Below are 68,984 nucleotides of genomic sequence, written 5' to 3'. Positions count from 1 at the left end.
CCCAGTGTGACCGCTGTCGTTCCTTTGCAGTTCCAGGAGATCCGGCAGGGGCTCCAGGAACATCACAAGCAGGTGAATGGGCCTTGTGGGCCGCGGAGGTGGACTTGAGCTTTTCCCCCTGAGGGAGGTGGGAGCCCTGGAGGGCTGGGGAAGAGGGGGCGGGGCCCAAAGTGGAATCCCCCGGGTATCAGTGGATCCCCCGCGTCTCAGGAGTGCATCTCTGGTCCTGAGCCTCTTCCCTCCTGTCCTGCTCGCTGGTCCCCGTGTGCCTGGAGGAGGCCAGGGGCCTGTCAGCACATCGCAGGTTAGTTGCCTGTGCTAGGAAGGGGCTTTTATGTGCCAGGCATGGCCGGATGTGGTCTCCATGTGTCTGAGGTTCCCAAGGGCCTGGCTCACACTCGGGGGTGGGGGGAGGGACAGGCCTGCACTGGGGGCCCAGCTCCCAGCACGGGGAACCTTGCCCAGGCTGAGCATGGCGTCCACCCCGCCTGTCCTCCTGCCACCTGGCCCCCTTCTCCTGGGTGCTGGCAGGACTTTCTGCCTGTGCCAGATGTGACTGGCAGAGGGCCAGGGCTGTGTCTGCGACTTAGTGGGGCCTGGGGTGGGTAGCTCAGGGAACAGGGAAAGACAGATCCAGAGGCGGGGGTGGGGTGGGGCAGGAAGCAACCAGAACACGGTTATTCATTCAACAGATATTTATCCATCACCTCCTTGCCAAGTGCAGTTGTAGGCGCCAGGGAAATAGCAAAGGAGAACACGGACAAACCGCTGCCCTTGGGGTGAGAGGAGCTTGGTAAACAGAAGTGTCAGATAGTGAGGGCTGGGCAAGGCGGGGGTGGAATTGAGCAGCCCCAAGGCCACGTGGGGGGAACCAAGGTGGGAATGGGTTACAATTCAGGGTGGTCAGGGAAGGCTGGCTGAGAAGGTGACATTTGGGCAAACTCTTGAAGGAGATCAGAGAGGGAGTGTAGATGTCTGGAAGGAGTAGACCAGGCAGCGGGCACAGCCTGTGCAAAGGCCCTGGGGCAGGACCAGGCCTGGTTCATTGGAGGAACAGCGAGGAGGCCCGTGTGTCTGGAGCAGAGTGAGCGAGGGGGAGAGAGGGAGGAGGGGAGGGCGGGGAGGGGTCCTGGCAGGTTGTGCAGGGCCTTGTGGGCCGCAGGGAGGACTCTGGCTTTTACCCCCAGGGAGGTGGGACTCTGGAGGGCTGTGGGCAGAGGAGGGGCGGGTCCTGACTCAGGTGCTCACTTGCGCCCTCTGGTGGCTGCTTTGGGGAGGATGGATATTTGGGGGCCAGGATGGGAGTTGGGGTCCAGTTGGACCATCCAGGTGCGGGAGGTGATAGTCACCGAGCCAGTTTGGTGGTGAGAAGCAGTCAGAGTGTGGATGTGTCAGGAAACTGACAGCATGTGCTGAGTATCAAGACATAAGGGGAGGAATTCCTTGGTGGTGCAGTGGTTAGGACTCCGTACTTCCACTGCAGGGGACACAGGTTCGATGATCCCTGGTCGGGGCAGTTCTGCATGCCATGGGGTGCTGCCAAAAAAAATAAATAAGAGATAAGGGGATGAGGAGGACCCAGGAGGGTCGCCCCTAAGCACCCTCCTCCCCCAACAGAAGGCCCCAGGTGGTGATCCCTAGCTGACTTGTGGTTTCACAGGGACCGCCTCCCCCTCCCCTGTTTCCTGTTCCTCGTCTCCCAGCCTCCTTGCTGTGTATTTAAAATCCTGAGCAGCAGCAGCGGCAACGCCCCCGGCTCCGCAGCCCGCCTGCACACAGCTCTCCCCAGGGAGGACCCGCATGCAGGCAGGGGGCAGCAGCACTTTTCATGCTGAGTGCATTAAAGTGCCAGTAAATTGCGCATTAACGAGCCAGGGAGGATTGGGGAAGGCTCCCCTGGGCCTCGTGCTGCTGGGAGGCCCAGCTGGGGAATCCATCGCCTGCTACCCTAGGAGGCAGCCACCTGGAGCGCCCAGAGCTCAGGGAGGGGGTCCTCCATTCCAGCCTCTCCCTCCACCATCCTGCTCGCCCCCCACCCCAACCAGCGAGGGGCAGGGGGTGGGACCAGGCTGCCAGTGGAGGCAGGGAAACACTGCTGGGCCCCAGGTGTCCTGACTTTAGGAAATTGACTTTGATGCTCTGAGCCTCAGTTTTCTCATCTGCAGAATGGAAACGCCAGTGGTGCCCGTTCAACAGAACTGACAGCCACAGGCCTTATGCCACGTTCCTTAGCAATTATTTCTTCCTGTGAATCACAATATTTCCCCAGGATTTTGGAATTCGCTCTGGGCCAGACAGCTTCTTGGCATCCACCGTGGAGGTGCATGTGCATTCGGAAGGCCCACGGCACTGCCTCCAAAGCCAAAGGCCCAAGACTAAATCCGTGTCACCCTCTGCAGTAGCCACGGGACACATGTGGCTATTTACACTTTAATTGGCAATCAGGTGGCACCGTCCACGTTTCAAGTATTCAACCTTAGCTGGCAGGTCTAGAACATTCCTCATATCACTGTATTTAGTCCATCTGGACTAAATATAGCTGCACATTCCCGTAGAGCCCCTTATCGGGCCGAGAAGGTGGGTCTCCTCGCAGCGAATTCCTGGCAGTACTGGCAGGTCGTGTCTTGCGTGGTCTGTGTCCTCAGCTGGCTGCCAGGCACATTCTAGGTTCGTGCCTCGCCATATCCTCTGGCAGCCCCCAGCCCCACGTGGCTATCGAACCCTTGAAATGTGGCCCGTGGGACAGGAGGGATCGCATTTTTAATTAAACTTAACTTTATATTTAAATAGTGACCTGCAGCCAGTAGCCGCTGTGCAGGGAGGTTCAGTCTTGAGGAAGGAGAGGTTAAACACAGATCTGGTACCCGGGCCAGATAAATGCTCTTGAGAAAAGCAGTAGGACGTGTCATAGGAGGGAGCCTGTCCTAAAGGAACAGATGGGCAGCCTGCTGGGAGGGAGAAAAAGAAAATTTAGGGTGCCTTCCATGACCACAGAGACTGTTCACTTAAATCTGGAATCGGTAGCAGCCACGTGGCTTGATTTTAAATATAAAATAAGTGACCCTCCCACCAGGGCCCCTAACTTCCCCATCGCCAGCCCTGCTCCCCAGGAGGTAACCATTGGTTTCTTAGGATCTTTGCAATGTTTCAGCAGCTTCAAATGTCATCCCCATGAGGGGGACATGTGTACACACGGCTTTGCTTCTTGAAGCCATTTTAAGCAAGGGGGTGGCATTCAGGCTTTTGTTTCCAAACACCCCAAGAAAAGCAGCTGGGATGCGAACCCAGAGCTGACTTAACTTGCGACCACGTTATACTGGTGACGGGTCATTAGGGCTCAATTTTGTCACCCGCCGCCAAGGGTGGCCTCTGGGTACCGAGAGCTTGCTTTTTGCTAGGTGATCATGAATCCACCCAAAAACGTTCAAGGGAGGTGGTGTAGCCTCACTTTGTGAACAGGGAAACTGGCTTGTAAGAAGAAGGTATTCGCACCCAGGGCTGTCCTTTAATGAAGCTTTAGCCGGGATGACGTTCCCCTTCCAGGTAGAAAACTTCCTACAGATAGTGGAGACCTGCAGCCAATCCCTGGGCTTCCAGCTGGGGGAGGTAGGTTCCTGGGTCCTTGAGTAGGGTGGAGATAGGCTTGGGGCAAAGGGTGCATCCTCATGCCCCTCACGACCCTGTGCTTATAGCACCAGGGAAACCAAGAGTTCCCCAGTGAGCAGCCCAACCGGGACCCCCAGCGCCCAGAGGCCAAGACCCCACAGCCCTCCAGTCTCCAGGGGCCAGACTTCGAAGACACCATGGCCACGAGGTCATCCGACTGGCTCCAGCAGACCCCCGGAGTGGACACAGTCCACCAGCTAGACACGTGGCCATCCTGGGACTCGGAGCCCCGGTTTTGGCAGGATGTTCTGACAGAGCAGCTCTGGCAGATTTTTACTGGGACCCAGGAGCGCCCAAGACGCAGGAGTGAGTCTCCCTGAGGGTGAGGGGAAGTGGGGAATCAGGCCGCCTGGAGGGACAGCACCGGTTGAACTGGCTTCTCCCCCTCATCCCCTTCTGTTGTCATAGCGACAGAGCAGGCGCCAGGCCAAGTAAGTAACTGGAATCCTTGGTACCTGGAAGGGTGGGCTTTGCCCTGGCTGGGCCCCCTGGCTTTGACCTCTAGATGCCTGTGGGATTGGCATGACTACCCCACCCTCAGCCCTTGGATACCCTCAGAGGACCTGAGCCTGTCTGCAGCTCTGCCTGGATGGGAGGATGGGACTTCAGGCAGTTGGAGCATCCTGTCCACACTGCCTGGGCCCGCCTGCCATGTTCCAGTTCTCAGACCAACCCTGGTCAGGTCCTTTGGTCTGAACTGATCTCCCCAATTCCCACGGGCAGGAAAGCCAGGAGCCAGCAGCACGATACTTGGGAGTGAAACTGCTCCCCAAGGACACTTTGGGTAATCCTGGTGGGAGGAGGGCAGTCCGCCCTGGGGGAGGGGAGCCACACCTGCCACTGATCCACTCTTGTCTCTGCCCAGTTCTCAGCCCACCTACGCCCTCCCCCAGCTCCTCTGAGGGCTCCCAAAAGGGAAGCACAGGACTGGGCACTGTAGGAGAGGGGGTGTTCTCCCACATGGCCCAGGTGAGATCCCCGCACCCCACACAAAGGCTGGGGGGGCTGGGGCGGGAGGAGAATGTGGCTCAGCTGTGACCTCATCCACCCGCAGGAGCTTCCTGTAAAAACCTATCAATTTCTGAAGCCCATGTAAGTATGTCCCAACCTTGTGGTCTGAGGCTAAGGGAGCCCAGATGTGGGGGTGAGAAGGCTTCCTGGAGGAAGGGACATAATGGTTAGGACCTTGAAGGATGAGTAGGAGTTTGCTGGGATAGGGCAAAACATGTCAGGCAGAAGGGAGCAGTGTTTGGTCATGGGAGAAGGAGAATACTTGGAGGGGTGTGGGTAGAACCTGGGGGGATATAGAGTGCCGTGGAGAAATGAGGCCTGAGAGAACCCAAAATCTGACAAAGAACGAAGCCCCTCTGGGGCTTGATAGGTGCCCTGCTCTGGGCAGAGAGGCTCACAGGCGGGCTGGTGACCCTGAGGCCTCCTCTCCCAAGATGCTGGGACCCTGAGGACTTTGAAAACACGTGGAATAGGCCTGATGCTTTGCCCTGGCAGTCCAAGAAGCTGGCCGTGCCACACAGAGTGGAGAAGATACGGAGGCTAGAACATGGGGAGCCCGTGCTGGCCACAGCGGTCAGCAGCTTCACGCGGCACGCCTTCACCTGTGGCAGGGGCGGCGTCAAGGTGTGGAGCTTGGTCGGCCAGGTGGTGGAGGCCAGGTTTCCGGAGAGCTACCTGCGTGTACAGGTGAGGGTAGGGCTGGCTCTGGGGCGGAGCTTGTGGGAGCAGGGAGAGCCCCCCACCCTGCAGGGGAGGAAGCTCACCCCAGGCTCTGCCCACCCCAGACCCAGGGGGCCTACCTGCGCACCTGCTTGCTGTTCTCAAACAGCACGGCCCTGCTGACGGGCGGCCACAACCTGACCAGCGTGAGCCTGTGGGACCTGACGGCACCTTCCCTGTACGTGAGAGCAGAGCTGCCCTGTGCGGGCCTCACCTGCCAGGCCCTGGCCGCCAGCCCTGAGGACAACCTGGCCTTTGCCGGTTTCACCGATGGCAGCATCAGGATCTGGGACCTGCGGAACCAGAGCGTGGTCAGGTGTGGCCCAGGGGTGGGCGGGGCCACCCTTAGGGCCGCTTCCCACCTGGATCCCTGAGTAGGGACCCAGCAGTCTCAAGGCCAAAGCCCCTTTCCCTAAAGAACTCTTGCATTTGAGAGTTGAAGACCCAGGTTCAAACCATGGCTGGGTCCTTGAAGCCCAGTTGTGGTACTTCTTGCCTGCCTCAGTTTCCCCATCTGTCACCCGGGTGTGATTGGAGGGGGGGTGTCCTCGGGGGCCCAAAGCTTAGAGTTTCAGCCCTGACCTCCCTTCCAATGCCTCTCCTGGCCAGGGACCTGCCGGGTCACCTGAACGGTGCCAAGAGCATCGCTGTCAAAGACCAGCACATCTGGACAGGGGGTCTGGACGCCTGCCTGTGGTGCTGGGACCTGAGGACCACTGGGGAGCCCCAGGAATACCAGTTCGAGTCTCAGGTGTGCAGCTGGGATGGGGCCTGCTTGGCCAGGTAGCAGCTGGGCTGTGGACTGAAGGAGGTGGAGGCTGGCGGGAAGGGCAGGGGTTAGTGGTACCTCAAGTCTCAGTGATGCTCTGAAGAGAGGGGTCCTTAGCTACATCCTCCCCAGTTGCCCAGATAACATTGGATGCTTTCGTACTCTGTGTCAGGGGTTCCTATTCTCATTGAGTCTCTGTGATAATCCCACAAAGTAGAGAGGACCACACCCATTTTGCAGATGAGCCAGCCAAGGCCGGATATGTGAAGTTGCTTTCTGGGGGTTTCACAACCAGGAAGTGGGCAGGCAGTCAGCCCCCCGGGATGGGTCCCTGTGCTCCTGCCACCTCTCGGGCCCCGCTGGGACCTGGACAATGTTTCCATTCTGCCTTCTCCCCAGATAATGAGCCTGTCCCCCAGCCCCTGGGAGGACTGGGTGCTGGTGGGCACAGCCAACGGCCAGCAGTGGCTGCAGCCCAGCCTTGGGGGCCAGAAGCACATGGTGGGGTGTAAGGACGGCACCATCCTCGGTCTCAAGTTCTCCCCGCTGGGTGAGTGGCCAGGATCGCGGCGGGGAGTCTGCCGTGGTCCCCAGCCTCCCACGGGGCCCTGCCTCACTAAGACTGACTCCACCCAGCCCTTTCTGACCCTTCCTGACCCCCGCAAGCCCTTCATCAGCAGGAACCGCCCTGAGTGATGCTCTCCGCAGGGGTGTGAGGGAGAGGGGGAGCTCCCTGTTTCCCAGATCCCCAGGGGTCCAGCCCTCAGCTGCCAGCTTTCCCTATGACCGGGCCCCCCTCTGCCTTCTCCCAGGCCAGTGGTGGGTGAGCGTGGGGACGGACAACCTGGTCAGCGTCTTCAGCATGCCCATGGGGACCACAGTGGTCCAGGTACGGGGGTGGGGCAGGTGGGCGGCGTTCATTGGGCTGAGCCCGGGGTTCCAAATGCAGAGACCCCCCCCCACCCAGGGACCACGTTTGAATCTATGGGCAGATGTTAAGGGCAAGGATGGGTGAACCCCGTCGCTCTGTTCCCCGACTCTTCCAGGTACCCGAGACATCCTCCATCATGTGCTGCGACGTGTCCCCCAGCAACCACCTGATCGTCACGGGATCCAGGGACCACGCCTCAGTGTACCAGATCACATACTGAGGGCTCGCCAGGGCGGGTGGGGTGAGCACAACTGGACCTATGATCACGTGTAATAAAGCATTTGGAAAAAGCACGGATGCAGTGCTGCATCCTGTCCCCTGGTCGTCTTGTGGAGATTGGGAAGGACTTTTCCAGCCTGGGTCTCTGAGCCTTTTGAGTCCACATTCCCTGAGAATCGGATCAGAGCCACTGACCCTTGCCGTCGGGGGAACTGGACGTAGAGCCCTTCTTTTTTTTTTTTCCTTTGTTTTTGACCACGCCACGCAGCATGTGGGATCTTAGTTCCCCAACCTGGGATGGAACCCGGGCCACGGCAGTGAAAGCATGAAGTCCTAACCACTGGACCGCCAGGGAGTTGCCTGGAGCCCTTCTTTCTGCTCCACTGAGCTCATCTGATGTCATGGAGAGATGTTTCCCAGCCCTGCCTGCACAGTCCCAGGGATGGGGTCCTCGGTCCTTCCCAAGTTACCTGTGTCCCGTTAGATCAGTGCTTCTCACCTGGCGGTGAGTCTAACCCCCAGGGGACACCGGGCCGTGTCTGAGGACACGTGGTTTGTCACGACTGGGAGGGCTCCTGGCCTTGAGCGGTCGGGGGCCAGGGATGCTGCTTAACACCCCACAGTGCCTGGGACGGCCCCACAACCAAGAACCATGCAGCCAGTGTCAGCTGTGCCGCTCTGAAATCACCATTTGCTCACCCCATCCTTCTGGGATGAGCAGCGTCCCAGGTGGCGTCAACGGGTCTGGTCTCCCTAACTGGAGAATTATCCTATCTCCAGCCCATGCCTTCAGAAACCCCCTGGGCATGACTGTTTCCAGCAGCGACCCTGCCACCTCCCTCCAGAAGTTTCCCAGCAGCAGCCCTACTTTGCCCCCCAGCCCCCTCTAACCCATGGTCCTCGTGGCAGCCCCTGTGAACTTCCAGAAGTTTACCACCCCCACCGGCCTCTCCCGAAATCTGGCTCACATTTCCGTGGGCTTTCTCTGCTTAAGCCTGATCTGAAGCTGAGGAGGAAACCCCACGCCCCTGCTCTCCTGACTTCCACAACGGCCAAGCTCTTTCCCTCTGAGCCTTCGCACATGCTGTTCCCTCTGTTCCCAGCGCATCCTTCCATCACTCTTCCAAATGGCTGTTTCTCCTCCTTTAGCTCTTCTCTTTGCTGTCACCTCCTCTGGGACTGTGACCCCCGCTCAGCACCTGACCGTGGGCTGGGCACTGTGTGCCAGGCTCTTAGGAATTATCACTGAGTCTCAAAGGAAACATGACTGCACCCCAAATACCTTCGTGCTCTACCCTATTCCCTAACGCTCTGTACGTGGGCAGGGTCTTGGGGTGAGTCTGTCCCACGGGCTGGCAGTAGAGCAGATCGGTGAAGCTTTGGGGCCAAGGATGTGAAAGCAGCCCCCCTGCTACGTTGGCCTCAAAAGCTACACACCGAGGTGGCAAAGCCTCCACCTGGAGCCCCGAGTGTCTGCTTGGAGTCGAGCCCCACCCGCCACATGGGCATGGGTGAGAAATAAACATCTATCGTTTCAACCAACTGAGATCTGGGGGCTGTTTGTTACACGGCACAATGGAAGCCACACGGACCATGACAACACCCATTTCCTGTGGTCGACCCCTCAGCATTTCATGTGGAATGAATTCTTTCAATGTCCAGGTGAGGAAAAAGAGGCTGACACAGCTAGCAAGTGGCCTTCCCTCCGGAACAGTGCCCAGAAAGAGCAAAGGTTCCCGGCTCCTCAGCCCAAGACAGAAAGGCGGTTGTGATAAATACATTTATTTCCCCAAAGTCCCCCTGCACATCTGGTCCCACATCCAGCAGGGGAGGACGTAAGGGGGTCAGCCGGAGAGCAGATGAGATTTAGTGTTCAGAGTAGGACTGGAGAGGCGGTCCTGGATGCCTCTCCCTCGGGAGTTGGGCCAGGGGTGCAAGAAGAGTGGCGTCTCAGTAGACCACCTCATACACGGTGGCCTTCTTGTCCCCAGAGCCTGTCACGATGTATTTGTTATTCCCGGAGATGTCACAGCTCAGCACGGAGGATGACTCCTTGGACTGTCGACAGGGAGGGGAAGGGGGAGAGAGAAGGGAGAGTGAGGCACGGCCAAGGCCAGCACGGCCAAGGCCAGCACGGTCTGGTTCGTGCTCCCGACCACCAGCAAATTCAGAGCAAAGAGGCAAGGAGACTGCCCACAAGGGTGAATCTGTGGTCCAGGCTGGGCCCAAGATAGGACTCAGGGGAGCCCAGTGTGGGGAGCCTAGCAGGGGGGAGGGAAGGAGGGTGACACATTTTCCAGAGAAAGGTCCTTTGGAGCTGAGCCTCTGGACAGGTGACAATGTTCCTGGGAAGAGCGAGACCTCGGTTCTCTGGAACAGGAGAACTGCCCTTTCCTGGGAAGCTCAGAGAGGGTGTACACCAAGCATGAGGCCACACAGCACAGCAGAGGGCTGAGCTCACAGCAGGATGACCTACACCGGCGCTCTGCAAACTTTTTCTGTAAAGGGGCCAATAGTAAATATTTAGGCTTTGACCTGAAAGCTCATTTAAGTCCAAATGCGCTCTGGCCATGCGTCCAGAGACCAAATCAGTCTGTGTTACATCATCTCCTTTTTCTTTGACAACCCTTTAAAAAATGTAAAAACCACTCCACATCCAGCAGGATGGCTATAAGAAAGACAACAGAACAAGTGTTGTTGAGGAGGGGGAGAAATCAGAACTCTCACGCTCTGCTAGTGGGAACAGAAAATTTGGAAAACGGTCTGGCAGTTTCTCCAAAGATTAAACAATTATCAGCAATTCCACTCCAAGATATCTGCCCAGGAGAAATGAAAACATGCATGCACACAAGAACTTGTACATGGATATTCACAGCAGCCAAAAAGTGGAAACAACCCTAGTGTCCATCGACGGGTGATGGATAATAAACACCATGTGGTCCATCCCTACAGTGGAATATTAGCCTTAAAAGGGAAGGAGATTCTGACACCTGCTACAACGTTCATGGACCTTGGGAACATGATGCTCAGCGAGAGAAGCCAGACACAGAAGGATAAATCTTGTGTGATCCCACTCATATGAGTCATCAAATCCATAGAGACAGGAAGTAGACGGTGGGGGCCAGGGGCTGGGGGAGGGGACGGAGAGTCAGTGTTTCATGGGGACGGAGTTTCAGTTTGGGCAGATGAGAAAGTTCTGGGGATGGATGGTGGGGATGGCTGCGCGACAGTGTGAATGTGCTTTATGCCGCTGAGCTGTGCGCTTACAAATGGTTAACATGGCAACTTTTATATACATTTTATCACAATTAAAAACAAAAACAGGCTGTGCACAGATGTGGCCCTCGGGCTGACCGCTCTGCTTTAGTAGCTCGTGGCTGGTGGGGACACTTCCCTGTTCAATCCCCACAGGGTCCCCAGGCACCTGGTGTCCTGCGGGGTTGGGGACCTCAGACACGAAGTACCTGGAAGATGCTGGCTCCGTACGGCGTCCTCCAGGCATTGAGCAGGTTGTCTTTGCCGGTGCTCACGAACCACCGCCCTGGAGGAAGCAGGGCAGGGAGTTCAGGAGGGGGGCAGACTGGAGGAAGCCAGGGCTGGGGGCTGCGGGCAGAGTCGGGGCAGCCTGGTCTGGCCTCTCTTCTCGCTCCCTTTCTCACACCTCTGCCCGTCTCTGGGGGACAGGAGGCCCCTTAGCTGATGCTCGAGCTTCCCCGCCACATTCCAGATACTGAAGCCAAGGGCTCAAAGGGCTCCAACTGGCCTTCAAGAAGGGGGAGCCCCAGGAGAACATTGCCAGATAAAAACAGGGTGCCCAGTTACATCTGAATCCGAGATCAACCACACATCATTTTTAGTACCGGTGGGTCCCATATAGTACATTATCTGTTTGTTCGGGGGTTTTTTTAAGTATATGTAAGTTCCATGAAATACTTGGGACATATCTATACTAAAAAAAAAAAAAAAAAATTTAGTGTAAGTATATCCCATGCAATATTTGAGATATATCTGCACTAACACATTAGTTGCTTTTTAGTATAAGTATGTCCCACGTATTTGAGGGACATACTTATGCTAATAAATTATGTGTTGTTTAGTGTAAGTATGTCCCACAAAATACTTGGGATCTACTTACTTATGCTAACTAATTCTTTGTCCTTTAGAGTATGTCCCATGTAATACTTAGAATGGGACAAGTAAGGAATGACTGCTGTTTACTTAAGATTCAAATTAAACCAGGGATCCTCTTTTTCTGTCATGGGTTTTTTTTTGTTGTGGTTGTGTTTTGGCAACCCTGCCCCAGCACCCCGGAGTCCCCACCCCAGACCGGCAGACACACACCACAGGAGGCAAATTTGAGGGAGAGCACACAGCTCTCGTGAAGATGCAGCTGGTATTTCTCGGGCTTTCGGACGTGCAGGATCTCCACGTTGCTGCTCTCCATGCCAACCGCCAGCCAGTCCTGGTTGGGGCAGTGGCCCAGGGAAAAAATCTGGGGGTGAAGAGGGAAGACAGGAGATGAAAAACCCCTTGGGATGTGGGGGGGATGCCCAGAGCTGGGGGGCCAGGGCAGGGAGGGGAGATGTCCAACACTCTCCCGCTGCAGCTCCCGCGTGGAGAAGCAGCTGGCCCTGGGCCTGGAGCACAGCAGGCGACTGCGTGTTGAATCATTAATATTAATCAGAATTACACGGAACCCTGGGGCCTCATATCCATTATCTGCTCTGAACGCATAACAGCTCTGGGAGGGAGGGAGGGAGGGAGGGGGCGAAGCCAGCAAGGACAGTAGCTCCCCTTTAGCAGATGGTGGAAGGGAAGCTGAGGCCACATCCAGCTCAAGGTCATATAGCAAGTCCATCAAAGACCAGGCCTTCTGACTCCCAACTTGGAACTTTCCCCACTTGCCAACACCAATTTTTACTTTGATTTGAAAGTATGTGGTGGCTACATAAGTCTGTGCCCCATGCCCAGCGCCGCACAGAGAGGCATAAGACCCTGACCCATCCTAAGCCTCTCAAAGTCTTACTGACAAATGAGACGTGTGGAAAGAACCATAAATTCACAGCAAAGCCTGGAAGGTTTCACGGGTTCCTGGACATATAGAAGTGTTCCAGTATAAAGAAGGGCCCGGTGGGATGGGAGATATTCACCATGGGATCACCAGATACATATGCCACCCATCTAAATTTTGGGGACACGGGATGGACAACTATACCCACCTGCACCCCTGATTTCCCTATCAAAGGAAGCTTCAAGTTAAAGAAAAGGTAAAAAAAGAAAGAGTTTGGGGGCTAGTGCCCACCAGATTTCAAGGAGGGGGCAAACTGGAGATGGGTTTTGAAGGATGTGTAGGAGTTTACCAATGGGAGAAAGGAAAGGAAAGGCATCTCAGCCAGAGAGAACTGTAAGTGGGGAGGTCCAGAGGTATCACATGGCATGGTGTGTGTGAGACTAGAGCACAGAGATCTTAAAGAACAGGCCAAGGAGCTCACAACCTGCCCCTAAGGCAATGGGAGACAGGATCTGGGTCCAGGGTATCTGGAGACCTGTCCTTGACTCTTTGCTCAGCCCTGGGGAGCCCCATGATTCTGTCCAACCCCTTCACCACATCCTTCAATCTGGCCTTCCACAGCACCCCCAATAGAGACCTCTCTGTGTCCGGCTCCTATCTGTCCCCTGGGGTCAGCAGCTCCCCCACGATGAGTCCTGGTGGGGGGAGGTGGTCAAGAGCTCTCAGTAGGGTCAAGGGGTTGAAGGCTGGCAGGAGAAACCAGCTACACAAGAGACAAAGGAACAGAGGAACGGCTTGGCAAGAACATCTGGGAAGATGATCTGAGGGTCTTAGTAGCCCCACAGCTTGATACAAATCAGCTCCTTTGTGCTTCCCTGTGCTGTCTTTGAAGAATTAAAGAGGAAGGTCTGTGAATTTGTCTCAAGGACAAGAAAGATGGGCACAGAGAGCAGGTAGTTGGTCCTGCCCGGCATCTGGAAGTGGGTGCCTCAGGGGGAGAGGAAGGGAGGCCGGATTCCTGGAACTTGTGTCCCCCTTCTGCCAGATCCCGTGCGGCACCTGGGAGCTGAAGTCATGCTGCTGCAGCTGGCGGCCCTCCCGCAGGTCCCAGCAGCGCACGGTGTTGTCCAGGCCCCCTGTCCAGAGCCGAGTGCCGTAATCAGAAATGTCGATGCAGCTGGCCCCATCCGTGTGGCCCTGGAATTGCCTGGAGGAAGGAGGGCCCAGGTGTCCATCCTGGAGGAGGTGCTGTTCCAGCATCCTCCCAGGCTGCTCCCACAGCACAAAGGGGAGACGGCAGGGGCTTGCCCGAGGTCACAGGGCACCGGCCACCCACCTGACCATGGTCTGGTTCTGCAGGTCCCAGACCACAATGTTGCCGTCGCTGCAGCAGGAAAAGCAGACCTTGGCGTCGGGGCTGACGGCCAGGGCGTAGCAGGCGGGCGCCGAGGAGGTCAGCTCCGCCTTGATGCGAGGGGTGGGGGCCGCCAGGTCCCAGATGGACAAGGTGCTGGCCTCACCACCCACTATCAGACTCCGGCCGTCCGGCAGCAGTTTGCAGGAACGAATGTAGTTGTCCCGGTTCTGGGAGGGGAGAGAAGCAAGGGCGTGGGGTAGCACCCTTAGCCATGCCTGCCAGAGCCCAGCTGAAAAAACCACCCCAGTAGGCCTGTAAGCTCTGCCCCTGGTTGGCCTATAAGCGCCACCCTACTGGCGTTAATCTCCAATCCTGTTGGACTGTAAGTTCCACCCTCATTGGCCTATAAATCCTGCCCCTGGTTGGCCTATAAGCTCCACCCCACTGGCCCATAAGCCCCAACCCTGCTGGGCTATAATCTCCACCTGTGGGTGCCCTAAGAGCTCTGCCCCAAACTGGCCAACAAGCCCCACCCTGGTTGGCCTATAAACTCCACCCATTGGCCTATAGCCCCACCCCTAGGTGGCCTGTAAGGTCCGCCCGGGTCGGCCTATAAGCCCCGCCCCGCTGGCCTGCAAGCTCCGCCCCGCCCTCACCAGGCAGTCCAGCTGAGCCACTGGCGTCTTGGCGCCCGGCTGGCCCACGTCCCACACCTTCACACAGCCCTTGCCGCCCGTGTACACATGCTGCGTGGTGCCGCTGATGGTGACCGCGCAGACCACCTCGCCGTGCGCCAGCGTGTGCAGCTGCCGCGCGTGCCGCGGGATGCCGGCGCCCACCAGCGCGTCAGAAGGGAAGGGCACCGGCTGCATCTGCCCGTCCGCAGACACATGGAAGGAGTACGCCCTGGACGGGAGGTGGGGCATGACGCACGGGGAGCCGGGACCCTCCCCACCCTCACCCCCCTGCCTGTGCCCCCATGCGTTTAGGGACGGGGCCCCAGGATCAAAGGTCAGCATGATACTGAAGAGGAAGGGGTCCGGCCGTGGCCTGGTGCATGGTAAGCAAGCACTTAGTGAATCTCCATGGAACAGAGGATCCAGGAAGATGCCCTGTGAGCTCCAGAGAACGCAGTCCAATGGCAGCCACCAGCCACAGGGCCAGTTAAATGGAAAGAAATTTAAAATTTCAGTTCCTCAGTCGCAGTGACCACATTTCAAGTGCTCAAAAGCCACAGATAGCTGATGGCAATCAGATTGGACAGCTGTAAGTGTAGAACATTCCCGTCACGACAGAAAGTTTTACTGATCTTGGGGCCGAGTCATTCTCTGGGATGGGGCAGTCCTGTGCATTGTAGTGTGTTGAGTATTATCCCTGGCCCCCCACCCACTAGAGGCTAGAAGCACTTGGGTGTGACAACCAAAAATATCACCAGACATCACTAAATGTCCTGAGGTTGGTAGGGGAGGGCAGTAAGGAAGCACAAAATCCACCCCCTGCTGAGAACCACTAGTGTAGGCTTTGCTTGTTACATAACCCTCTCTCCAGGGAGCAACTCCGGGAGCCCCGGTTATCTTACAGAAGAGGCTTTCTGGAAAGGCAGCAGGGAAGCCCAACACCCACCCCACAATGTAAGCACCTGAGAGGAGGCAGGGAGCCCCACCCTGGTACTCACGGCTTTCCCCCGGGGATGGTGGGCAGGGAGGAAGAGATGGACGACCCTCGGAGATGTGGATGAGACTCAAATGCCATCTGCCAAAACGCCAACGGGGGTGTCATGGGCGGATGACTCAAACCCACAACTGCCCTCTCCCGTGCTCACTTGCCATATTCCTCTCTGTTTATCAGAGAACACACCCCCCAATTTATCAGCCCCTCCCCAAGAAAGGGGAGATGCCCTTTCCTTTACCCATCCTACAGATGGGAAAGTGGAGGCTTTCACATGAGGGAGCCCCAAGGTCTCTGGCTGGGGAATCCTACGGCCCCAGACGTGGAAGGATCCTGATGAATCTTCTGTCCAATGCACAGAACAGGGGTCAGCAAACTCCAGCCTCCTGCTTGTTTTCATAAATAAAGTTTTATTGGCACACAGCCATTCCTGTATACGTTGTCTATGGTGGCTTTTGAGCTATGAAGGCAGAGTTGAGTAGTTGTGATAGGGATCAACTGGTCTGCAAGGCCAAAAATACTTACCATCTGGCCCTTTACAGAAAACACTGCTGACCTCTGTTCTACAACACCCCTTGCAAGTGCCCCCCCAGCCTCAGGCCTTGAATAACTCCAATGACAGGCATTTTATTCCCTCTGGAGGCATCTACACCCACTGCAGGATGGCTCACTCTAGCAAGCATCTGTCCCAGTACTGCCCTCTGGGGCCCACGCACCAGCTCAGGAGTCTCATGCCTCTCCTTCAACTCTTTCCCATGGTACATCACTTCCAGTCCTCTCCCTGGGGTAGTCCTTCCTCTACAATCTACCAGAATCACCAACGTCCCTTAAAAATCAGGGCAAACAACTGTACACCAGGCTGAAGCACACCCTCACATCCCATGGCTGAGGTTCTCTGGTTCTCTTAACGCAACATAATCACAGTTGTTTCTTCCACAGTCACAGGTGCTTATCTGTATTAAGCTTGTGGGGCTACTGAGACCCTCAGATCATCTTCCCACATGCACTTGCCAGGCCAGGACTTTCCTCCCTTTCCCAATTCCCTGGTCTTTGGGTGTGGACCTGGTTTCTCCTCCCAGCCCCCAGCCCCTGGGCCCTGCTCACACCTCCTGGCATCTCCCACCCTGACGACTCACCATGGGGGAGCGTCCATACATCACAGAGCCGCTGACCTGGGGGGACAGGTGGAGGCTGACGTAGGAGCTGGGCACAGAGAGGTCCCCATTAAGGGCGCTGTGGGAGCCCAGGCTGAAGGATGTGGTGAAGGGACTGGACAGGGTCAGGGGACTCCTCAGGGCTGAGAGAGAAGAGACAAAGACAGATCTTCAGACACGTTGGATCCAGATCCTGCCTTCCACTGCCTTGGGGGAGCTCCAGGGCTCTCATGCTCTGGCCCAGCATCCACCATACCCTGTCCTATCTCCAGACATTTACAGCTGCTGTCCCCTCTGGCCAACAAGCCTTTCCTTTTCCTTTTTCAGTTATCGAATTCTTACTCATCCTTCAAAACCCAGACTCAATGTCCAGCAACGTCTCAGGAACATCCTTGAGCCTCCCCACTCCACCCCTTGCCTCCAACCTGGCCCATCTTGGGTCCCTTCCTCCACCCCAGCCCTGATCACACAGAGCTGGGAATTTTGGGGTCTGGGTCTCCTCCCCCACCACCTGGGAGCTCCCTGAAGGCAAGTTCCAGGGCTAGTTTCTTTCTGGGACTCCAGAACCAGCCAGAGCCCGGCCATAAGACAGAAAAGAGGAACACTGTCATCCCCATATTAATGATGGGGAAAGTGAGGCTCAGAGAGGTTGATCACTTGCCTGAGGTCACACAGCTGGTGAGTGTCCAAAGCTGGCCTGAAACCCAAGCCTGTCTAACTCCAAAGCTCGTCTCTCCAGCACTGGGCTGAAGCCCCAGAGCAAGTCACTTCCCCTCTCTGGGCCTCAGTTTCCCTTGTCTGGGCCAAGACAATGAAGAAACGGAGGCCCAGAGTGAGGCAGTGTCTATTCTGAGTCATGGAAAGGGCAAGGCAATGCCCCAGCTGGAATCCACACGTCCTGCCTCTCCCACCCCCCACCCTTGTTTCGAACTCCCCGGAAAGGAGGCCTGTCCTGGCAGGCACCAGCAGGTGCTCACCAATACTGTCCGTGGAAGGTGCTGGCTTGGCCGCGAGCTGGCGGAGGTGACTGGCGGAGCTGGGCCCAGGGGTGGACGCGTCCTGGGGCGGGGAGGAGTCTGAGGACTTGGAGGCAGGGGTGCCGGCAGGAAGATCGTTCTGGGGGAGAGAGGGCAGCACTGAACACCCCCAGGCACCTGGTGCCTTGCAGCCCAAGGATCTGGGCAGAAGGTGAGTTGGAGGAGGGAGTACACCTGGAGCAGGCCAGGGCTCACGCAGGGACACACACACCAGGAGAGCGGGCCCCACAGCCGACCTCCTGAGCATGGGGCCCGCTCCCCTGGGGTGTGTCCCTGCACGCATCGGAACACCAGGCGGGCGCCTGAGCATCCACCCCACGGGATGCACACACGTGCGTGCCCACGGGAACCCGGGCAATCTTGGGAGAACTGCACATGCGGGTGATAAGGTACACAGGGCAACCACAGGGTAAGGGATGCGGTGAACATTCCTACATCTGGGGCATGGTGGGCGCACAGGGATCACGAGAGAAGGCGACGCACAAAGTTAGAGGCTGGCGCATCCTTCAGGGCCAAGGAACAAACTCTAGGATGGGCTCTCGAAGTAGGAGACCACAGTATGCTCCCAGATGCAAGACCCTCACCCGGTACTGCTGGGCACCCCCCTTGCTCCCCACGAGGAGCTCCCCCACTGCTGTCCGTCCCCGTGGGGACCCTGGAGGAGAGGGGAAGCCGGACCTCCTTCACGGAGGAACAAGCTCTGTCTCGGCTTCCTGCCATCGCTTCCTTTGCCTTTCAAGAAACTTCATATCCTCGTCTTGTGTGGGCTGCACCCTATCCTTCCTTTACAAGGTCACACATTTTGTGACAGCCACACTCACACACCCACGACAGGGAGTGGATGGTGCCAACGTGGGGACCAGGGGGGCCTTCTCCATTAGAACAGCGCTGCCCCTCCCCCTCTTTGTCTCCTTGGAGTGGGAGGAGGGCACAAGAGATGCCATGGGAGCCCCAACCTTGGCGGTTGCCATAGCAACCTGCTGGGAGGGGAGGCCTAGAAACCGACACAGTCTCCCTGGTAAGGGCAGGGCAGGGGTCTGGGGAAGATTTGGGGGCAGGGACAAAAGGAGTTGAATTGAGAATGCCTGGGGGAGTGCTTTCAGGTGGTCCATACGGCTGGCCTTAAACATCAGGAGGCCCAAGGAGAGAGCTGTTCTGATATGGGTCATCTTTTCTTGCAGGGACCACATCTCAGGTTGGGGCTGGTGTGTTCCCAAGGCCTTAACACTCCCAGGGCTGGAATCAGCCTGGCCAAGCCAGCAATTCTATAGTTTCACTGTGTTTATTTTCACCAGATTTCCTATTTATTGCAAGAGATACTTGGTTTCCACATACGATGGTGAGCTGCCTTTTAATATTATTTACAAAGTTGCCTTTTCAGATTTACTGAGGTTCCACAGAGTGAGTCCACTTAGGAAAAATTACTGGACTAATGTAGAGGTGCTTTTTAGGAAGGCAGCAAAATAATCACTAAGGAAATCCTGGACCACAACAGCCTGTTTCATTTCTCATCACTCCACATCTAATGTGGTAGAATCTGTTTCCAGGTCCCCAGGATGAATAAAATGAGTTTCAAGGCTTCCCCTACTCCTTACCAAGACGAGCTCCTTGGTTCTGGGGAGCGGTGAGCCAAGGCTGGAGGCCAAGGAGGCTGGACTGTCCACCAGGTCCCGACGGGCAGGGATGCAGATGGGTGCCTTTCCACATGGGGTGGTTGCTGGGCTGGGGGGCTCGGAGGGTTGGTCCTGGGTTGGAGGAGGTGATGATGAGTGGAGGGGGCGGGGTAAAGTGGCGGGGGAAGGAGAGGCCCTCTCTATACCCTGCTCGTGTCCTACCCCAACCTCTAGACTGGGCACCTAGGACCCACCTTGGGAGGATTATGAAACCTCCCTGAGCCTCAGTGGACTCATCCGTAAAATGGGTTAAATGACATAAGCACGCGTAGCAAGGACTATATATGGGCTTGGTTTTGTTTTCCCCCATTGAACAGATGGGGAAAAGTGAGGCCGGGGAAGGGGGTGTCACTCTCCCAAAGTGACACGGTGAGCCAGGGCTTGAAGCCGCTTCCGTTGCCCACATCCAGGGTTCTCTGGGTCTCAGTTTCCCCACCTGTGCTATGGAGAGGAGGTCAGCCTGGGGTGCCCCAGTTTCTCCTACTTCCCCTGGACCCATGCCCTCCCCATCCCAGCCATCCCATAGAGAGGGGAACACCAGGACACCCACTCCCTCTGGGCCCCCCAAATCCCCGGATAACCCACTGCCTGCTCTGTGCCCAGACCTCCTAGTCCTGAGGTCAGAGTGGGAGGAGGCTGGACCCCGACTCACCTCGTCCACCACCAGGTTGTAATCGCTCTTGTCCTCATCACTCTCCTGGGGGGACAGGGGGGAGAGAGCTCACCCTGGCCATGCTCCTGCCTCCACGCCCCCTTACATCTCTTCAGGAGGGTTTGACTGGGATTCTGTGGTTTGGTTCATTTGCTCAAGTACAAGGGAGGCCGGGGGGAGGGGGGAATCCTTCAATGGAGGAGATGGAGCTGAGTGCCCAGGAGGTGCTGTGTGGCCTCACTTTACTCCTCTGTGCAGTAGGGGAAGAGCCAGAGACCAGGAGGCATCCTTACCTCCTTCCCAGCTCTCGACCCACAGGGGCAATCAATCTCTCAGGCTGGTCCACCTCCCACACTATCCGCCCACTCCAGTCCATGTGTGCCCCCCACTCACATAAGGTCCCGACAGATCCTTCTCCTCCGCTCTCTGCTTCCCATTGCCACCCGGGCCGCTGGGTCGCTCCTCTTCCGCCACACTCTCTGGGGGTGAGGGGGATGCACTCTGCAGAGACACAGGGCCCCAGACTGCGTCCTGGTCCAGCCAAAACCAAGGATCCCCATCACTGTTATTAGGATCTGTGCCTCAAGCTTCCCATCTGGGAAAAGGGACCTTCCGAGGGCAGACTCAGTGGGGTCATGACAACCACAAATGTCCCCAGACATCGCCCAGGGTCCCCTGGGGGGGGCACTAATGTGAACTGAGATGAGCTCTAAGTGCAAATGCATTCGGATCTTGGGTGCGTAATACAAAAAAAAGAACGGAAAAGATCCCATTAAAACTGTTTTATGTTGGGAGTTTGGGTTTTGTGGGGGGCATGAGCCAACCTTGCAGGTCTCCTTGCATGACCCTGCAATAAACCTTTCTCTGCTCCAAAAAAAAACCCAAAAAACAAAAAAACAGACTGTTTTATGTTGATTACAGGTTGAAATATTTTAGATGCATTGTGTTAAATAAAATTTACTACTGAAATTCATTTCACCTCATTTTTTTTTTTTTTTTGCGCGGTACGAGGGCCTCTCACTGTTGTGGCCTCTCCCGTTGCAGAGCACAGGCTCCGGACGTGCAGGCTCAGCGGCCATGGCTCACGGGCCCAGCCGCTCCGCGGCATGTGGGATCTTCGTGGACCGGGGCACGAACCCATGTCCCCTGCATCGGCAGGTGGACTCTCAACCACTGCGCCACCAGGGAAGCCCAAACTTTTTTAATGTGCCTACTAGAAAATTTACAGTGATGTTTACACAAAGCTAAACGTGTGACTGAAACTGCATAAACACACACACACACACACACACACACACGAGTGCATGTAAAACCGTGAAGTGGGAATAAGCCCTGTGGGTTGCACCCATGTCTGTTTCCTGGCTTTGATATGGTATTTTAGTTTTGCAAGATGTTATCATTGGGTGAGGGGTGCATGGGACCTCCTTGTACATTTCTTTGCAACCTCCTGGGCATCTGTAATGATTTCAAAATTAAACAAGTTTAGGGCTTCCCTGGTGGCGCAGTGGTTGAGAGTCCGCCGCCGATGCAGGGGACACAGGTTCATGACCCGGTCTGGGAAGATCCCACATGCCACGGAGCGGCTGGGCCCGTGAGCCATGGCCGCTGGGCCTGCGCGTCCGGAGCCTGTGCTCTGCAACGGGAGAGGCCACAGCAGTGAGAGGCCCACGTACCGCAAAAAAAAAAAAAAAAAAAAATTAAACAAGTTTAAAAAAATTACCTACAGGGCTCACATGATATTTCTATTGGTCAGCACTCTTGTAAATGATAAAATGGAGTGGATGAGGGATAAATTAATGATGGAGGGATGGATGGAATGCTACCCGAGCGTGCATTCATTTATTCAATTGTAAAAACTCGCTAGAGATGGAAAATTTAAAATAAATAAAACTCTCGTCTTATGGGCATCCCCCCCACCAAAAAAAATGGCTACAGTGTGAAAGCAGGATGCGGTCTCCTTCTGAGGCCCCTATCAGCTCAGAACAAGCAGCTTCAGCCACATGTGAAGACAAAGCAAATGTTAGATAAGAGGGCAAATCCCCCATGCCCCTCAACTTACCCTGCTCAGGGCTCTCTCCACTGACAGGCGGGGGCGTGGTGAAGAGAGAGAAGGAAAAAGAATGAGGTGTCTGTGCCACTGTGCCAGAGCGCAGAGCCCTCCACAGTGTATAAAGCCCCCTTCCCAGGTCAGAACCCCCCTTCTCCTTCCAACACCCTTGCAAGGGGTGGACAATCCCTTCCCTGCACCGTTCAGATAGACGCTCAGAGAGGGATAGAACTTGCCCAAGGACACACAGCCCACTGGGAACAGAGCTGAACCCGCGACCCTGCAGCCCCTTTGGTGAGTTTGATGGTCCTGCTATCCTCTCCTTGGGCCCCTGCGGGCCCCCAGCCCGCAGCATCTGGTGATGTCCACTCACCTCTGGACCCCTCGGCCTCCACGCCTGTCCGGTCCTCCTTGGCAACCGCGGCCAGCTGAGCCTGGGCGGCCAGGGCTCCCGACAGGGCCAGCAGCCCCGTGGCACTGCCGCCCACCAGCCCAGCCGGGCGAGGGGTGAGGGGCACAGGGGGGGCGTGGTGCGACAGTGGCTGGAGCTGCTGCTGCTGGAGAGGAGGGGGGTGGGCCAGGGGCGGGCGGGGGCGGGGCCCCGGCCGTGCCCTACCACCCCCCACAAGAGGCTATGGAGAGAGAGCCAGGACAGGCAGGGTCCAGGCAGAAGGGGCACCCTTGAGGTCTCCAGGGCGGCCAGAACCCAGGCCAGCTGCCCACCCGGCACCCCCAGCTTCACCACCCACGGCGGGGCGGGGGCCGGAAGACTCACGCCGATGAGGCTGTTCAGCTCCCCCACGGTCACCTGCTTGGCCCGCTCCACGGCCTGCAGGACCTGCTGTTGGTGCTGGGGGTGGGTGGGGGGAGGGCGCTCAGGAGAGCCCCCCATCTGCTCGGCAACCCCATCTCCCAGGCCATGCCCTCCGGGGCCCCTCTTCTTCTCTCACTTTTTTTTTTTTTGGCGTCGGGATCTTAGTTCCCTGACCAGGGATCGAACCCGTGCCCCCTGCCATGGGAGCGTGGAGTCCTAACCACTGGACCGCCAGGGAAGTCCCTTTTCTCGCTTGCTCTTTGTAGTTTCTTTCTCTCCCTCTCTCCCTTTCCTTTCAAAATCATGAAACAGACAGACAAAGAAACAAAGCATTTAAGTGCAGTTCAAACTAATAATTAGAAATCGGGGTTTATATATCAGGGTCCCTCCCTCGGCACTGCTCACATGGGGGCCGGGTCACCCTCTGTGGGCGTTCGTCCCAGGCACTGTGGGGTGTGGAGCAGCATCCTTGGCCCCCCCCACTCACTCGATGCCAGGAGCACCCCCAGGGGTGATGATCACAAATGTCCCCAACATCACCCAGTGTCCCCTGGGGGCAGAGTCACCCCCAGTAAAGAACCACTGTACAAATCAGTACCCGAGTACCAACCACCCAGGTCACAAAATACAAACTGGCAGCCTCTAGAGTCCCCATACACCCCACCCTCATCCCACCCTCCTTCCTTCCTCTCCCCACCTTCCTGCAGTGATAAAATGTCCTCAGTCTGCACTGTTGGATACGGAAGCCACATGTGGCCATGGGCACTTGATATGTGGCTGGTGCAACTGGGAATGGGATGCCTCCTTTAATTTAATTTAATAGAAATTTACATGTAAATTTAATGTAATACATTTTAAAAGAAATATAAATTAATACAAATGTAAACGGCCACACATGGCTGGTTGCTCCTGTGTGTGATCTAAGGCCACTTGTGCACCTGCAACTACGCAGGATGGGGATTTGGGCTGTGTGACACCGCTAAGGAGGTGTCAGGATGCTAACCAGGCGCTCCTGTACAGGTCATGCCTGTGAGAGTGTGTCCAGGCCACGGATTAGTACATTTTGACTGTAAAGGGCCAGAGAGCCAATATTTTCAGTTTTGCAGGCCAGAGGGTCTCTATGGAAACTCCACAACTCTGCCATTTTATGGGGAAAGCTGCCATAGACAATAAGGCCATGAGTGGGCATGGCTGTGTGCCAATAAAACTTTATTTACAAAACAAGTGAAGGGCCGGTAACTTGGCCCTCGGGCTGTACTTTACTGACTCCTAGTCTAGAAGCATGGAATTTGCTGGGGCACCCATGTGTCTTAATTCACTCCTTCCTAAAGTCTTTTTACCCTGTTTCCTGTGGTTTTGGCCTTTCTCACTCCGGGCCACCTTGTCCCCATCCTGGGCTTTCAGACACCATCTCTAAGTCTGAGACCAGATAGAATCTCACTCCATCCCAAGAGCCCAGAAACCTCAGATTCAATGAGGTCCAAACCAAGAGGAGAACCTTCCCCTTTTTTGGTCCCCAACACAGTGAGGGCCCCCCTGTATCCACCCTGTGTCAGAATCCGTCCTCTTGTCTCTCTGGAGACAGGATACTCCAGATGGAAGCAGGAACAGGGGATGCAAAGGTCCTGAATAACTTGGGGCATTTGCACAAGGGCTAACTTTATTTTTTTAAGTTTCAATGAAGTGCTCATACTCTATAGTTTTATCTGCCCTGTTCCACCTTTTTGTACTATTGTGGTTACAAATACGTAAGAGTTACCCTTTTAACCGTCTTTAAGTGCACAGCTCAGTGGCATTAAGTACATTCACACTGTCCTGCGACCAGCCCCACCATCCATCTCCAGAACTTTCTCATCTTCCCAAAAGGAAACTCTGTCCCCAGGAAACATTGACTCCCAACCCCCCTCCCCCAGCCCCTGGCCCCCACCATCTACTTCCTGTCTCTGTGGATGTGATGACTCTAGGCACCTCCTACGAGTGGAATCAGACAGTATTTGTCCTTTTGTGACTGGCTGATTTCACTCAACATAATGTAAGGACAAAGTGCTAAGGACTAATTTTTATTGGATGTTTACTAAGCACCCAGCATCATCTTCACCACCTTGTATGTATCAACTGCTCTAAATTTCATGACAGAGGCACAGAGAGGGCAAGCCACTAGCCCAAGGCCACACAGCCAGGACTTGGACCGAGGCAGCCTGGCTGTAGGCTTGAGCCCCCCTCCTCCCCCTCAGCCAACACCCCCCCCTCCATCCCTAAGGCCCCAGCCCAGCCAGTGCCCAGGGCCCCAGGCCACCCAGCAGAACCAGTGCCTGTGGCATCCAGCCAGACCCCCTCCCCCACCCTTCTTCCAGCTCCGCTTCCCATCCCCCCACCAAGCCCACTCACCTCCTGCGTCAGGAAGGGGATAATCTGAGCACAGATACCACTGAGGCGCTTCACAATCTCAGCCTGGCAGGAAGCAATGGGGAGGAGGCTTGGAGGGGAGGCTGTCAATCCAGAACCTCCACTCCAGGGCATAACAAGCCTTTGCAAAGCTTGGGGTGAGGGGCTTGTCACCCGCAGCTGCAAGTGTAGGGCACGGGCTCCGGGACAGACTGAGAGCCTGGCGAGGACACCGTCCACCTGATGTCCAGGGCGGCCTTGAGCCGGAAGACAGGACAGACAGATCCACCACCCGCCAGACCCACTCAACAGAGATTTCCAGAAAGCAGCTGCGCAGCCACCCAGAGCAGACTGGGACCCCGAGAAGCTTTGAGTTTGAGCCCTGGCTGGTCCCAGGTCTCTCTCGGGCATGGCCCCTCTCTGGGTCGTGCCTGCACCCAGGGGCTGTAGTCAGGGGCGATCCCAGAGCACCACACTCAGGGGTGTGATGCTGTGATATAAGAAATATACATTTGGGGGAAAAGAATTTGAAAAAGAATAGATACATGCATATTGTATAACTGAATCACTTTGTTGTACACCTGAAATGAACACAACATTGTTAATCAACTATAGTCCAATATAAAATAAAAAGTTAAAAAAAAAAGAAAGAAATATACATTTGGTCTTTGCCTCAGTTCCTGGCACAGAGCTCCTAAACCCCTAGAGATTTCTGAGTATTAGAGGCAAGAGGAGCATCTTCTGTTATTCACAATAAGCCCGTTTCACCTGCACGTGAGTTTATTAAGAGGGATGGAACTTTCAATCCCACCCCCAACTCCGACCTCCGGGGAGTCAAGAGGAGCTGGAGATTGAGTCAATCACCAGTGGCCAGTGGTGAAATCAATCGTGCCTAGGTAATGAAGCCTCCCTAAAAACCCCTAACTGAAGTGGTTTCCAGAGCTTCTGGTGGGTGGACACATGGAGGTGCAGGGAGGGGGCGCCCGGAGCGGGCACAGAAGCTCCATGCCCTTCTCCATACCTTGCCCTGTGTATCTCTTCCATCTGGCTGTTCCTGAGTTATATCCTTTATCATGAAAGGGTGATAGTAAGAGCTTTCCCAAGTTCTGTGAGCCATTATAGCAAATTATCAGACCAAGGAGTGGGTCGCGGGAACCTTGATGTATAGCTGGTGGGTCAGAAGCCCAGGAGGTCTGGACTCGCGATAGGCATCTGAAGTGGGGGCAGTCCTGGGGTCTGATCCCCGAACCTGTGGGGTCTACACTGACTCTGGGTAGTGTGTTAGGATTGAGCAGAAGTGTAGGACACCTAGCTGGTGTCAGAGCTGCAGAACTCGGTGTGGCAAAAGCGAAATAGTTGGTGTCAGAGGATAGAGATAGGACACAAAGAGTGTGGGTTTACTTGTAGGTTTCACCTGGGACCCGGGCTGGGCCGGGGACGCCCATAGAGGCTGAACAGAGGGGAAGCATGTGGGTGGGTAAGGGGGTGTTTTGTCAGCCTGTGCTTTGCCTCTGCCTCAGTTACAGGAGTGCTGGGTGCTGTGTGTATCTGGGTGAGGTTTGTGTCTTCCATCTGCTACCAGGAGGGTGGAACGAAGGCTCCTAGGGCCGGTACCCTATCCCTTACCCTCCATCCTATAAGGGGATCTATCTCATGCATCCATGGGACCACACCACGCTCCAGGCATACAAGCCCCCCGCCACCCCAGACGCAACAGAGCCCCCAGAGACCCAGAAAAGCACGCCAAGGCAGGTGCCCCCAGGCACTCCCAGTGTACCCCGACTTCTTCCCACCCACCAGAAAGATCCTAGGTTCTGCCCATTTATTCTAATATTTGGATGGACAAAATCCAAGATTCCTTCAATCTCAGAATCTTGGGGTCCCTTTCATCCCCTTAGAAAACATCAGGGTGCATGGGTGGTAGAATCCTCGCCTGCCCTTAGAAACCATCAGAAAATCTTGAGCTCAGGATCTGGGGGTTAATCTTGAGCAACTGAAGTCAATTGCAGAACCTTCAGGTCTAACTCAGAACCTTGAGATCACACTCGGAAGCTGAGGACAATCTCAGAACCTCAGATCATTAGGGTTAATCTCAGAACATTCAAAACAGCGACAGAACCTTGGGGTCCATCTCAGACTCTCAGGATCCATCTCCAAATGTCAGACATGCTGATCTGAAAGGGACCTCTAAGACTGTCCGTTTGTCCCCCTCCTGGGACAGAAGGCCCTCCCCAGCCTGGCTGACCTGGCTGCTGGCTTCTGCTATGAGCCTTCCTTGACAGGGATGCCTGGCCCCTGTCCACTGCCCGACTCTCTTGTAGACAAGGTCTCCAGAAGTTCATTTTCCTTTCATGAGGCTGAAATCTGGCCCCCTGATCCCAGAGATTTCAGGATAAGACCTCTGTTCCCTGGAGCAGAGGGAGCGACGGGTCCCTCTCACAATTTCCATCCCCACCCCCCCGCCACTGGACACCCTTACCCCCAACACACAGTTACCTGCTTATGCATTTCAATGTTGAGCCCGTAGGACATTTCATAGTACTGCAAAGGAAAAGCTGTCTGGCAATGTCCACCGTGCCCATGGATGTCCAGCTGCTCTGGGTGACGCTGGGTCTTCCAACAGCCCCCAGACTGGGGGGGATCACAGCAGGACCCAGAGCCTCCCAGCTCCTTGGGGACCCAGAGGGGGAGCCCAGAGAAGAAAGCAGGAACCCCCTTCATTCTCCCCACGGGAGTGGGGGAGGGGGGCAGTACCCAGAAACCCTAGCCCCTCAGAGATGCTCATGAGGAAAGTGGGCATCCTTGCCTTATTGCTCTTAAGAGCTGGGAGGGCCCCGGGAGACAGCCTGGAATCCCAAGCTGCCCACTTTACAGATGAGGGAAAATGAGGCCCAGAGCAGGCCGGGGACTTGCCCCAGAGTGGTACTAGAGTCGGGGTTCACACCCCACGTGTTTTCACTCACAGCCAAGCTCTCTTCCCCACTCTCCCCCACCCCCCCGCCCCGTTTTGACAACCCGCCTTACCATGACATAATGTCGCTGCATTTCTGTCTTCTCACTGGCCAACTTCTCACACTCCAGCTTGAGGCTGGGAAGGAGACGGGGCATCGGGATCCCACTCTCCCTGCCCCCGCAGCAGGGACACCCACGGACCCCTTCTGGGCCAGTTTCCAAAGCGATGGGATTGGCTCTCCCCCGCCCCACTTCCTCACACACACACCCCACCTCCCGCCCCCAGGCCCACCCCATCCCTTCCCAGGCTCAAAATGTCCCAGCACTGGACCATCCGTCCTCCTCACCTACGATTCTACCTGGAAGCCCTCCCTCCCCACGCCCCCGGGCCCCTCCCTCCTCCCTGCACGCTGGAGGCCCCGCCCCTTCGCCCCAGCGGGCCCCGCCCTTCGCCCCCAGGGGAGCCCCCGGGTGAGATCCCGGGGCCCCTGGGGCGGGACGCCCCCGCCCCCCCTCACCTGTGGTACTGAGCCTGAAGAAACTGGAATTCTTCTTTGATGCGGTCGCAGATCTCCAAGATTGAGAACTTGAAGGGCTGGCCGGACTGAAGCGGGGTCTGGGGGTGGGAAGCCGGGGTCTGAGTTCCCGGACGCGCGACCCTCCCTACCCCCCGCAGCCCGGCCCCCCACTCACCGGGTGCCTTCCCTGGGGGTACATCCTGTCGATTCGAGAGGCCCCCCTCCCACGCCGCCTGAGCTTGACGATATGGGGACGGGGGCGGAGAGGCGGCGGCGGCGGGATGGGGGAGAGGCTGGGGTGGTGGGCTGCCCGAGAAAGAAGGGGGCAGCGGCGTGGGGCAGGGGACCCCGGAGTCCCCCGCCCCCCAAGCGAGCGCGCGGGGTCGCGGGGACCGAGGGGCGCCGAGGCCCCTGCCGGGCTGGGGGCGCGAGGCCGGCGCAGAAGGTCGGGCGAGCAGCGGCCGGTTTCAGAGGCGCGGGCGACGGGCCCCGCGCAGAGCCGCCTCCCTCCGGCGGGGCTCGGCCGGGAGCCGCGGGCAGAGCCGCCTTAAGGTGGCGCCGCCGCCCCCCGGCCCACCCACCCCGTGCACCCCCGCGACCGCGGCCGCGGCCTTGGGACCAACCCCTCCCTTCCACCAGGGACGAGCGGGGAAACTGAGGCTCGCGTCCAGCCCCGCAAACGTGGCCCCCTCGCCCTCCCTGAGGGCCCATGAGAGAAAAGCGCAATAAATACCTAGTGGCCCACTGTGGGAGTAGCTTGGTGGGGAGGGGGGCAGTTGGGGGCCAGAAATGGCCTTTCTGAGGAAGTGGGCTAAGACAAGTGTCGGGAGGAAGCAGCCTGCCGAGTGCTGGCTGGGAAACCTGCCTGCACAGAAAGGGACCAGGTGAGGGATGGGGCTGGGGGGCAGAGGTAGGCCCTCGCCTTTTCCTGGCCTCAGTATTCGCATCTGTAAAATGGCAGAGGCAGGAGCTATTTTTAAAGGACACGGTACATGAACAGCCCTCAGCCTGGCCTGGCACAGAGTAGACTCCCAGAGCTGGGAGTTGGGTTCCGGTGGCCACCACCAGCAGACTGGGCTGTCTCCCCTTTCAGACAATGGGCTCCTAGAAAGCAGAGGTCCCAAGGAGGATGAAAACGAATCTCTGCCATCAGACTGAGGTCTCGCTGAGGACAGGGGCTCCATCTCCCATCGCAGACCACAGATATCCTGTGAGGTAGGAGGTGGGACATTCTTATTCCCATCATGCTTCTGAGAAACTTCAGGGTTGTTTGTAAAGTCAATCAACAAACACGTGTTGACAGCCTACTGTGGACCAGACACTGTTCTAGGCACTGGAGCTCAGCAGGGAAGCAGACAGAGAAAATCCCTGGCCTCCTGTTAATAGCTGCCCCTGTGTCATTAGGTGAGTAAGCAGAAGCATACAAAAGCCCTAACAAATTCATTGGGCATCTATGGCATGCCAGGCATCCTTCCAGGCACCAGGGTGGATGGAGAACAGATTCCTGCCTTCTCTGAGTTCAGGGGATAAGGCAAGATCACAGCTTGGAAATTATGGAACTCTGTGTGCATACAAAGAGGAGTTTAGGGGGCAGTTATAGAGGTAGCGGAGGGAATCTGCTTATCTGGGGTGTCTGGGAGAGACCTCTTGGAAGAGGTAATGTTGGAGATGAGACCTGGAGGATAAAGATGGGCAGCCATGGGAAGGGAGGAGAAGAGAGATCCGGAGGATAAAGATATGAGTGTGTATGTGTGTTAGAGAGAGTGAGTATTTGACGGCTCCCTATTGCCATCAAGATAAAATCCAAACTCCTCCCTCTTCCCACAAGGCCCTGCACAAACCCCCTCCCCACCCTCCCTTCCCTGATCCCAACTTCCTTCACTTTCACCCTCATTCACTCTGCTCCTGCTACACAGGCTTCTCCTGCTCACCTGGTACAGTCCTGCCCCAGGGCCTTTGCACTTCCTGCTCCCTTTACCTGGAATGCTGTTCCCTTGCTTCTCGTCAGTCATTCAGGTCTCAGCTCAGATGTCATCTCCTCAGAAAGGCCCTTCCCGGCCACCCATCTAAGCAGTGCTCACCCACTCCACCCTGTAATTCTCAAACACTGCCTCCTATTCTCTCTCTTTCTAGGTCCTATCAGAGTTTGTTTCATTTGTGTTTTGTTTTGACATGATTGTGTTTCTTCTTGGGTTGTTGTATTCATTATTTGGTTCCCTCGCTAGGTTGTGTAGGGACAGAGCCCATCTTGGTGCCTGCAGAGACTGGCATACAATAAGTGCTCAGTAAATGAACAGGCACTGGCGTGAGAAGAAGAAACAGCAGATTCAGCTAAAACCAGAAATCACTGGCCACACTCCTGCTGGAGAATTCTAAGAAACAGGGGGTTCCACAATTCCATGATGCCGAAGGTTCATCATTCCAAGTTTGGGGGCATCTGTGAAGTCCTAATTCCAAAACCTTTCCAGGAGGTGCCTTACCTCCCCTGGGAAGACAACAGGTCCCCTCTCTGGGACACTAGTCCAAGCAGTGGTACCCCTTCCTCATCCTCTTCTCCTTTAGAGCCTCTGTCTTCTTCTGGGCCTTCTCTTGACAGAAGCCCTCCTTCTGGGGCTTCCCTGGTGGCACGGCGGTTAAGAATCCTCCTGCCAATGCAGGGGACACGGGTTAGAGCCCTGGTCTGGGAAGATCCCACACGCTGGGATCATCCCACAAGCCCGTGCGCCACAACTACTGAGCCCACACGCCACAACTACTGAAGCCTGCGCGCCTACAGCCCATGCCCTGCAAAAAGAGAAGCCACCGCAATGAGAAGCCCATGCACTGTAACGAGAGTAGCCCCTGATCACCACAACTAGAGAAAGCCCGCGTGCAGCAACAAAGACCCAATGCAGGGCTTCCCTGGTGGCGCAGTGGTTGAGAGTCTGCCTGCCGATGCAGGGGACGCGCGTTCTTGCCCTGGTTCGGGAAGATCCCACATGCCGCGGAGCGGCTGGGCCCGTGAGCCATGGCCGCTGAGCCTGCGCGTCCGGAGCCTGTGCTCCGCAACGGGAGAGGCCACAACAGTGAGAGGCCCGCGTACCGCAAAAAAAAACAAAAAAAAAAGACCCAATGCAGCCAAAAAAAAAAAAAAAAAGCCTTCCATCTCTTCAAGTTCAACAGCTCCTTCTTGACCCTCATCTCGCAGCTCTGCCCAGAGCAGCCTTTCCTCTCCCTGCCCCCATGCCCTCCTGATCTGTTGGCCCTCCTTCCTCTCTGAGGGCTGGTCCTCCTAGCCTAGCCACCTGAATGTCACCTTTGCCCACACCTCTGGTTGCCCAGGCTCTGAGCCACCACGTTCTCTTGGAGGCTTCAGGCATCACCTTCATGGAGATGGTTCCAAGCTCTGGCTCCACTCCTGGTCCTACCCTGAGACCCAGCCCTGTGAGTAGAGCCACCAACTAATGGATGTCCCCTTGGATGTTCCCCAGGCCACTAGATGCAGCACCTTCGCCCAGACCTGTCCCTCACCCTGTCAGGCCCCAGTCCACCCTGAACCCCCAGGACAGAGCATCAGCCTAGCCTCTTTTCTCCGCTTCTCCTGCCATGCAACCCTGCTCCCCATTCACACAGCCCCCTACCTACACCAGCCCTTCATCCTCTCCCAACTGGACCTCAAGCCACCTTCTCACTCTGAGCAGCTTTCACTATTGTCACCTTCTGTTTGAGTCTGGCCCTCCCTCACTTAAAACCCTCCCATGGCTTCCTAAGGTCCTTGGGACAAAGTTCCAGATCTTTAGGCATCAGATGCCCTGCACCACCTGGCGCAGCCCAGCTTCACTTCCCTCCACCGGTTCAAACACTCTCTGCTCTGGCCACATCAGCCAGATTACCTAATCTGTGTTCCTCTCCACCTCTGGGTCTTTGTTTATGTTGTTATCTCTTTTGAGAATTCCCTCCCTCTCCTTTTCTGCCTGGAGAAAATCCATTCTGTCAAAGCCCAACCCAAAAGGCGCCTCCTCCAGGAAGCTTCTCCGAAAGGCATCTCCCCCTCCACACACAGACTGTTTAAAGTTGGCAGGTACACGGGTATTTATTCTATAAACACCTCTTCATGGGGAAGATGATGGGGCCCTGGCGAGGACCAGCCCCAGGCCTAGCCTGGGAGGTCCCCAAGGTGGGTGGGACAGAGCTGAGGACACACCGTAGGCCCACCTAATCAGTGCCAGGAAAACTGTGCCCAGGGCCTAAAGGACCCAGAGAACGAACAGGAGCTCTGCCTGGTGAGTTCAGAGGCGGCTTCCTGGAAGAGGGGACTTTTACCCATCAGTGTTTAGATCCCTCAGCCAGGCACACTCCACAGGAGAGGGTAAATACAGATTTGTGGATTGCCTGAGAAGCCACAAAACCACACACACACACACACACACACACACACACACCTCTTAGTGTGTGTAATCTGCCAGGAAGGAGGAGATGATTTGCTCTGAGCAGCAGCAACCCGTTTGGGGAGCAGCTTTGAGAATTTGGGGAGGCTCAGCAGTCTGTGAGATGGGGATGAAACAGGAGGGGAGGGGGCAGGGCACAACCTTGAATGACATAGCCTGAGGACATGACATAAACTGATTACAACCAAATGGGTCCAAGATGGCAGATAAGTCGGACAAGTCAACTTCCAGTAGACCTTGAGCCTCAGTGTATGCTCACTGTAACACATCAACAAGCTGAATGACACACCCACAGGCGCCATGACAAATCCAAGACCAACCATAAGGATCAAAAAGTGGGCAGTGGCCCAATTCCTGGAAATCCCCACCCCTTCACGAAATAGCTGGAATACTCCTCCCCCTCATTAGCCTATGAAATTACCCACTCCTATAAAAACTGACAACCCCATAGCCTGGTGCATTTCTCACCTTCTGAGATGGCCCACACTCTGTGGAGTGTGTTTCTCTCTAAATAAATCCACTTCTTACCTATCACTTGTCTCTCACTGAATTCTTTCTGCGTTGAGACATCAAGAACCTGAGCTTCGGGGCTTCCCTGGTTGCACAGTGGTTAGGAATCTGCCTGCCAGTGCAGGGGACACGGGTTCGAGCCCTGGTCCGGGAAGATCCCACATGCCGGGAGCAACTAAGCCCGTGCGCCACAGCTACTGAGCCTGCACTCTAGAGCCCGCGAGCCGCAACTACTGAGACCGTGAGCCACAGCTACTGAAGCCCGCGTGCCTAGAGCCCGTGTTCCACAACAAGAGAAGCCACTGCAGTGAGAAGCCCGCACACCACAATAAAGAGTAGCCCCCTCTCGCTGCAACTGGAGAAAGCCCGCGGGCAGCAACGAAGACCCAATGCAGCCAAAAATAATAAACAAATAAAATAAATAAATAAATAAAATAAAAATAAAACTTAAAAAAAAAAAGAACCTGAGCTTCATTAAGTCCTGAAACCAGGTGTGTGATCTCAGTTGGAAGAGTGTGGGTTTTGGCCGGGTTTGAGTCCCAGCCACGTGGGTTCAAGTCCCAATCTGAGGTGCACAGTTTCAGGGGGACCCCTAGGCAGCACTTACTTGATAACTTACTGAAATGCCACATCCGGCCAGAGCAGGAGGCAGGGAAAGGACTGCCAGGCATGAGTTACAGCCTGGGCAGTCTAGCACAACCTTCTCATTTCTCCGGGAAGGCTTTCTCCAGCTAACTCATTTGCCATACAGGGCTTCAAAGCCGCACTCCTCTGGGGTCTCAGTTTCCCCATCTGCAAAACCCAGGGGGAAGGTGCAAAACTGGGGAAAGGGGTTTAGCTTTTGATCTCTCCCCTCCCACTGTACAGAAAGACGCAGCCCCGGTTCCTGGCTGGGTTTTTATGATGTGGATGTTTTTGCTTTTTTTTTTTTTAAAAGTAAAAAGCTGAGAAGCAGCCCTGGGACACGGGATTGCTCAGACCACCTTAAATCAGCCTCACCGCCCCAGCTACTGTGGAAATTCCTTTCTCCGCGGTGGTTGGCTGGGCGCACCAGCCAATCAGCCCGCGGAGCTCCCACATGGGTCCGTGACGTCACAATGAGCGCTAGCCAATGGGGATCAAGGAACCGGCAACCAATGGCAGAAGGCGCTAGGATCGGCTGGGCCAATCGGAAGGCGGCGAGGCAGTCCCAGCGGGGTATGGGGAGTGTGGCTCCCCCTCCCTAAGAGAACTGAGACCCTCGTGGACGCCTGATCCTGGCGGGTTTGGGGCGGGGTGGGGTGGGGGGGTCTCCGGCTCGGTTAGTATCCAAAAAATAGGGAGAAGCGATCCACCACCTAAGCCTGGCGGGTCTTCCCTTAAAAACAAGAGTCCCTCGTCCAACATACTACCTTGCAAAAGCCAGGCCAGCAGGCTGGACCGACTAGCGTCTTTCGCCCTCTTTCGCAGATAGGTAAACTGAGGTAGAGACGTTAAGTCACTGCGGACGCTCGGGGAAGAACTGAGACTCTCACTCGAGCCCGGAGGCTCCCAGCATGGTTCAGTTTCTGTCTTCAGGTCGGATGGGGAGGAATGGGCCCAGGGGTAGGCGAGGAGAGGGGGTTGCTGGTCCCCACGCCTCAGTTTCCCCGGGCGCGAGCGGGAGAGTAGACTGGAACAGGGGTTCTACGAAAGACTACGAGCCCCAGAAGCTCCTGCGCGGCGCTCGCCCGGGTTGTCAATCAAAGTAACGTGGGTCCCTCTCCGACCCGCGCTCCCCCGCCCGCCGCCTCTCTCCTGCCAGCGCCCGCTCCCTCCCCGTCGGCTCCGGGCCCGGCGCGGTATAATTACAGCCCATTGATCCGACCCGGGCCGGGAAAGCGGCTCCCTCGGGGAGGCCAAGCCTTTGGCTTCCGACTTCGCCAACCTCTGCCTACCGCCCCCCTAGCCGAGCTGCTGGGCCACCAGCCAGGCCTGTCCCCTCCTGCTGGCCAGGGCTCGTAGGTGACCTCTGAGCCTCGGTTACCTTGGCGGTGAGCCCCCCTCAGAAAAATTACACACAGGTTTCCTTCCACCCAAGAACTTGGGACGCCCTCCTGCCCTGTTCTAGCGCCCCCGACCTCCTCATGTGACCTAGAGACTCTTGAGGGCCTCTCCCTGGGCCACAGTTTTCCCACCTGTACAGTGAGATGGTTGCACAAGACTTATTCATGAAACCAATGCTTTCTTCTGGCGCCAAGCGAGCAGCCAGGGCTAGGCCATGCAGGAGGGGTTCCTGAGTTTGGGGAAGTAGGGGGAAAACAAGCACATAGCTCTCAGACCCCTGAGAGTGGTCAGGGCTGGGGAAAAGGGAGGCACTGGGGTGGAGGTGGGGGTGGGGGCAGAGCCAGGAGTGAGGTATCTGCTTGGGAAGATGGAAGGGCTTCCTAGATGTCAGGTGGGGGTGTTTAAGCTAGGGTTCTGCAGAATGCATAGGAGTTGCCTCATTTGAGCTGTGCCTTTATATAACCCTAGACCAACATGGAAGAGGAATGATGGGGCAACTTTAAACCCTGCCCTGGAATTGAGGAGCCTTGAGCTCTGACCCCTTGCCTTGCTGAGTGGACCTCTGAACATTCCCTGGCTGTGAAGTGGGGAGTGGACACACCCATGGGTGTAATACCCCTCTGCCTACTTTCACAAGGGTCCATAAAGTCCCAGCAGGCTCTGACCAGTGGGAGATCAGAAACTGCAGCCAATGGCTAGAGGCACTAGCATTGGCTGCGGGCTCCAAACTCCAGCCTTCCCCTGGGCAAGAACTGGACAGCTCAGGGGGAAAAAAGAAAGGGCTTTTGGAAGTCCAGGGTGGACCTGGGCTCAGTGGGTAACCTTATCTGGAATACGAGGTTGATAATAGAATCTTCAAATAAGTTCATGTCTATAAAGTACTTAAAATAATTCATAGTAAATGCTCAGAACGGGGTAGCCATTTGCACTCCCTTTATGCTCCAAAGGGCCCTTCTCTCCCAGCCTTACTTCACACCCCACAGCTGGGCTATGCACTCACTCTCCACTCCTCCCATATTTTTTTTTTTTTTTTTTTTTTGCAGTACGCGGGCCTCTCACTGTTGTGGCCTCTCCCGTTGCGGAGCACAGGCTCTGGACGCGCAGGCTCAGCGGCCATGGCTCACGGGCCCAGCCGCTCCGCGGCATGTGGGATCTTCCCGGACCGGGGCACGAACCCGCGTCCCCTGCATCGGCAGGCGGACTCTCAACCACTGCGCCACCAGGGAAGCCCCCTCCCATATTTTTGATCACCCAAATGTGAATCAGATCTCATTCTTCCCTCTGCTCAAGAATCTTCCATAGCTCCCCATCACCCTCAGAGTAAAATCCAAACTCCCCACCTCTGTCTACATGATCTGACCCCCATCAATTTCCTACTCTCACCCCTCCCTCTCTCCTCCTCACTCACTCCCTTGCAGCCACACCGGCCTCCTTGCTGTTCCTCCAACACACCAGACACGGTCCTGCCTCAGGGCCTTTGCACAAGCTGTTTCCTTTGCCTAGACCACAGCTGGTTCAAAACATCAGCACCTGGGGAGGCCTGGCCTGGCCAGCCTGGCTGCAATAGCCCCCAACCTCCCTACCTGGTCAGCCTCTATCATTTCACTTCCTTCAGAAGCCTCATCACTCTCTGAACACTTACAGTTTATTTGCTTATGTGTTTATGGTCTGTCCAGGCCCAACACAATGCCTGCTCCACGTATTTGTTGAGAAAATAAAGGGATGAGCTTAGAGAGGGTCAGAGCCTCTCCCAGGTCACCCAACATGTGGGGCAGGGCCCCAGAGCCCCTGACAACCTGCCCAGTGCTAACCCAACCTGCGGGGGTCTGCTGCAACCTGAAGGCCTGGGTTCAAATCCTACCTTAGCTGTTGTGTTGCTGTGATTCTGTCAAATGGGGGTAATGACAGAAATTTCTTCATCCTGTGTTATAGGACTCCCGGCACGGCATGCAGAACTTCCCAGACCAGGGATCGAACCCCCGTCCCTGCAGTGGAAGCGCGGAGTCTTAACCACTGGATTGCCAGGGAAGTCCGAGGCATCTCCTATTTTTAAACTCCTGGGGTCTCCTAGTCAATGTAGCCATCCCAGACCCTCACCCTCTGGACCCTTCCGTCTGGCATCTCTGTGAGCTGTGCCTCCATCTCTCCCCTGGGGCCGGGGGGTGGGGAGGTGCTCCCTGCTGGACCGCAGACTCACCCAGCCCCCAGGCACTGCACAGGTGTGGGTGGAGCCCTGTGGCCTCATATGAATCTTACTCCCCAACTTCTGGTTTGCAGGGAGACATTTTATCCTCTCTGGGCCTCAGTTTACTCATCCGGAAAAGGGGGCTGCCCTTGATAATGGTACCCGTGGCGGTTATTACTCTGGGCTAGCTGCTTTATTCAGTTGACCTTGTGTCTGACGCTCACAACTGCACTGCGAAGTAGGGGATGAGAACCTGCGGTGGACCAGGCAGAACTGCCTCCAGGCTTCTGCCCTGGGCTCCCTCTGCCTGGAACACCTCCCCGCCCCTAGCCATCTCCCTGAGGCAGGCTCCTTCTGTGATCCAGGTCTCGGCTCAAATGTCACCTCCTCAGAGAGGCCTCCTCCCATCTCCTGGCTCGAGTAGCCCCCTGTCATTCTCTGTCTCCTGCCCCTGGTGGAGTTTTCTTCCTAGCACTTGACTGTTCTTGGAAATTATCTTATTCGTTGGTTTATTTGCTGTCTGTCTTCCCTACACGCTGTGGGTTCCACTAAGGGCAAGATGGGCCCTGTCCTGGGTCCAGGGCAGCCACCACAGAGCCTGGCACACATCAGGCGCCCAATAAATTCCGGTTGCCGGTCAGTCTGGCTTGGGAGTGGGGGGAGGGGAGGCGGCCAGGGCCAGAGACGCCTAGGGATCTATCCAGGGTCACAGAGAGCCGCGCTCCGGGTGGGCGCTCGGTGGCTGGCGTCCTGGGGTCCCGGGGCCACCCCCCCGCAGTTCAGGCCGAGGGGGCCGCGTGCCAGGTGGTCGTCCCCTCGTTCCCCGCGCCGCCGCGGCTGGGGAACACACCGGTAACCACGTGGGCCGGGCCAGCGCGTCACCCCAACTGGCCGGGACAGGCCCAGCGGGGCACGGGGAGCGCGGGCACCGCCCCTTCCCCGCCCGGGATCCGGGAGGCCGAGGAGGGGGAGGAGGAAACGGAGGGGACAAAGCGGGTGGAGGAGAGGAGGAAGGGGTTGAGGGGCGGGGAGGGGGAGGAGGACGCCAGGGGGCGGAGGGTCAAGGGCGGGGAGAAGCGGGCTTCCTGGCCTGGCCGGCGCGCAGCAACCCGGTCCGGGGGGCCTGGGTGGGTGGGAGAGGTTTGCGGGGGAGGGTGTGGGGAGAGTACTGGCGAGGTCGGCTGAGAGGCGAGGATGGCGGGGAGGGAGCATAGTAGGAGGGAGAGATCAAGGGGGAGGAGAGAGAGATAGAGAAGGACCTTGAAGGAGAGAAACAAAGCTGGAGAGACAGAGACCCAGAGGTTCCCGGAAGCAGTGGGGGTGAAGAGAGAGAGAGGGGCAGATCCCGGGAGAGGCCCTCAGAGCAGGATGCTTGGCTGTGGGACGGGGGCTTGGGGTGCATGCAGCTCCCTCTTGCAGCTCCTAAAGTCAGAAAACATCTAAATACTGCGCGGGCTTCCTCCTGCGGCCCTGCCTCTGTCTCCCCTCCAGCTGGGCCCCTCTGCGACCCCAGATCTTGCTCATGGTGCACCTGGCTGTGCCCCTCCTCCGCTCAAACACCTTCCATGCTCCCTGCAGCTGTCTCTCCCACTGAGCAGGCACCTTCTTGCAGGGCTGGCCCAGGCCCACCCATCTCGCGGGCTCCTTTGCCATTTTCTCACTTTCTCCCTAGATCTTCCATGAACACCTATTGTGTGCCAGGCAGGAGTCTAAGCCCTGGAGATTCAGCAGTGACCAAAACAGACCCAATTCCTATTGTCCTGAAACTCATCTCAGAGTGGGGAAAAGCAGAGGACAGGGAATATTTGTTGACCTAAGTTGTTCACAGCGATCAATGCTGTGAAGATAAAGCGAGCAGGAGAGAGGGGGTGGTGATGGCCGGGAGTGCGCTGACTGTGGGGACAGTGTGTTCCACGCAGAGGGTCAGGCCCAGAGGTGGCACCGTGCTTGGTCACCCTCAGACACGGAAAAGAGGCCAATTAGAATGAAGGCCCTGAGCAAGGGGAGCGGCCATAGCTCTACCCACCTGCACAGGATCCAGGCTAAGGTCTGGACCCGGCAGCTTGCATCTTCCCACATCAGAATCCTGGTTCCGTGGCTGTGTGCCAGGGGCGAGTCACTTTATATCTCAAGCCTCAGTTTCTTTATCTGTAAAATGGTCCTTCCTTCACCAGGCATTTTCAAGAACTGATTGCCAGCTGTAGCTGGAGCCCTGAGCCGAAGCCAGAGCATGGTAGATGTTCAGATTGCAGCCATCTATGATTTCTGTTATCCTTAGGATTTGTGTTGCTTTCCTGATTATTTTTTAAATACGTATTTATTTATTTATTTGGTTGCACCGAGTCTTAGTTGCAGCAGGTGGGCTCCTTAGTTGTGGTATGTGAACTCTTAGTTGTGGCATGCATGGGGAATCTAGTCCCCTGACCAGGGATGGAACCCGAGCCCCCTGCATTGGGAGCGCGGAGTCTTAACCACTGGACCACCAGGGAAGTCCCCTGATTATTTCTATTTGTGCCTAGCGGGGCTGAGAGCTCCGCTAGCCAGCAGAGGGCAGGAGACTGGCTGTGGCCCTGCCTTGTTTTGCGACTTTGACAGCTTCCTCCCCTTCCTCCGGCCTCAGTTTTCCTGTCTGCACAATGGGGAGAGCATGTGGTCGGTCCAAGATCTCTGATTCCACGTCACTGCAGCTTCTTTTTGTTTCTCCTCCAAGTCCAAGTCCAAGGCGCAAACACACAGACTTTGGAAGGAGGAAGGCCACGTAAATATTTCAGGCAGTAGACGTACCTGGCCCGCCTGGACTGTGAATGTTTAACGCGTCACATCCTAGTTTTCGCTGGCCTTCACAGGATGTTCTTCTCCCCGGCTGGGGAATCTGTTAGTCCTTGACCCCTCCTGAGCCCTGGAGGCCAAACCAGGAGGAGGTGGGCCTGGCTCTGGGGGGGGGGGCTGGGGTGCAGGAGGGGTGTGTGGGGACGGGGCTGGGTCAGTCTCATGCCACTCTGGGGCCTGTGGGACTCTCCAGCGCTGTGGACATCATTGTGTGCACGGCGAAGTCAAGGCTCAGAGAGAGTCAGGGAGCCTCACACCCCGGTGTACACAGATCCCTCCCTGGAAAGACCCCTATAAAGGGGGAGGGGGCCGGAAGAGGGGACTCCCAGAAGGGCCTGGGGTCTAGGTGGGGGGCGTGGAGTCAGAAGGGATGGGTTCACCCAGTCCTGTGCCCCAGGAGCTGGAAGCGTAGCTCTGGCTCCTCCTCCTCCTTTCTGCCCCTCCCCCTCGCCTCCCTCCCCCCCATTGCTCCTTCATTCTCTCTCATCCCTCCTCCCCATCGCCCTCCGTCCCCCTCTCTTTGCTTCTCTCCCTCCTCCCTCCTTTCCCTAACCCCCCTCCTCCCTCCGGCCCTCCCTCCCTTCCTCTCTCCCTCCTCTCCCCCTCCCCCTCCCTTATCTCCATCCTCCCTCTTCCCCTCCTCCTCCCACCCGCCTTCCCCCTCCTCCCCTTCCTCCCGCCTCATTAGGCGTGCCCGCGGCGCGGGGCCCATTAGCGGATCAATTAGCCGAGGTTGCCGGCAGCCCGGTCGTTAAGCGGCGGGAGGCCGCACCTCCGCCCGCCCCGGCTTCCCGGCCGCGATCGCGTACCTCCAGGACCCTCTGGTCTCGCTCCCCACTGCGGACTCCTGGGCCCGCCCTATACCCTCCCCAGCCCCACGGGCGGGATGAGGGGCTTCGAAGCCCTCAGAGAGACCCCAGGTCACAGATGTCTCCGTGGCTAGGCAGGACCCCCCTTCTGCTTCGAAGACCCCTGAGGGGGACTGTCGGGTTTGCCCCCCTCCCCAACGCCCTTCATCTGCCAGCAACATCAGTAATAATAATATCAGCTGACGGCCGGTGAGCCCTTGCAGGCTTTCTGCTAATCCTCGGAACCCTCTTCCCAGAAACAGATCAGACAAGTGACTTCACTCGCCTCACTCGCCATAGCGCCTCTGCTTGCTGACACCTGCTGACACATTTTGTATTTTCCTACCGCCGGCCACAGGGCGGGGACTTAAGTGTCCTGTTTCCTGCTGTGTCCCCAGGGCTCAGAGTAGGGGTGCAATCAATGAATGAATGAAAAAGATGAATGAATGAATGGGTGAGGGTCTGCTAAAGCACTTTTCACGGAGTCAGTAATAGGATCTTCATGACAACCGTGGGTTCTGTGATTATACCCATTTTACAGATAGGGAGGGAAAACCAAAAACCAGAGTGGTGAAGCCACTTGCTTGGATCACCCTGCTGTGAGAGGAAGAGCCAGGATTTAAACCCACGCTGGAGACCCCATGCCCAGAAGCAGTATGTGACAAATTAATAACCACTGTTCCCCTCCAGGGGTGGGGGTGTCCCAGAGCCTTGCTTTGGGGGGAGGGTCAGGGGTGGCCTTCAGAAAAGTGACTTCTGGGAGTCCTGGGGGATTAGAACGGGGGGGAGGGGAAAAAAAGAACACTGTTCCAAGCAGAAGGAACAGCATGTGCAAAGGCCGCTAGGCAAGGAACAGCCAGTTGTTTCAATCTGGCTGCAGCCTGCTGGGAAGGAATGATTACAGGGCTGGGTAGCAGGCCCTTGCGGTCTCCTGGGCCTAGAATTTATTCCAAGGACCATGGAGGCCAAAGATTATCTATTCTTTAAATCCTTTTTAAAAACTGTGAAATAGAACACACAGAAGAGTGCCCTGATTGTAAGCAAACAATTCGATGAATTATCACAAAGTGAATACACTTGTGTAATCAACTCCCAAATTACCATCACCCTTAGAAGTCTCCTTTGGTAACTCCATGACATCTGGTGCTATAGGTCCCTTGGGCCTGTCTTTGTTCCTTATATAAGTGGAGTCACACAGCATTGACTTTTCCATACCTGGCTTCTTCAGTGTTCTGTGTGCCAGATGTATGGTGTCAAGTGCGGTGAGGTCTGGTTCTTTTTCTGGCTGCGTAGTATTCCACGGGCAGCTAATGTCACAACTTACCCTTCTGCCCTTTGATGGACAGCTGGTGGTTTCCAGTTTGGGGCAATGAGGACTAATTACAGCTGCTGTAAACATTCTTGTGGCACGTGTGTTGGGTGGATCCAGCATTCAAATCCGGGGGTATCACCGGGTGCTAAGCAGCCTTCTGAGGCAGATGTAACAATTTACACTCCCCAAGCGAGGGGCAGAGATGAGTTCTGGTTTTCAGCACAAGGATATACATTAAGCAGGGAGTGATCCCATCTCACTGGCATTTTTGGAGGTGATTTGGCTGCAGTGGGGGAGGGGAGGGGCCCAGCAGGAGGGTCCCCCTGTCCCCTCTCTGCCTCCTCTTTCTCTCCTTAGGGACAGGAGACATTTACCCTGAGGTTGGCTGTCCATCATTACCCCTCTGTCTCTCCCTCCTTCCCTTCCTGTGCCCTTGGCCCCCATGCAAACCCACTGGATTGGGCAGACAGCTGAGAATTCCTTGCATCCCTCGTGCTCCCAGCTCCTTGAGGGTGGGATTTCTGTGGCATGAAGCCCTTGTGAAGATCTTACCAAGTCCAGATGACTGTCCCCACTCTCCACCCACCTCCCCGCCACCAGGCCCATATCCTGGGTGGGGAGCCTGAACTTCTCTTAGTTTTTATTATTAAATGTTTTGGCCACAGCACGGGGTATGTGGGATCTTAGTTCCCCAACCAGGGATCGAACCCACACCCCCTGCATCGGGAGCGCAGAGTCTTAACCACTGGACGGACCACCAGGGAAGTCCCTTAAGTTCTCTTGACTGAAATGCCAAGTGTGCTGGGAATCACCTTTCCTGCTGGCTCCCCCTCCTGGGCTGGTCCAGCTTGGATGCAGGGGGGCGAGGGTGGGCTCCAAGTGGTCCTTGGAGAGTTGAGGTCCAGCTGGGGGTCTGTGTTCTCTGATCTGGAAAAAAGCGTTTTGTGTGTGCAGTGTGACTGTGCAGTCTCAGCAGCTGTCTCTAAGGGTAAAGACTATCATTTAGGAACCCTCTGGCCTGGGACTCAGAAACTAGTGACCCCTTAGCTTTTCTGAGTCCCTTTGCCTACCTGTCAAAACGGCTGGCTAGACCTCAAGCACCTAGGCTGTGCTGTGTGACCTAGAGCCTCCCGCTGGCCCTCTCTGGGCTAGGCGCCAAGTTCAGGAGCTAGACTACATTTACAAGCCGGACTCAGCTAGGACTCTCAATATCCAGTCCTGTAACAGACGAGGGGATCTCAGACTTGAAGGAAGCCCTCTCCTCCTCCGGGAAGGGGGGCACCGCGGGCAACTCGCAACACAGAGGCAGGAACACGGCAACCAACCTTCTCACATCTTTATTTGAAAGGCACAGCTAAGCCCACCCTCGATACAGCATTTTCACTTCTCTCCGTAGAGATCAAACGACTGAACACAACAAAGGCTGACAGTCTAAAAGGCTATATACAGACACAGGTGTGGGTGTTGCTTTTTTTTTTTAACATTTTTCTGTCTTTTTCTTTTTTTTAATATCCCTTTTCTTAAAAGACAAGCTAGTATACTGGAAAAAGGAAAAATAAAAAATAAAAACCAAGACAACTCGAGTACCCTCATCTTTATTTGGGAAAAGGGAGAAAGGGAATTCTGGGTCGCCCACCCCACCCTGTTCCCCGGGCAAAGCTTGCTGTCCATGGCCCCTCTTTCTTTCATGGGTGAGGGGACAGGACTAGGTGTGGGCGGCGGGAACTAGCAGAGGGTGAGTGAGTGGGAAGGGGAGACGCGGGGCGCCCAGGGCGGGGAGGGGCAGCTAGCATTGTGTTTGCATGCAGTGCCAGGGTGTGAGGCCAGGGTGTGCCCCGGGGGGGGCGGGGGGGGGCAGCGGGCTGTCAGTTACAGGTGTGCGAATTGGGGAAGTGCAGGGGGTACTGGACCTCTTGAGGTCTTGCTCCCTTCGGACCTGGCCTCCCACTTGTGCCTCCAGGCCTCAGCTTGCCTCATCTGTGATATGGGCGGGTAATGACCCATTCAGGCTGCAGGGGAGGAGGAGGGAGGCTGGGAGTCAGGGGTAGGAGCCAAGTCAAGGGGTGGCACACAAGCAGGGCGAGGGCCCCAGCAGGCGGCTACCATAAATACTACCAGAGTTGAGCCAATCCCGAGCTATACTGTGTCTTATGCTGAATCTTTCTCTCTCTCCGTGTCTGTCTCCCCTTTGTCCCCCCGCCCCCATCCCAGCCGCCCACTAATCCGATTTCTCGCCATCATCCTCCTGGTGGGTGTCACCGTCATGCCCATTCTTGTCTTCCTTGGAGAGGTGGGCCTGGGAGCCCAGCGCCGACAGCGAGAGGAGGCCGGTGCCTGCACTGACCGCCGGCAGCGAAGGGGGCTGCAGCCCCACAGGCAGTGGGGTCAGAGGCAGGGCCAGAGCCTGCAGCTGGGACAGCTGGTGGGCTTGGAGCTGCTGCTGCAGGGCAGAGGAAGGGGAGCGTTAGCCCCCTTGGGCCCACCTGTCCTTCTCCCACCCGCTGCTTCCCCCGAAGACCCCAAACATACTCGGATGATGGAGTTCAGCTCAGGAGCAGTGACCTGCTTAGCCCTCTCGATGGCTCCCAAGACTTGCTGCTGGTGCTGGATGTGGAGAGAAATCAACTGATTAGCCCCGATCTTGTTAGGGCTTGTGGCTCAGAGCCCAGAAGCCCCGCTCCCATCTGGGCTATTAGAGCCCTCCCTCTCCACAGCTTCCCACGCCTCCCGAAACCCCCCTCTCTCCAGCTGATTCCCTTCATCCAGCCTCAGTCTCTTCATCTGGGAAATGGGATACACGGAGATGCAGAGAAGACCCAAAGGGCTTGGTACCAAAATCTTAGGAAAAAGCTTTTGGGTGAGTCTGAGAAAGCCTGAACCACAACCAATGCCATGTGCAAAGCAGCAGAAGTGCGGTGCACAACCTGGTCAACAGTACAGGGAAGTCCTGGTTCTAAGAGCTCAGACCAGGACTGCTGGTCCAAGAGATCGGAGATCTGCTAACCCAAGCTCCTCTTCCTCCAGAGCCTGGGAAGGCCCAGTGAATTCTGGCAGGGCTGGGGCACGAGTCTCGGTTCAGGGCAATCCCCCACCCTGTACCCCAGCCCTCCCTGAACGTCTGTCTCTCTGGCCATCAGATGCTAGAATCTGCCAAGCTCCTTCTTTGCCTTGGCTACCGGGGAGCCCCTGTTGTGAACGGAAACCACAAGGCTAGGTCTTCAGGGTCCTAAGAGTCCCCTTCTTTAGGGCTTTCATGGTGTCCTCCTGGAATTGTTCCTGGGCATCACCTGAGGGACCCCAAGATATGGGTGGGGGCTAAAGAGAAAATGATGAATTATCAAGAGTAAATCTGGCAGAGAGCAGATGGGCCTTACATGACCCAGACACGTGTGTGTGTGTGTGTGTGTGTGTGTGTGTGTGTGTGTGTACAGAGTGGGCCTCACACCAAGAGTCTTAGAACCCCAGGAAACAAAAGAGGAAGAGTTGGGTACCTGGTTCCTCCATGTGTCTGTGTGCGTCTGTGTGTGTCCGTGTGCCGTGTGTTTAAGTGTCACATCTGCGCATATCTGTGGCTGTTTGTATGTCTGCCTATGTGTGCTGGGAGCCCCCCTGTCCACACAGCGGCCAGCAGGGCCCCGCGGATGAATCTCAGGGGGTGAAAGACGGAAGCAAAACAGGGAAACAGAATTCTTGGTGCAGTCTTCAGCGTAGCTGACATTTTTACAGTGCAATGACTCACTCAGGCTGGGAATTCCACAGCAGGGTGAGGCCCCTCCCTCCACTGCCCTGCACCCCTGGGGTTTCTCCAACCTGGGGATTCTTCTGCACAGACTGACTGGTGGCTGGGAGGTCCAGAGAGGGAAGGCGTGTGCCCTGGGGTACCCAGCACGCTGCTGCCCCAGATGGCTGCAGGACGGAGGGCCTGGGGAAAGTTCACGGTCCATCTACCGCCTCCTCCCCGCAGCCCTGAGAGGCCTGGGGGCTCCACTCACCTCTTGGGAAAGGTAGGGCAGGACCTGGGCACAGATCCCATTCAGCCTCTTGACGATTTCAGCCTGAAACACACAGACGCTTCAGCCCTGGGCAGCAGCTGGGGCAGGCGCAGACCAGCCCCGGGAGGCCTGGGGGTTCTGTCTAATCTAAGAAGAGGCCAGCTCGGCCCAGGGTCAGGTCAACTCATCGGGCCCACGGACACCCAATCAGCAGCAAAGGTGGAATCTGAGGCTGGCTCTCTGCCCTGTAGGCTAAGAGCACAGGACAAACCCACGCCCAGCCGCTTGGGGTCCCGGTGGCCCTGGGAAGATGATGCCCAGTGTCCGATAGGTAGTGAGTGCTCCGTGGGGGAAAGGGGAAAAGGGGTGGGGGCAGCTGGCATCAGTGTTCTACAACATACCCGAGGGTAGCCTCATCAGGGCACAGGTGGCAAGAGCAAGGCTGCAGGGCAAGGGGCAATCTGGGGGTTCCAGGGCGGGTTGGCACATCAGCCCTCCCCTGCTGTTTGCAAAGGGGAGACAGTGGGGTGGGGGGTGGCAGGTCCCCGGAAAGTCTCTGCCCCTCCCCCTCAGGGAGGCCTAAGAAAGAAGGGGGGTGGGTTGGGAGGTAACAGGATAGCAGGGCAGACTTGGTGCTCAGGCAAGGGGTGGGCAAGCTCCTACCTGCCTGGGGGAGTGCCGAAGTAAGCGTGGGACGGAGGAGGGGGGAAGAGGGCGTACCTGCTTGTGCATCTCGATGTTCAAGCCGTAGGACATCTCGTAGTACTGCATGGGGGCGGAGAGGAGACAGAGAGAAATGGCGGCGGGTGAAGAATGGGGGGCTCCAGAGACAAAGAGATGGGGGGAGTGACAGAGAGAGAGACAAAGAGGGGGAGAGGAGAAGAAGGGGAGAAATGGAGAGATGGGGAGGGGAGGGCAGGCGAAAGAGATGGAGATGGAAGTGGGGAGACACCCACACCAGGCGCTGGGGCCCAGGTGCCTGGTGGGGCTGCTGTGGAAGCTGGGGGAGCTTCAGGGCCCCAGCAGCGGTGTGGGTGCCCTGGTTTCTGGAATAATGATCACACCCCAACCTCTAACACACACACAGACACACACACAGACACACATAGACACACACATACACATTCTCTCTCTCTCTCTCTCCAAGGCTCCTAATCTTTTATCTTTATGTGTCTTGTCTGCGGGTGGCCCTGGACTCCAGGGAAGTTTGCCTTCCTGGGTATAAATAATCGAGGATAAACAAATCCTGCTGGGTCTGGCTCTGGGGCCAGCAGCGCCCCCCCTCACGCCCCAGATCTGACCCTGCCCCTTCCCTTGCTCTAAACAGTCCCATGGCGCCCCTCTGTCACCCCAGGGAGGGTGGGGGGGAAGCCAAGTTTGTTCCCAGGCCTTTGTGTGGTCTCCCCTTCTCTGCCCAGCAAGCTCCTACTCATTCTTCAAGACCCCAGCTGCAATGCCCCATCCTCCAGGCAGTCTTTCTCAAACCGGGAGCACCCCCTTCTGGAGTCCCCCAGTCCCGGGTCCCTCTCTCTGGCCCATTCCTCCCTCTGAGGCCAGAGGTTCAGTGTCTGGCTCTGCTTCCCCCACAGCATGGGAGAAGTGGGCTCTGGGCTGGACGGAGGTGGCGCAGTAGGGCGCGGGGGTGGGGTGGGGTTGATGCAGAAATCGCCACCTGGTGGGTAGGAAACCTAGCAAGTGATTCTGGCAGTGTGCACGCGGGCAGGGTCTCAAATGTCAGGCCCAAGAACGCAGTGACACCCCTTCCCTCCCACCCACGTCCGAGTCCTCCTCCCAGGCTTGGGCAAGGAGGGGTTAAGCCTGGGATGCCTGGACCATGGGGGTGGGGAGGGATCTGGCTGCTTCCTCAGTCAGATCCTGGCTTTCCCAGCCATTGGCTCCTTTCCTGCCAAGGACAGCCGGGGGACCTGGCAGGCCCAGGCTGCAACCCGGTGGTTTGGCACCTCGGCCACTGCCTGGGCCGGCAGCCAGGCCAGCAAGACGGACTCAGCCCGGCCCAGGGGCAGGCTGAATGGAGAGCTGACCCTGACTCCTCATACATCCCAGAGGTGGCGGCCAGGGTTCAGGCAACAGCTGCTGGTGCTGGAGGGGGATCTGGGGTCCCCCATCCCTGCCCACTGGACCCCAGGGCTGGCTTACCATCACGTAATGACGCTGCATCTCTGACTTCTCACTGGCCAGCTTGTCACATTCGAGTTTCAGACTGAAAAAGAACATGGGGGGGGGGCGGGGGCTGGGCTGAGGTCCCCCCCCATTGTGCAGGGGAGCCCCTAACTTTGGTGGGGGACAGGCAGAAAATGGGGCAGGGGGAGCCTCAGGTGCCCTAGCTAGAAAATGTGGATTATGAAACCAACTTTGCAGATCTGGGGGCAGAGAAAGCAATGAAAATAATAAAAGTAACAAAAGTCAGAGCAAATGCCCTGACTGTAGCTGAGACAGGGATTCCAAGAAACTTCTACCTCTCCTGAAACCCAAAGAGGTCAGGGCTGTTAACATCACTCTGTTTTTACAGATGATGCAATGGACGCCCAGAGAGGTTGAGTGAACGGGCTCAGGGTCACACAGCCAGGAAGCTGGCTTCAGAGGCCATACTCTCAAGCACTGAGGAAAACTCTCCAGCAAAGGAGGAACAAACAGACACGGTGGAGAGGCTGCTGCGAGAGCCGAGTTGGCTGGTAGGGCTCTGGATTGGATTTACCAAGGAATCTTCAAAGGCACCCAAGGCCCTCTTGTGGGTCCTGATTTCCCTAGCAGTGGGGCATAAATTTCCACCATTGGGTAACAGAGATGGTGACCGCCCCCGCCTCTCTCAAGCTCCCCCAGCAAGGATAAGCTTTGGGTATTTCTCAAAGGCCCCTCACGAGGGTGTCAGGGTGACAGGTAAAAAGCTGAGAGCACAAACTCAAGCCAGATAGACTGCGTCCAAAGTTCAACCCTGCTATTTTGATGCTGTGTGACTCTGGGCAAACCCCACTACCTCTCTGGGTCTTGGTCTCCAAGTCTGTTGAGTTCCAACCTCCGAGGGCGAGGTGGTGAGGATGAAATGAATTAAGACCCGAAACACTCTTAATGCTGGTATTCAGCAAGTACCCAATAAAAACTTAGTTGCTCTTGTAGTCACCCCAGGAGACTGGAGCTTCACTTCGCCAGACTGACCACGACTTGTATACCCCAGTTGGGAGGACAGCCACAGTTGGTTTCTCCAACTTTCTTTAAAAATACGCATTTGTGGCCACCGTTAAAAACAAAATCAGGCAATTTCATTCCAAACTCTGCATTTCTGGCCCTTCCTGAAGGACTGGTGGATCCTGTGTGAGCCCCCAACACGGTAGGACCCCTCAGTGTAAAGCAGGAAGCCCAGGCCCAGCGGATGGAGACTCCAAAGCTCAGAGAGGGGGTGTGGCCTACCCGAGGTCACACAGCACTGTGGCAGCAATCGTCAGATTGCTCGGTCTCTGGAATTGGATCAGCCCCAGTGCTCACTGTGACATGGGCATGGGCCAGGCCGGGGTGGGGCGGGGGGGAAGAGGCTCAGAAAGGCCAGGCCTGCCAGGCAAAGCCCCTAAACCCTCCACATCACAGGACCAGAACGAAGTTCCTAGGCCTGCCCCTCAACCATCTGTGCCTCAGTTTCCTCATCTTTGAAATGAACACAACAATAGGGCAGCAATAAAGATGAAACAAAAGAATGTATGTTCCATCTTCAGCAAATGGGGAGAATGGGAAGTACCTCCAAAAGAACAAATATATCACTGTTCCCAATTTCTTCTTGGAGACAACTCGGGATCCTTCAAAGAATACTTTTGTGTGGGTAAACTAAGGTCCAGAGAGGGCCTAAGACTCCACAGGTATTCGTGGCCATGGACCCCCTTTTGATTCCTAGTTCAAAGCCCCCCTCCGTAGCAAAACCTTGAGAATCTGCATTCTTCAACCCAGAGACTGGGTACAAATCTCAGTTCTGCCACTTCTTTGCTGTGCAACCCCAGGAAATTCCTATCCTCTCTGGGCTTAAGTTTCTCTAAGTGTAAAATGAAGACAATAATAGTTCCTTTCTCTTTAGATTTGGCACATTGGCAAACCCTTTAGAAACGTTAGATTCAGTTCTGGAAAGAGAATCGCCTTTCTGCGGCCTGGCAGGAACCCTTTCTCCAAAACTAGGCAGAGAGAGATAACATGCTACAGATTTTGGTGGGGGGGTGGGGAGGTGGAGGGCCCATCCCCAACTCCAGCTGTTGGGAGGTCTTTTATCCAATGCAGATTGAGGTGGGGGTGGGGAGAAGGGCTCTGACACCAGACAGCTGAGGCTTTGGGCAAATTATTGAAATTTTTGTGCCTCAGTTTTCTCATCTACAAAATGGGACTGTCTTAAAGACTAAATGAATTTCATATCGGCAAAGTGCTAAAGACAGTGCCTGCCACCTAAGACATTCAACGCCTCTACTTTTTCGGAGCCTAGATATATAGCAGGGGCCACAACCTCCGCTGCAGGCTTCAGTCTTGCCATCTGAGCAGGGGTCTCCAGCTTCTCCCGGGGCGGGTACCACCAGCCCCAGCTCACCTGTGGTACTGAGCCTGCAGCAGCTGAAACTCATCTTTGATGCGGTCGCAGGAGTCCGAGGTGGTGAATTTCAGTTGCTGGGGGAGGTGCGACGAGCCCTGTGGGGAGGGGCGGCCCGGGTCAGGATCCGGTGGAGCCGCCACCCACCTCTCTCCCCCGCTGCCCCGAGGCAGCGGCCGGCGCAGCTGCAGCGTCCCCCCCGCCCCCCCCGCCCTACTTCCCGGGCCCGTGTTTACAGCCCCCGGAGCGGCCCCCGCCCGCACTTCCTGCCCCCGCCTCTCCGCCCGAAGCCGAGGGGGGTGGGCGCGCCCGGAGGCTCTCGTCCCCCGCCCCCCGCAGGCTGTGGAGGTGCGTTTGAAGGCCCGCCCTTGGTGGGGGGCAGGGTGCGCCCTCTACCGCGCCTCCAAAGCGCCGAGAGGGGGTGCACATCTGAGCGCCCCAACTGCCTCTGGGAGGGGGGGAGAACGCGTCCTAGAGGGTCCCCCTCCCCAAGCTGGCGGTGTGGGAAGGGAGAATGAGGCTTCCTTGCAAACTCCCCTTGGGGGAGGGGCCTCTCTAAGCACCCGAAATCTTCCGGGGGGGCCCACCCCAGATTCCTAGCACCCTTCCTCCGGGCCGCGCTCTTCCGGGAGGGGTGCGCCTCCGGTCTCCCCCCACTCCCAAGCCCCGAAAGCAGCCCCGGCGTTAGAGGTGCCTGGTGGGGCTCCCGGGGCGCCCCAGGCCCGAGGCAAAGGCCGCCGAGGCCCTGGCTGGCTTGATGGGGGGGGGGCACAGGGCCCAGGAGCTGGGGCCGGGGCTGGGGGGATCTGAGTTGGGATCTGGAGGAGACCTGGCTTGGGAGGTAGGGGGGGTGCTCTGGGCCCGGAAGCTGGGAGGGGGACAGGGAGCTACCGGGGATGGGAGGGAGCCCCGGAGCTGGGGGTGGGGAGTAGCGCTGGGCCCAGAGCTGGAGGGGACTGGGCCTAGGAGGTGGGGGGGGGAAACGCCGAGCTGGGGGTGGGGAGGTCCGGCTGGGATCTGGAGCGGGGGGCGCAGGGCCCGAACCTGGGGGAGGGAAGGGTCCGGCTGGGAACTGGGGGGACCGGGTCAGGACCTGGGCGGACGCAGGGCCCAGAGCTGGGGGGATGGCCCGGCCGGGAACTGAGGGGTGCCGGGCCCGGATGGGGGGGCGCCGGGCCGGCGGGCCCCGCTTACCGAATGCCTGCTTTGTGGAAACATCATGTCAGTCGCGGCGGGGGGCGCGGGCTGCGCCCCGGCTGTGCGCCCCGGCTCGGGCTGCTCGGGGCGCCGGGCGGCCGCGCCTTTGTCCCGGCGCCGATCGGCAGCTCCCGGGGCCGCCGCCGCCGCCGCCTCCCGCGCCCGGCCTCGCCCGCTTCCTGCGCCCCCTCCCCGCGCGCCCGGCCCCGGCGCGCCCCGGGCCCCGCTTCCTGCGCGCCCGGCGCCCCTCCTCGCCCCTCCCCGCCGCCCGCCTCCCCGCACGCCCGGCCGCCGCTCCTATTGTCTAATGGCGGCGACGCCGGCAGTGGCCGCGGCCTCGGCTAAGCGGAGGCTCCGGCTCCACCTGCTGCTGCCGCCGCCGCCGCTGCTGCTGCTTCCCGGGCCCCGTGCGCGCCGCCGAGGGGGGGGCGCGCGCCCGGGGAGGCCCGCGGATCCCCACCCATCCGCCTCCCCCGGGCCGGCCGGCGCAGTGACCTTGGGCCCGGCGCGCCGCCGCCTCGCTGCGGCCCCTCCCGGCCGGGTGGCCCAGGCAGCCGCCAGGGCCTCGGTTTCCCCATGTGTCAGAGCCGGGGGGCCCGGCTGCCCCCATCGAAACCGCCGGCGCAGTCATGGCGCGACCCGGACGCGTGCCAGGGACATGCTCTGTAATCTTGGCTCACGGGCTGTTCTCTGAGCCTCGGTTTCCTTTTCTGTAGAAAGGAGGTGGTGATACCGACTTCCTGGGAGCCATGCCTTCAACACACATTTATGGAGCGCCTACTGTGTTCCAGGCCCCGCTCCAGGACGTGGGGGTGGGAAGGGGTACAAAGTCCCGACCCTAGTGGAGATGACATGAGACGGCAAACACGTGAACCAAATCCCTGGCAGGTCAGAAGGTGGTAACAGCTATGGAGAAAACAAAGCAGGAGGGAGGGCTGGGAAGGTGCGATTTTTCGCAGAGGGAGGTCAGAGGGGGCCTGCTTGGCCTCTAAGAGGGCCCGAAGCTGAGAGAGCGAGCCAGTAGGCTGTGGGGGTGGTGGCTTATTCAAGTAGGGAGAAACGCCAGTGCAAAGGCCCCGAGGCAGCACTGTGGCTGGCACGGAGTGGGGTGCTTGGGAGGAGATGGGGGCAGGGAGGCAGCAGCTTCCTGCATTCACACATGGGCGCTGCTCCCAGAAGGGCCTGCGCTTGGGTTAATGATCTGCCGTTTTGGTCTGGAAATTCCTAATAATTTTTGAACAAGGGGCCTCGTAGTTTTGTTTTGCAATTATTTATTTATTTATTTTAATTTTTTTTTTTTGCGGTACGCGGGCCTCTCACTGTTGTGGCCACTCCCGTTGTGGAGCACAGGCTCCGGACGCGCAGGCTCAGCGGCCATGGCTCACGGGCCTAGCCGCTCCGCGGCATGTGGGATCTTCCCAGACCGGGGCACGAACCCACGTCCCCTGCATCGGCAGCCGGACTCTCAACCACTGCGCCACCAGGGAATACCTTGTTTTGCAATTTTTGAACAAGGGCCCTGCAAATTCAGTAGCTGGTGATGGGACGGGACAGATGGTGCAGGGCCTCGGGGTCTGTGGGAAAGACTTAGGCTTTTACTCAGTGAGGTCGGAGCCCTGGAGGGCTGTGGGCAGAGGAGGGACAGGACTGACTCAGGCCTCGAAGAAGCTGTTGAAATAATACACGTGAACCCCCAGCAAGTGCTAAATAGACAAACTCTTCATTATCACCATCGCCATCAACTATGCACCTTGCCTCCTGGATGGGCCTTGGGTTTTCCCATCTGGAGTTAGGACTCTGGTCACCTTTCCTGGGCAGAGGAAGGGTTAGGACTAGGTTGACATGAGTAAGCAAAATTGAAGCCCCTTCCACCCGAAAAGCCCTTCAAGATAAAACAGTACTTTAACACCGTATTTTTTTTTTTTTTCCTGTGGCCACCCAGTGCGGCTTGCGGGATCTCAGTTCCCTGACCAGGGATTGAACCCAGGCCATGGTAGTGAAAGCCTGGAACACGATATTTTTTAAAATAAAAATTAATGCCAGAAATTCATCACGAGCAAGGTAACACATGAAATAAGACAGCATGTTGGACTTCCCTGGCGGTCCAGTGGTTAATATGCCAGGCTTCCATTGTAGGGGGCCGGGTTCAATCCCTGCTCGGGGAACTAAGATCCCACAAGCTGTGTGGTGCGGCCAAAAAAAAAAAAAAGTTATAGAAAGTTTACTATTCCGAATGGTTCGGGAATATGCAGACCTCACAAATCGTATTCGGGTCCCTGAGTGGAACAGGCTACAGAATTTTCAAGGCCCAGGGCCAAATGAAAACGCAGGGCCTCAGGTTCAAAAAGGATCAGGAATTTTAGGACGGTAACAACAGAGCATTAAACTAAGAGCAGGGCCCTTCCTTCAAGTACAGGGTCCTGTAAGACTGCATGAGTCACAGGCCCAACAAACCAGCCCTGCTCGCAGATCTCCCCATTCCCACACAGGGACCAGACACCGTTTCTCCTGGGAGGCCCTCTGCATCTAGGCAGGCAGCTCCAAGTATTAGGGCTCTTGGTGACCATTTTAGCAGACCGTAGCCTTGGGTGGGCAGAGATGGACACAGATCTCCAGTACAGTGGGGTCAGGGCAGGCCTTTCACCATGTAGTAGAGAAGCCTGGAAGTGTGACCCAGACTATGAATAAACCGACCCACCTGTTTAATTAATTTATTCATTTATATTTGGCTGCGTTGGGTCTTCCTTGCTGCGCGCCAGCTTTCTCTAGTTGTGGTGAGCGGGGGCTACTGTTCGTTGCGTTGTGCAGGCTTCTCACTGTGGTGGCTTCTCTTGTTGCGGAGCGCGAGCTCTATAGGCGCGTGCGCTTCAGTAGTTGTGGTGCACGGGCTTAGTTGCTCTGCGGCATGTACGATCGTCCTGGACCAGGGCTCGAACCCGTGTCCCCCGCATTGGCGGGCGTATTCTTAACCACTGTGCCACCAGGGAAGTCCCTGTTTAAGTTTTTAGGTGTACAGCAAAGTGAATCAGTTATATACATACATATATCCACTCTTTTTTTAGATTCTTTTCCCATATAGGCCATTACAGAGTATAGAGTTCACTGTGCTATATAGTAGGTCCTTATTAGTTATCAATTTTTATATAGTAGTGTGTATATGTCAATCCCAATCTCCCAATTTATCCCTCCCCCCCCTTACCCCCTGGTAACCGTAAGTTTGTTTTTTACATCTGTGACTCTACTTGTGTTTTGTAAATAAGTTCATTTGTACCCTTTTTTTAGATTCCACATCTAAGCGATATCATACGATATTTGTCTTTTTCTGTCTGATTTACCTCACTCAGTATAACAATCTCTAGGTCCATCCATGTTGCTGCAAATGGCATTATTTTGTTCTTTTTTATGGCTGAGTAGTATTCTATTGTATATATGTACCACATCTTCTTTATTCATTCCTCTGTCGATGGACATTTAAGTTGTTTCCATGTCTTGGCTACTGTAAATAGTGCTGCTATGAACACTGGGGTGCATGTATCTTTTCAAATTATGGTTTTCTCCGGGTATATGCCCAGGAGTGGGATTGCTGGGGCATATGCTAGCTCTATTTTTAGTTTTTTAAGGAACCTTCATACTGTTCATACCAGTTTACATCCCCACCACCAGTGTGAGAGGGTTCCATTTTCTCTACACCCTCCTACCTGTTTGAGTTTTTACCATGAACCAGTCACTGCTTTAGCATTTTAGCCTTGGGTACTACCATTATGCCCATTTGAAATATGGGGAAATTAAGGCACCGAGAGCTTAAGAGACTTGGCCAAAATCACATAGCTGGTGGGTGGCAGCACCATGATGTCAACCCAGGTCCTTGGGCCTTTGATCGCTATGCAGTCCTGCCCCTCCAGGCGGGGCGTGAAGGCAAGTCACGGTGGGAACACTGGCTGGAGAGGGCCAGGACCCCAGATGATGCAGGACCCTGCATTCTGCACTGAGGAGTTGGGCTTGTACCTGGAGAGCACTAGGGAGCCATGGAAGAGTTTAGAGCAGGGTTTGTCAGTCTGTACTCTCGACATTCTGGCCCGAATCATTCTCTGGTGTGGGGGGGGGGGCGCGTCCTGGGCACTGTGGGGTATTGAGAAGCATCCCTGGCCCCCACTCACTAGATCCCAGGAGTACCCCCAGTCCCAAGTGTCTCTCAGGGCAGAATTGCCCCCAGCTGAGAAGCCCTGGCTTAGAGCAGCAGAGAGAGACCACCAGGGCGAGTGGTAGAAAATGCTTACTGGTAGTGGGAATGGATGCAGATGAGGTGGGAGGTCAGGAGACCAGGGGGGATCCCCAAACTAAGGCTCAGGGGAGGTGCAGGCTGAGCCGGGCCCGCTGTGTGGAGGAGCTTTTGCGGGTAGAAAGAGCAGAATGCCAGCAAGTCGGGGAAAGGCAGGGCAGAAGGCTGCAGCCCAGGAGGGAATAGTCTTCATCGTATAATTAATTTGGGGGAAACTGGGGCTTTTGAAGACCTTCCTGTCTGGGAAGCTGCCATCCCACACCCCCCAGCTCCTACCCATCACCTACTCCTTGGGTCCATATCCTGATCTTTCCTCTTCCTGGGGTTCTTAGGGCCACATCTGGGGCCTAGTTGGGGCCGGGATCTGTCTCATGTATCCAACAGCCTGAGACCAGCCTCGCAGCCCGCTTACAAATGAGCGCTGGGCCCCGCGCCTCCAGGGCAGAGCCAGGCGCTGGCTGGCGCATGATGGATGGGGCTGCAGGGTCATTAATCAGAGGCGGGGGAGGAAACAGGTGGCTGCCGTGCGCACAGGGACCTCCCTGTGATAGGCCTGGTGGAGCTGGGGCCTCAGCTGTCCAGGCCTGGGTTTGTGCCCCTGGCTGCCATAACCTGGCTAAGTGACCCCAGGGCAGTATGAGTTTCCTGGCCTGTACCCTAGTGCCCCCCTCCCCAAAGGGAGCTGTTATTCGTTCATTATCTCAGTAAACATTTATTGCACCTACTGTGTGCCAAGCATGGCTCTAGGTGGAGGTTTATAGCAGTGATTAAGGAGGACAAAAATCCTTCCCCTTGCAGAGCAGACAGGCTTTAAATACTTGACTCAGGTCCTGCCCCTCCTCTGCCCGCAGCCTGGCAGGGTCCCACCGCCCTCGGGGTAAAAGCCCAAGTCCTCCCTAAGGCCCTGCAAGACCTGCCCCGTCCCCTCCCTGCCCTCCCCTCCTCCCTCTCTCCCCCTCGCTCACGCTGCTCCAGACACACGGGCCTCCTGGCTGTTCCTCCAACACACCAGGCCCGGTCCTGCCCCAGGGCCTTTGCACTGACTGTTCCCTCTGCCTGGAGAGCTCATCCCCACAACCCAGTTTGGCTAATTCCTTTGTCTCCTTCCAGTCTTGACTCAAATGTCACCTTCTCCATGAAGCTGTACTGTGACTTTCCTATTTAATTCTGGCAGGGCTGGGACTAGGATGAGTGTACTTTCTAGGAAGGCACTTTCTTCAGGCGTAAAATTTAAGACCAAAATCTCAGTCAACAAGATAAATACTATTTTAGCGCAATCGATTTTTGAATTGTGGTAAAATACACATACAATTTACTATGAGAGACATTTACTACATTCACAATGGCGTGCAACCATCATGTCTATCCAGTTCCAAAGCATTCCATCGGGAATCCCCTGGCGGTCCAGTGGTTAGGACTCCGAGATTCCACTGCTGGGGGCCCGGGTTCGATCCCTGGTTGGGGAACTAAAATCCCACAGACTGTGCGGTGCAGCCAATAAATAAATTAATAAAATTTATAAGGAAAAGAAACCATTCCATCACCCCCATAAGAAGCCCCATCCCCATTAGCATCCCCCGACCCCGCCTCTGGAAACGACTAGTACACGTTCTGTTTCTGTGGATTTGCCTGTTCTAGACATTTCATATAAATGAATCGTATACTATGTGACCTTTCGTGTCTGGCTTGTCTCACTGAGTATCATGTTTTCAAGGCCCATGCACATTGTATCGTATGTCAGGGCTTCATTCCTTTTTGTGGCTAATGTTCCATTGTAAGGATGGACCACATTTTGTGTATCCATTCATTCGTCTGTTGATGGACACTTGGGTTGTTTCCACTTTTTGACCATTGTGAATAATGCTGCTGTGACCATTCATATATAAGTTTTTATGTGAATGTATTATTTTATTTCCCTTCGGTGTAGACCCAGAAATGGAATTGCTGGGTCATAGGGTAAATCCTATGTTTAATTTTCGAGGAATCACCAAACTATAGTCCACAGCAGCTGTACCATTTTACATTCCCAATCGCAGTGCACAAGGGTTCCAATTTCTCCACATCCTTGCCAATAATTGAAATTGTCCTTTAAAAAAAAAAAAATATATATATATATATAATACACATTCTAGCGGGTGTGAAGTTGTATCTCAATGTGGTTTTGATTTGCATAAGGCAATATTTGAACAAATCAAAAGTAATGAAAAAATTTCCATGATGAACAAAATTTCAAAATTTTAAATAAAAACAGGATCCAGCCCTTCACTTGCATCACCAGCTTTACTTGACTCCCTCCTCCCAGCCCTGTGGCAACTGTTCCTCGTCCCCCACCCTTCCTAAGCCAGTAATGAGGTCAATGAGGGATTTTAGTTCCCCGACCAGGGTTTGAACCCACACACCCTGCAGTGGAAGCGCCGAGTCCTAACCACTACACTGCCAGGGAAGTGAATGGGGGAGGAGGGGGATGAACCAGAGGGGAAGATGCAGACTGGGGTTCAGATCCTTTGCTGTGCAACTTCTGTGCAACCTCCAAGACTTGATTTTCCTTCTCCATAACGTGGAAACCCTCTCTAAAAAATGGGGACCGTGGCAGGAGAGTGACCCTGCAATTCCACTCCTAGGTATATACCCAAAAGAATTTAAAAAGCAAGGATTTGGGGACTTCCCTGGTGGCACAGTGGTTAAGAATCTGCCTGCCAGTGCAGGGGACACGCGTTCGAGCCCTGGTCCGGGAAGATCCCACATGCTGCGGAGCAACTACTGAGCCTGCATGCCACAACTACTGAAGCCCGCGCACCTAGAGCCCGTGCTCCACAACAAGAGAAGCCACCGCAATGAGAAGCTGGTGCACTGCAACGAAGAGTAGCCCCCGCTCGCCGCAACTAGCAAAAGCCCACGCGCAGCAGCAAAGACTCAATGCAGCCAAAAATAAAATAAAATAAAAATAAAAAGCAAGTATTCAAATAGATATTTGTACACCAATGTCCATAGCACCATTATTCACAATAGCCAAGAGTGGAAACGAATCTCCATCAACAGAGGAATGGATAAACAAAATTAACCATCTTACCCGTTTTTAAGTGCACAGCTCAGTGGCACTAAGCACGTTCACAGTCATGCAGCCATCGCCACCATCCATCTCCAGAACTTTCTCATCTTCACAAACTGAAACTCTGTCCCCATGAAACACTCCCCATCCCCTCCCCCAGCCCCGGGCCCCCGCCAACTATTTTCTGTCTCTATGGTTTTGACTCCTCTAGGACCTCCTATGAGTGGGATCAGACAGTATTTGTCCTTCCGTATCTGTCTTATTTCATTCAACATCCCTTAAAGAAGCCCCGTCCCCATGAGCAATCACCCCCTCCCCCTCCCCCAGCCCCTGACAACCAGGAATCCATTCTGTCTCTGGGGATCTGCCTGTTCTGGATGTCTCCCATCAATGGAATCACACCCTGGGTGTCCTTCTGTGTCTGGCTTCTCTCCCTGAGCATCGTGTTCTCAAGGTTCATCCACGTTGTAGCGAGTGTCGGGGCTTCACCCCTTTTCATGGCCGAGTGATGTTCCTGTGTGTGGAGGGACCACCTTTTGTTCATCTATTCATCTGTTGATGGACGTTTGGGGTGTTTCTACTTTGGGACTATCGTGAGTAGTGCTGCTGTGAATATTCATGTACAGATTTTCATGTGGACACGTATGTTCATTTCTCTTAGGTAGGTACCAAGGAGTGGAATTGCTGCGTCAGATGGAAACTCCAGGTTTAACTTTTAGAGAGACCACCAAATGGATTTCCACCGTGGCTGCCCCATTTTCCATTCCCAGCAGCTCTGGAGGAGGGCTCAGATCTCCCTACATCTTTGCCAGGACTTATTATTGCCCTTACCTTTTTTTTTTTTTTTTTTTGGCCCTGCACATGCGCGGGATCTTAGTTCTCCCAACCACGGATTGAACCTGGCCACAGCAACAAACAATAGTAATGATACTGCGGATGGCACAGACTTCCCGCATGCTAGGAACCAGTGTAAGTCTTCTTTACGCATTTATTTACTAGTAACCCATTTTGCAAATGGGGACAAGAGAGGCTCAGAGAGAGTGTGGCCCATCTGGAGGTCACCAGCCTGGCAGGGGCTGGGAACCCAGGCCTCTAGGCCTTGTCACTGCCCCCCAGGGCTGAGCTTGACAATAAGTGTGTTTTGTTTTTGTGCTTATCCTTCTCCCCGGAGCTTCTGCCTGCACCCTTGGGAGCCTGGCGTTGGCAGGGCCGGGAGCCACTGTTGGGGTGTTTAAAGGCCTTTAAAAGGTGTTCCCAGGGGACTTCCCTGGTGGCGCAGTGGTTAAGAATCCGTCTGCCAATGCAGGGGACACGGATGGGTTCGAGCCCTGGTCCGGGAAGATCCCACATGCCATGGAGCAACTGAGCCTATGAGCCACAACAACCGAGCCTGTGCTCTAGAGCCCGCGAGCCACAACTACTGAAGCCTGCGTGCCTAGAGCCTGTGCTCCGCAACAAGAGAAGCCACCCAATGAGAAGAGTAGCCCCCACTCGCCGCAACTAGAGAAAGCCCGCAGCAATGAAGACCCAACGCAGCCATAAATAAAAAAAAAAAAAAAAAAAAAAAGTGTTCCCAGCCTTTCCCTGGGGCTGCGTGGTAATTAGGTGCTGTAATTAGGAGGCGTGATTAGGAGACCACCCCCAGGAGGCGTGTCTCTGGGGACATCTGGGGACTGTGGGGAGCAGGGAGGCGTGGCTGCCCACCTGGCCTGCCCTTCAGAGGCCCCCACTGCCTCCTCTGAGATACCTAAGGGCCAAGTGCTAGCTGCAGCTTTGCAGCTGGTGGGCTGAGTGGCTCTGGACAACTCTCTGTCCCTCTCTGGGCCTCTGCTTTCCCATCTATGTAGTAGGGGAGGGCATAGTGCAGACCCCACAGGACCTGCACCGCTCCCCTCGCTCTCTGGTGCCTAGATCCCTCCACCTATCCCCCACCCCAACAAAATAAATACCCTCTTCGCTGTAAGAGGCCAGAGTCTACTAAGTTCTTTCATATCCCCAGCACTGCTCCGAGCCCTTGAGGTGGGCATAATGATCACTCCCATTTTACAGCTGAGGAAACTGAGGCCCAGGGAATTTGAGAAATGGACTCAGGAACACACAGCCTATGAAAGGAAGAGCCAGGATTTAAATCTCAATCGCCATCCTAAGACCACCAGCAAATACATGCTACTGAATGGGGGCAACACTTTTAGTGTTTTGCATGAGTGCTATGGAATAAATGGTGTCTTCCCTACAACAAACTTGTGCTGAAGCCCTGATCCTCTGTGGGCTGGTATTTGGAGGTGGGGCCTTCGGCAGGAGGTTAGGGTTAGATGAGGTCATGAGGGTGGGGCCCTCATGGTGGGATTAGTGTCCTTATAAGAAGAGGAAGAGGCCAGAACTATCTCTCTGCTATGTGAGGACACAGCAAGAGGTGGCTCTCTGCCACCTAAGGAGAGAGCTCTCACCAGACACTGACTCTGCTGGTGCCTTGGTCTTAGACTTCCAGTCTCCAGAATGGTGAGAAAATAAATTTCAGTTGTTTAAGTCAATCAATCTATGGTGTTATGTTACGGCAGCCCAAGTAGACTAAGGCAATGAGTTATGTGATTTAATCCCCAGAATAATCCCAGGAGGAAGTAGCTATAGCTGAGGAGACCCAGAGGCTCAGAGAGGGCAAGACACACCCCTAAGTTCACACAGACTGGAATGACAGAGATGAGATTCCAACTCCAGTCTGGCTAGTTTTGAGTCCCGCCTGTGCCTGTATGTCCCTAAACTTCCCCATCCCCACCCCCACCCCAAGCCAGTCCTGGGAGGCAGTGTAGCCTTCTGGTTAATAGACAGAGGTGAGTTCAAATCCTCACTCTGGCCTTCTACTTGCTGAGTGACTGGGACCAAGGCATGTCCTCTGTCTGCACCTCCATCTCCTCATCGCAAACAGGAGTCCTAACAGTTCCAGAAAGTTGTGAGGATGGAATGAAATGAGATGTGAGGGTCCCTTAGCTGGGCATTAGCACAAAGTAAGAGCACTTGGTAAAAAAATTTATTATTTTTCTTTTCCTTTCTTTCTTTCTTCCTTCCTTCCTTCCTTCCTTTCTTTCTTTCTTTCTTTCTTTCTTTCTTTCTTTCTTTCTTTCTTTCTTTCTTTCTTTCTTTCTCTCTCTCTCTCTCTCTCTCTCTCTCTCTCTCCCTCCCTCCCTCCCTCCCTCCCTCTCCCTCCCTCCCTCCCTCCCTCCCTTCCTTCCTTCCGTTCCTTCCTTGCCACACCATGCAGCATGTGGGATCATAGTTCCCTGACCAGGGATTGAAGCCGTGTCCCCTGCAGTGGAAGCGTGGAGTCCTAACCACTAGACTGCCAGGGAGTTCCCTAAAAAATTTTTTTAATTAAAAATTTTTTAAAAATTTAAAAAGAGCACATGGGCAGCTGTCTTCTCTGCACCTCAGTTTCTTCTTCTATACAATGAGCATAATGTCAGTACTTACCTTTGTAAAGTGCTTGAGTCAATGACAGTAAAGTGCTCAGAACAGGGTCTAGTGCCAATGAATGCTTGATATACAATAATTTTTTTAAAAGTTCATAAATTCAAATACATCCACCAACGTGGAGACACCCAATGCCCACGGACACACACACACACACGCTGGGACCCCTCCTGCCCAGGGATGAGTGGATGAGTGGCTGCCTTCTCTACCAGTTGGGTTGTCCACCCTGGTTACTGCAGAGCTCCCCTTCCTATGTGCATTAAACGTAAATTAACTGAATGAAATGAAATTTAAAAATTGAGTTCCTAGGCTGCACAGGCCACATCTCAGGGGCTCATTAGTCACTGGGGCTGGTGACCATCACACTGGACAGTGAAGGTGCCCGTTATCGCTCACCACAGCAGGGTATTCTATGGAGAGCATGGTCTTGAACGTTCTAGAGCAGTGGTTTTCAGCCAGGGGTGATTCTGCCACCAGGGGACACCAGGTGATGTCTGGGGGCATCTGTGGTTGTCCCGAATGGGGGGATCCTGGCATTGAGTGGGTGGGGGCCAGGGAGGCTGCTCCACACCCACAGAGCCCAAGATGGACCCCCAGAGAATGATCTGGCCCCAAACGTAATAGAGGGGGGAGACCCCGTATTAATTATTTTGGGAAAATTTGAGTCTGATCCCTGCTCACATAACATACCAGGATAAACCCCCGATGGTCAGGCAGTGTAAACCATGGGGGTCCCCAGTGTCTGAGTCACCTCCCCTCCCTCCCTCTCCGGTGTGTATTTAAATGTGTGCAGCATCCCAGGACCTCAGAGGTCACGTGGTCATGGAACCCAGTCTCCTGGGGGTCCGTGGAATCCCTAACCCCGGGGGTCTCAACTTGGGTGACCGTGCCCCCAGGGGACACTGGGAGATGTCGGGATATTTGTGGTTCTCATACTGGGGGGGCTCCTGGCATCAAGCCGGCCCCATGTCAGCAGTGCTGGGGCGACCCTGGGGTAGGGCAATGGATCTCAAACCTGTCCCCAGACCGGCTTCCTCTGGGAGCTTGGAGGAATGCAAAGCCTCTGGCCCTGCCCCAGCCAGGACTGCTGTTCACATTTCACAATGCACAGCTCGGCCCCAATGTCCACAGTGCGGGGGGGTGGGCAGAGGAGGGTACCCTGGACTAGAGCTATGGGAGCCATTTACCCTGCACCGTTATATTATTACACTGAAATTGATGGAACTGAGATGAAATGAAAGACGCATGTCCGCAGTTGCCCTGGCAACCTCTCAGGGGCTCAGTGGACACAGGCGGCGAGGATGTTGGGCAGCACCGAGTTAGAATACTGCCATCCTGGCGGAAAGTGCAGGTGGGCAGCGCCCCGTCGAGACCCTCCCCGGGGTCAGGCCAGGCTGGCAGCGCTGGCTCCACTCCCCGCACAGGGGAGCGGAGGCCGCGGTTCCACGACCGTCCACATGGGGGCAGCGTGTCCCAGGACCTGCGCCCCGGGAGGGAGGCTGAGCAAGGAGCCCTCATCCCCTCCGCTCCGCGCATCCTTGGGGAGCGCCCACCGTGGGCCAGGCTCTGGGCTGCACACGGAGCTGCACACCAGACAGTCTAGTCCAGTTAACCCCCTCTGCGCTTGGAAACTGGTGCGGGTCATCCTCTGTGTGGGGCCGGCCTGGGCACTGTGGGGTGTTGAGCAGCCCCTATCCAGTTGACGCCGAAAGCCCCCCACAGTGTGACAACCACAGAAGTCCCCTGACATCTCCCGGTGTCCCCTGGGGGCAGAATCACCCCCCCCCCGTCATGACAAGCAGAAATGTCACCAACATTGCTGACCGTCTCTTGGTGGGGCAACATTACCCCCAGTTGGGAATCACCATTCCAGTGAATCAACTCATCACACACATCAATATTTAAATTATGAAATAAGATGCAGTCTAAGGAGTTCCCCGTGGCATAGTGGTTAGGATTCTGGGCTTTCACTGCCGTGGCCCAGGTTCAATCCCTGGTGCGGGAACATCCTGCAAGCCGTGTGGTGTGACCAAAAAAAAAAAGTAAGAAAAGGACATTAAAAAAAAAAAAGACTCAGTCTATAAGGGGGGAGGGGGGTTTCAAACTTTTTTCACCATGACATCTTCACCCAGTAAAACTAAATTAATTAATTAATTAAAAAATTTATACACACATGCTCAGGACACACATTTAAATACAGACATCACCCCAATAAAAGGTGCCCAAGATAACAGTTACTGTTGCCCAGCATGAAGCATTGTATTTCCTCTACTGTATCACTGAAAATAAAAATGTGGGTCATGACCCACTAAATTGATTTCTCGACCTGCAGATGGCCAAAAGCAATGACTCAGAGTCCAGGCTGGGAAGGACCCAAACCAGAAACCCTAACCCTGAAGCCTGTTGACCTCAAGCAAGATAGATTTATGCTGGGGTCACAGCATGGAAAATGGTCAATGGCTACTGTCACGACCTTGACACGTCTTGCAGACACAACGTGGATGGAGGCTAGGCATGGAGAGCTAGTGGCCCGGCTGCACATATATGAAATTCAAGAGCAGATCAAACTAATCCAATGAAGACATGGGCAAAGGGCTAGAGTAGACTTTTCTACAAAGAAGTTACACAAATGGCCAAGAAGCGCTTGAAAAGATGTTTGACATCATTTGTCATCAGGGAAATGCCAATCAAAACCACAGGGAGATGGGCTTCCCTGGTGGCGCAGGGGTTGAGAGTCCGCCTGCCGATGCAGGGGACACGGGTTTGTGCCCCGGTCCGGGAAGATCCCACATGCCGCGGAGAGGGTGGGCCCGTGAGCCATGGCCGCTGAGCCTGCGTGTCCGAAGCCTGTGCTCTGCAACAGGAGAGGCCACAACAGTGAGAGGCCCGCGTACCACAAAAACAAAAAACAAAAAACAAAAAAAACCACACAGGTAGATACCACTTCACACTGATTAGGACATCTATGAAAAAAAACAAACAAAAAACCTAGAAAGTAACCAGTGTTGGCGAGGATGGGGAGAAATCAGAACCATCAAGCTCTGCTGGTGGGAATGGAAAATGGTGCAGCCCCTGTGGAAAACAGTCTGGCACTTCCTCAAAAGGTCAAACATAGAATCACCACATGACCCAGCAATTCCACTCCTAGGTGCATGCCCAGGATAATTGAAAGCAGGGACTCAAACAGATATTTGTACACTTGTGTTCATAGCAGCATGATTCACGATAACCAAAACGTGGAAACAACCCAAGTTTCCATTGACAGATGATGGATAAACACAACGTGGTCCATCCACACACTGGAATATTATGCAGACTTAGAAAGGAAGGAAATTCTGACACTCGCTACAACATGGATGAACCTTGAGCACATGATGCTCAGTGAGAGAATCCAGACCCAGAAGGACAAATACTCTCTGATTCCACTCACAGGAGATCCCCAGAGGAGTCACATCCACAGAGACAGGAAGTACATGGTGGGGGCCAGGGGCTGGGGGAGGGGCTGGGGAGTCAGTGTTTCACGGGGACAGAGTTTCAGTTTGGGAAGATGAGAAAGTTCTGGAGTTGATGGTGGGGATGGTTGCCCAACAATGTGAATACGCTTAATGCCAGCAAGCTGTGCACTTAAAAATGATTGAGGGTGAGTTTTACATTATGTTTATTTTACCACAACTGAGAAAAATTAAGTAAAAAATGTAAAACAAAACAAAACAAAACCCAAGGCTGGTTGGGTGTGGAAAACAGAGCTGGACACAGACAGTACCATCCCAGGTAGTCAGGGCTGGGATTGCCGGGGATGCAAGAGGAGCAAAGACATTGCCTGAGCTTAGGGTTCCCAGAAACTGCTGGATTCCCAGTTCAATGTGCATAGGACCTTCTTATAGTAGAACCTTAATTGTTGCTTATCTGAAATTGCCACTTGTCTGCACATCCTGTGTTTTTATTTGCTAAACCTGGTTGGGAATTCCCTGGTGGTCCAGTGGTTAGGACTCAGAGCTTTCACTGCTGAGGGCTTGGGTTCGATCCCTGGTCGGGAAACTAAGATCCCACAAGTCGTGGCTCACCCAAAAAACAAAACCAAACAAAACAAACCTGGTTAGTCCAGACCTGGTTTGCTCTATGCCCACTGGCTGTGCCCACCGTCCTGGGATCGTTTCTAGCCTTTACCCTAAGAGGGAAAATCAGAGAATCATACCCCCTTCCTGCATAAACGTGGTCAGACACATAACTGTTGAGAATGGATCCTGGCAGGAAGATAACACTCAGAAATTGTTAGCTATTCCTCTCTCCTGGGGGTAAAAGGCAGGCTGTCGGCTCACACTGCCCATGTGTCCACTGTTATCTGCTCTCGGCCCTGCCTACCCGGGAGCCTTGAAGACTTTTATTGCTGGTCACAGATAAGGGGCAATAAGGGAACCGAGATGAGAAGATTTTCAAATAAAACTCAGAATCGAAAGCCTTTGCAGCCACACAGGTCAGAGGTTTCTTGTGCCAACAGGCTGGCTGGGGCGGGACTCTGACCCAGCTCTGCCCCCCTGAGCCTCAGTTTCCCTCTAAGAAGTGAGGGGCGGGGACATTTCCTACAGGCATGCCTTGTGGCACCGATTGCTTGGCGATGAGCAATGCCTATTCCAAAGGGCAGTTTTGATTTTACTGTATATGGTGGGGGAAGCGTATTGAACAACTGTTTTGGGTTGTGATCTAGAGTGAGGCACGGTGGATGTAGAGTCCCCCTTTTTTTTTTTTAGAGTCCCTTTTTGTTATTCACAAAAGTTCTGTGTTATAAAGTTGCTGCAAACACTGAATTACTAAACACTGCACTGCTGCTCCTGGGGACACGCAGCGTCAGTCTCCTGCGAGCTCTGGTCACGGCACTTTTGTCAACACATAAACTTGTGTGATGTGTGTTTCTGCTTGAAGACACCTTATTTAATAAAGGTCGTTCATTCGTTAACACTGAGCTCACAGCCCGCAAGGCTGTAACTCACGTCTGAACGAAGTTCATCTTACACAAGTAGTTTCTCCGTGAGCACGTCACAGCCCTCCTGCGCTTAGGACACTAGACAGCACTTCAGCTCTACCTCCATCCGGGTCCATCCCTCATCATCGCTTACCCGCGGCCAACACAGTCACGAGCATCTTGAACCCCAGACTCCCATCCTCGACCCCTACAGTCTGTCCTCCCCGAAGCAGCCACCAGAGGGCGCGCGTGAGCACCGGAGTCAGGCCCCACCCCGCCCCTGCCCGCTGCTCTCCTGGGCTCCCACCTCCCTGGGGTAAAAGCCCAAGTCCTCCCTGCGGCCCTCGAGGTCCTGCACGACTTGCCCCGTCCCCTCCCTGCCCTCTCCTCCTCCCTCCCCCTCCCTCTCTTCCCTTCGCTCAATCTGTTCCAGCCACACGGGCCTACTCGCTATCCCTCCAAAATGCCAGGCACAGGTCCTGCCCCAGGTCCTTTGCATTCATTGTCCCTGCTGCCGGTAGATATATGGGTGCCTCGCTCACTCTTGCAGAGGGTCCTTCCCTAATCCTGGTACTTAAAATTCCACTCCCTTCCCAAACCCCCTACTGTGCTTTTTTTCCCTTCTCTTAAGCATTTACTCCCAAGACCCAGTATATTTTATTTATTTATATTTATTATCTGTCTACCCTTACCTAGAACATTGGCTCCATGAGGGCAGGAATCTTTGTCTGCGTTTTCATTGCTGT

General features: G+C 55.5%; 3 protein-coding genes across 3 annotated transcripts in view; 1 reads left to right on the top strand and 2 right to left on the bottom strand.

Moving 5' to 3' along the window:
• The window catches only part of TLE6 (TLE family member 6, subcortical maternal complex member), a gene marked incomplete at both ends in the record, with an annotated part of 9,138 nt that extends 1,821 nt beyond the window's left edge, over positions 1-7,317 (top strand). Inside the window, 12 exons of the mRNA XM_082836415.1 lie at positions 31-72; positions 3,693-3,972; positions 4,075-4,097; positions 4,390-4,450; positions 4,532-4,635; positions 4,721-4,758; positions 5,112-5,364; positions 5,463-5,713; positions 6,007-6,148; positions 6,566-6,716; positions 6,979-7,055; positions 7,213-7,317. Coding sequence (XP_082692541.1) covers positions 31-72; positions 3,693-3,972; positions 4,075-4,097; positions 4,390-4,450; positions 4,532-4,635; positions 4,721-4,758; positions 5,112-5,364; positions 5,463-5,713; positions 6,007-6,148; positions 6,566-6,716; positions 6,979-7,055; positions 7,213-7,317 — 1,527 coding nt within the window. The remainder of the gene's footprint in view (positions 1-30; positions 73-3,692; positions 3,973-4,074; positions 4,098-4,389; positions 4,451-4,531; positions 4,636-4,720; positions 4,759-5,111; positions 5,365-5,462; positions 5,714-6,006; positions 6,149-6,565; positions 6,717-6,978; positions 7,056-7,212) is intronic.
• A 1,765-nt stretch (positions 7,318-9,082) lies between these two features.
• On the bottom strand, positions 9,083-28,679 carry TLE2 (TLE family member 2, transcriptional corepressor). Its single transcript, XM_082836816.1, has 18 exons — positions 28,585-28,679; positions 28,139-28,202; positions 27,611-27,655; positions 25,118-25,180; positions 22,691-22,765; positions 22,289-22,469; positions 20,262-20,392; positions 19,869-19,913; positions 19,139-19,288; positions 17,484-17,622; positions 16,489-16,649; positions 15,360-15,436; positions 14,341-14,590; positions 13,664-13,911; positions 13,387-13,534; positions 11,658-11,808; positions 10,781-10,857; positions 9,083-9,374 (listed from the first exon to the last, which is right to left on the bottom strand). Exons 2-18 carry the CDS (start codon positions 28,157-28,159, stop codon positions 9,267-9,269), a joined length of 2,070 nt encoding a protein of 689 aa, XP_082692942.1. The 5' UTR covers positions 28,160-28,202; positions 28,585-28,679; the 3' UTR covers positions 9,083-9,266.
• A 15,620-nt stretch (positions 28,680-44,299) lies between these two features.
• Positions 44,300-52,704, bottom strand: TLE5 (TLE family member 5, transcriptional modulator). The gene is made up of 7 exons (XM_082836815.1): positions 52,483-52,704; positions 51,289-51,386; positions 48,870-48,933; positions 47,433-47,477; positions 46,713-46,775; positions 45,250-45,324; positions 44,300-45,160 (listed from the first exon to the last, which is right to left on the bottom strand). Exons 1-7 carry the CDS (start codon positions 52,507-52,509, stop codon positions 44,939-44,941), a joined length of 594 nt encoding a protein of 197 aa, XP_082692941.1. The 5' UTR covers positions 52,510-52,704; the 3' UTR covers positions 44,300-44,938.
• Positions 52,705-68,984: the final 16,280 nt, after the last annotated feature.

This window comes from Leucopleurus acutus (assembly GCF_964270905.1).
Source record: "Leucopleurus acutus genome assembly, chromosome: 3".
NCBI lineage: Eukaryota > Metazoa > Chordata > Mammalia > Artiodactyla > Delphinidae > Leucopleurus > Leucopleurus acutus.
The sequence above is the reverse complement of the archived record's forward strand: the minus strand, read 5'-3'. Positions and strand labels throughout refer to the sequence as shown.

What these genes read in the sequence shown, in the direction of transcription:
- TLE2 (XM_082836816.1), bottom strand. Translation starts at nt 28,159, where the DNA reads ATGCAGCGACATTATGTCATG. An exon ending in AGCTGAACAGCCTCATCGGC is followed by an intron (nt 22,470 to 22,690) that starts GTGAGTCTTCCG and finishes CCTCTCCAGCAG; the next exon opens with CAGCAGCTCCAGCCACTGTC. An exon ending in TGGCTCAGCTGGACTGCCTG is followed by an intron (nt 13,912 to 14,340) that starts GTGAGGGCGGGG and finishes CTCCCCTCCCAG; the next exon opens with AACCGGGACAACTACATTCG.
- TLE5 (XM_082836815.1), bottom strand. Translation starts at nt 52,509, where the DNA reads ATGATGTTTCCACAAAGCAGGCATTCG. An exon ending in TGCAGCGTCATTACGTGATG is followed by an intron (nt 47,478 to 48,869) that starts GTAAGCCAGCCC and finishes GCCCCCATGCAG; the next exon opens with TACTACGAGATGTCCTACGG. An exon ending in TGCCCTACCTTTCCCAAGAG is followed by an intron (nt 45,325 to 46,712) that starts GTGAGTGGAGCC and finishes CTCCACATCCAG; the next exon opens with CACCAGCAGCAAGTCTTGGG.